Source organism: Lupinus angustifolius, unplaced genomic scaffold, assembly GCF_001865875.1.
Source record: "Lupinus angustifolius cultivar Tanjil unplaced genomic scaffold, LupAngTanjil_v1.0 Scaffold_559, whole genome shotgun sequence".
NCBI lineage: Eukaryota > Viridiplantae > Streptophyta > Magnoliopsida > Fabales > Fabaceae > Lupinus > Lupinus angustifolius.
In genome coordinates, this window is record NW_017727899.1 from 21,440 (window position 1) to 87,510 (window position 66,071).

At 30.8% G+C, this 66,071-nt stretch overlaps 6 protein-coding genes across 9 annotated transcripts; 1 reads left to right on the plus strand and 5 right to left on the minus strand.

Annotated features, from left to right (window-relative positions):
• Nucleotides 1-5,008: 5,008 nt before the first annotated feature.
• On the minus strand, nucleotides 5,009-5,720 carry LOC109341662 (auxin-responsive protein SAUR72-like). The gene has a single exon (XM_019579604.1). It carries the CDS (start codon nucleotides 5,671-5,673, stop codon nucleotides 5,134-5,136), a length of 540 nt encoding a protein of 179 aa, XP_019435149.1. The 5' UTR covers nucleotides 5,674-5,720; the 3' UTR covers nucleotides 5,009-5,133.
• A 17,968-nt stretch (nucleotides 5,721-23,688) lies between these two features.
• On the plus strand, nucleotides 23,689-24,594 carry LOC109341659 (MLP-like protein 31). Its single transcript, XM_019579599.1, has 2 exons — nucleotides 23,689-23,951; nucleotides 24,153-24,594. Exons 1-2 carry the CDS (start codon nucleotides 23,765-23,767, stop codon nucleotides 24,419-24,421), a joined length of 456 nt encoding a protein of 151 aa, XP_019435144.1. The 5' UTR covers nucleotides 23,689-23,764; the 3' UTR covers nucleotides 24,422-24,594.
• Nucleotides 24,595-26,623: 2,029 nt separating this feature from the next.
• On the minus strand, nucleotides 26,624-33,230 carry LOC109341660. Of its 2 annotated transcripts, none has more exons than XM_019579600.1 (4): nucleotides 32,718-33,230; nucleotides 30,908-31,445; nucleotides 29,653-29,908; nucleotides 26,624-26,812 (listed from the first exon to the last, which is right to left on the minus strand). In XM_019579600.1, exons 1-4 carry the CDS (start codon nucleotides 33,209-33,211, stop codon nucleotides 26,673-26,675), a joined length of 1,428 nt encoding a protein of 475 aa, XP_019435145.1. In that variant the 5' UTR covers nucleotides 33,212-33,230; the 3' UTR covers nucleotides 26,624-26,672. The 2 variants fall into 2 exon arrangements, with proteins under 2 accessions (XP_019435145.1, XP_019435146.1); XM_019579601.1 differs by having other exon boundaries at nucleotides 26,624-26,809; nucleotides 32,718-33,229.
• A 7,743-nt stretch (nucleotides 33,231-40,973) lies between these two features.
• Nucleotides 40,974-46,981, minus strand: LOC109341663 (U-box domain-containing protein 35-like). The gene is made up of 10 exons (XM_019579605.1): nucleotides 46,392-46,981; nucleotides 45,771-45,880; nucleotides 45,187-45,308; nucleotides 44,694-44,908; nucleotides 44,173-44,263; nucleotides 43,713-44,004; nucleotides 43,007-43,108; nucleotides 42,411-42,839; nucleotides 41,492-42,244; nucleotides 40,974-41,212 (listed from the first exon to the last, which is right to left on the minus strand). Exons 1-10 carry the CDS (start codon nucleotides 46,591-46,593, stop codon nucleotides 41,171-41,173), a joined length of 2,358 nt encoding a protein of 785 aa, XP_019435150.1. The 5' UTR covers nucleotides 46,594-46,981; the 3' UTR covers nucleotides 40,974-41,170.
• A 2,705-nt stretch (nucleotides 46,982-49,686) lies between these two features.
• Nucleotides 49,687-53,180, minus strand: LOC109341664 (serine/arginine-rich splicing factor RSZ22-like). Of its 3 annotated transcripts, XM_019579608.1 has the most exons (7): nucleotides 53,052-53,180; nucleotides 52,602-52,718; nucleotides 52,132-52,220; nucleotides 50,904-50,963; nucleotides 50,717-50,870; nucleotides 50,280-50,393; nucleotides 49,687-50,031 (listed from the first exon to the last, which is right to left on the minus strand). In XM_019579608.1, exons 2-7 carry the CDS (start codon nucleotides 52,688-52,690, stop codon nucleotides 49,995-49,997), a joined length of 543 nt encoding a protein of 180 aa, XP_019435153.1. In that variant the 5' UTR covers nucleotides 52,691-52,718; nucleotides 53,052-53,180; the 3' UTR covers nucleotides 49,687-49,994. The 3 variants fall into 3 exon arrangements, with proteins under 3 accessions (XP_019435153.1, XP_019435151.1, XP_019435152.1); XM_019579606.1 differs by having other exon boundaries at nucleotides 50,717-50,963; XM_019579607.1 differs by having other exon boundaries at nucleotides 50,717-50,963; nucleotides 52,602-52,703; nucleotides 53,051-53,152.
• Nucleotides 53,181-62,970: 9,790 nt separating this feature from the next.
• LOC109341661 (trifunctional UDP-glucose 4,6-dehydratase/UDP-4-keto-6-deoxy-D-glucose 3,5-epimerase/UDP-4-keto-L-rhamnose-reductase RHM3-like) lies at nucleotides 62,971-65,842 on the minus strand. Its single transcript, XM_019579602.1, has 2 exons — nucleotides 64,207-65,842; nucleotides 62,971-63,457 (listed from the first exon to the last, which is right to left on the minus strand). The coding sequence occupies exons 1-2, from the start codon at nucleotides 65,755-65,757 to the stop codon at nucleotides 63,014-63,016; spliced, it is 1,995 nt and encodes a 664-aa protein (XP_019435147.1). The 5' UTR covers nucleotides 65,758-65,842; the 3' UTR covers nucleotides 62,971-63,013.
• Nucleotides 65,843-66,071: the final 229 nt, after the last annotated feature.

Below are 66,071 nucleotides of genomic sequence, written 5' to 3' on the forward strand. Positions count from 1 at the left end.
ATACACATAAGATCAATTATAAAATCAAGAAATTGTATATAAATTGAATACTATAAAATATAATGAGTCACAATTTGAAATTAATATAATAATAGTCTTATTTTTATTAAAATTATTGAAAAACTATGTCCTTGATTTGATTTTATTGTGATTACATGATTGATTATTTTACCTCTATTTTATTAAAAATAATCATAAGATTTACAAAGTTGTATGTATTAGAACGCATATTTGATTTATATTTTGTTTGACTTATTTTTATTCTTCAATTTTAGGCAACACTCATTATAAATATATTTTGTTTCGGATTTAGTGTTTGCTTCTAATATTACAATGTTACTTTTACAATATTAAGATAGTAATAATGATAAGTATAACATAAATAGAATATTAAAGATATTAGATTAAGAAGATTAAAAATCTTAACAATTTTTGAATATATATTAGTATAACATATGAGAATATAACGAATGAGAATTTTCAAAATATTTAATTACTATCATTGTATTATTTAATTAAAAGATAACTATAACAGATATATTCATGGAAAATATATGTATTTTAATTAGGAATATATAAGAATAACAAATCAATTATTAGACTATTTTTATTATTTTGATTAAAATTATCAGAAAAAATATCCCGTCAATAATGTGTTTTTCAAATAGATTACAAAAAATATCACATCCTAATAGCCCATCAAATCATTTGGTATAAAAAATAAGATAAGACAATAATAGTAAAATTAATACACAAAGACTTGAAACATTATTAGTATATTTGAAACTACATATTTGATATTTGAAACTACATATTTGCTTCTAATATTACAATGTTACTTTTACAATATTAGATAGTAGTAATGATAAGTATAACATACATAGAATATTAATGATATTAGATTAAGAAGATTCAAAATCTTAACAATCTTTGAATATATATTAGTATAACATATGAGAATATAACTAATGAGAATTTTCAAAATATTTAATTACTATCATTATATTATTTAATTAAAAGATAACAATAATAGATATATTTATGGAAAATATATGTATTTTAATTAGGAATAAATAAGAATAACAAATCAATTATTAGACTATTTTTATTATTTTGATAAAATTATCAGAAAAAATATCTCGTCAAATCGCAGCTTAATGTGTTTTTCAAATAGATTACAAAAAATATCACATCCTAATAGCTCATCAAATCATTTGGTATAAAAAAATAAAATAAGACAATAATAGTAAAATTAATACACAAAGATTTGAAACATTATTAGTATATTTGAAACTACAAATTAATGTAAACAATAACCTGTTGTGCATTGAGTTATCCACAACATATGAATTTAATAATACATATGAATTAACTTAATTCCACAATAAAATATTAATTCATATATGTATATTATAAAAATGACAGACTTAATAGAAAAATATGTATAGTAAAATATTACGGTTGTATAGAAAAATATATCTTCCAAATAATAGAAATGAATCTTTAATTTATGAGTTATTTTCATACAATGATTATTAGCTAAAACATAATCAAATAAATAACATTTAATTATACTATATTTGAATGCTAAAAATATATTCAAATATTTATACATAATGAACATAATCTAAAATAAAAATAATCATTCAAGAGATATGCTAAAAAATCCTTATGACTTTATATGGTACTTATAAATGTAATCACAAAAAATATGATGCAAAAAGAAGTCTTTATATTTATAATTTTATATAGAGAATATAGAGGTGAGATATTATCCAATACAATTTGAATTTTATTTTTTGAGTGATTTTAGAATCAAATATTTTCTATAATTATACTTTCCACAGATCAATGCTTATACAAATGGATATATAAATGTTAATATTATACATATACCCTCAATAACCAATGTTAATATTGCAACTATATGAATGCAAAAAATATAATGGTTCGATATATGATTTATTGACGTTATAAAATATATGTACATTATTTGCGCATTATGCATAAACAAAGAAGCGACTCGTGCAAGTGCACGGGTACACTGCTAATTATATTCTATGTGTTATACCACGGATACCGATGGTTTGATTAACTTCTCAATGCTTCATTTATTAACATGGCTATTTATTTAAGCTCCTGAAATTAATGCTAACATGTGATATGCATAATGGAAGCCTAAGAATGTGGCATCTAGAAATTATGGAAGAACATGACATGAAGGAAAGTGACAGCAATTTAATATGAGTTTAAAATCTGTGTACTGATAGTATAAAGTTGCTTTTTACACTGTTAATACATCATTTATCATTGATTTGTATTACTTTTGTTTGAGAGTCAATGATGATTAATAAATCAATAGTGATGATTTACTGACAGTATAAAAAACACTTACATTAATGGTATATACATAAAATCCATTTAATATTGCCTGGGGCACATAAACATGCAAGTGTTTGCAGGATACTTGCATTGCAACTTGTAATATCAACCATTTTTCAAGACAAGACCTTTTGAGAGGATTCAATTAATAATCCAAGGGAAACAGTTCTGATATCATGACTTCTAATATAGGACAATTCCATAGATTATCCGTATGTACTGTCTTACTGTATTGTAGATCTCATATTTGAGTCATACAGATCTCATTTTTCATTCATAGGTCTCATAGTAGGTCTTAGACAAATTAGATTTTATGAATTTCGTTTACGAGTTGAATTTTGCATGGAAATAAAGTGAAAAGAATGACTCGAGTCATTAAAATTATACTGGTAAGATGATCTTAAATCTTTATTTTTTATCTCATTTCTTTTAAAAACTCGACTTGAAAACAGATATTTGTATGTTCCTAATTTTAATGTAACTTGCTCAATTTTGTTTGCATGATGCAATATCAATAAAAGATCCATTATGTGTATACTTTCTTATAATATACTTTTGTTTGGATATCATTTTTGAAAAACGATTTTAATATAATGGGCCTTATTGATAAAATTACAAAAAAAATTATGAAATCTAATATACGTTTATAGAATAGTATTTTTGATGCCTTGGTATGGTGAAATTAGAAAAAAATAATCTAAAGACTGAAATTAATCTGATTTTTAAATCAAAATGCTCACTGTACCCTTGAGGATTATGAAAAACAACATTTCCCCCATTCGTAACAGTTTTTCTTTGGTTGCCAATTTTGTCAAACATCATTGTACTCTTCTCACACAGTTCATTATGCTGTTCTCAACCACTTCAGATCCTATCTGGAGAGTAATAATATGAGGATAAGGAGAGTTAGTTAATCTTTAAAATTATTTGATGAAAAATAATTTAAAATCTAAAATGTTAAAATTTTCTTTATATCATATATGACTATTTCCATCCACGTGATTTGAACTTCTAGTCAACTATTCATTGAAAACAACAATTAAATCATTACCATATAATAAGTGAGTTTAACTCCTCGAGATGACATTACTAAAATATGTGATTGAAATTTTTTTAAACTTTATTTATTTATTTTTTATTCAAAAATAATATGAAATTATGATCGTTAAAAAGAATTTTTTGACAAGTGACATTATCCTATTCATCACTAGACTCTTCACTACTTGGAGATGATCCCTTCCATAATGAGTTAAGTTATATTCATATTCATATTCCAATACATAATGTTTTATTATAAATTTATAAAGTATATAATAGCAATATGAGGATAAGGAGAGTTAGTTAATTTTTATAATTATTTGACTAAAAAATAATTTAAAATCTAAATAATTAAAATTTTATTTATGAAACTTTTCATTGAAAACAACAACTAACAACAATTAAATCTTAACCATATTATGTGACTTGGGTTAAATTGTCCTTTAATGACGTTATAATATTCTTATCATCAACTATAAATTATGTTTATTTACAAAATATTAATTTCTATAAAAGTTCTAATTGTTTAACATATGTTTTAATTATTCTCTTCCTTTATTAATTGAACTAATCTCTAACGGCCATTTTTTTAAGAATAATGTTACAAACAAACACCCTTTCCGCCCTATGCAGTGGAAAAGATTCTTTTGTTATTATTGTATAAATTGTTAATTTATTATTCTCATAAATTACATTTAAAAGCTAAGCTGATTTGGTACACCTTTGCTTTTGAGTTACCTTTTCAATAATTGTACAATAAATTTATTATACAAATAAAATAATATTGTTATTAACTCTTCAAGAACCAATCCCTTTTAAGTTTAAACGGTGCAACTCTTCACTATTTATCTCATTTTATTTATATTTTAGAAATTAGAAACACCCATATATATAAAAAAATAGAAACACTGCTCTTTGATTTTTGACCTTCATCTTTCAGGCTTCCACTGATGTTTTTTTCTGCTAAATACTTTTTCATGATTTAGTACTTGTGTCATTAATAAGTTGATAATTGTGTCATTTGAAAGGAAGAGCTTTTAACTTTTTACTGCATCACTATATTGCTATTAGATAAAAGCTAAAAATAAGACTTTGTTGATGTGATTCCTAACCAAGTGTCAACACTTTCAGCTATGGAATAATATATAAGTACATAATAAAAGAATGTAATATTTATGCTTCAAAGTAAAAATTTAGAGAATAATATGTATATATTGTCACTATATTATTTATTATTGATATTTAATTAATATTAACTTTAAAAAAATAATAATTTAAATGAATAGTGGATGATAAAATATATTTATATAAATCTTTATACTTACTGTATGTAAAATTTATACTAAATTTTTTATATATTATTTAGTATCATATATCAATGGATAGTAAAAGATATAGTAATAATATATAAAAATTTAATACTATCATTTGCATACGTTTTTTTCCATTCTATGACAAATCAATAATGTTGTATGTTAGAGGGAATTGATAAACCTTTCTTTTGTGGAAATAAGAAGAAAGAAATGATGAGATCTCAATTCTCTAGCAAGAAAGTACCTACAAGAGTTTATGAATAACAGATAAAGACATCATAATCTTTGTTTCATTATTCCCAAATGGGTTCTGATACATGTAATTCATTGACCTTACTCTTCCTCAAAAAACAAAGACATAAAATGATAAACATTTTAAACAAAATCCTATACCATTATTCTATCTGCACAATGGACTTTGAGGATGGTGAGAAGAATAAGAAGAAGGTTGATTTTCTAAGGAACAAAATCCCATTATTTCTTCAACACTAAGCCTACATTCTTGATTAGAACAAAACTTGTCTTTCTTTCCTTCCACCATTTTCAAGATACTTTCAAAAACAGATACATTACAAGGAATTCTAAGAACACCAGCTTGTTGAAACCCAAATTCTTCTTCTGCTTCTCTCAGTAGAATCTGAAAAGCTTGATGACTCAAATACTCAGTTGGTATAATGAATCTCTTAAGCTCTTCACCAACACAAACAGCTAGGTAACCTTTTGGAACAACATTGTTGCTTGATCCTCCTCCTTCACGTTCTGATAAAGAAAGTGTTCTTTTCAGAAACTTCATGCTTTTACTGCTACTGATGCTGGTGTTGTTGTTGTTGTTGTTGGTGGTGGTGATGGTTTTTGAAGAGTTGGCTTGCTTTCTCCATTTTTTAAGGATCTGTTGAAGTCTAACAATTTCTCTGATCTTGTTAGATTTCTTTGGATCCATTGAAATGGTGTTTCTCTTTGGCTTTGTTTATCAACTTGCTCTTTGCTTTTCTGAACAACTCTGAAGGAATAGGCTTGCATGCTTCCAATTTATAGAAGATTGAAATAATGAAAACATTATGCTTTGCAAATGAAGAATATTATTGGTAGAATATAATTATTACTTTATATTTAAAATATGTTAGTTAAAGTTTTTGAATGTATTCATGAATTATTTATTTATTTAGTTAAGGAAGTAAGTTTATGAATTATTTATTGATTTTTGTTATATTTATTAATTTATTTCCTTGTCATATTGTATTTCTGATTTTGTTGAAGACAGTGTGTAGTTTAAAACTTTAAATATTTGTCTGATATATTATGAAAGTTGTGTGTTTTTTTTAATAGTGTCAACTAGCTTAAAATAATAGCTAATTTGATAAAAAATTAATATTAAGTTACCCTGAATTAATTTCAATAGGTTATAAGCTTATAAGGTCACATTTAATAAATTATTGAATGTAGATTATGACTTATAAACCAATGCTTATGTCATTTTACATAAGTCAATTTTATCAAATAATTTCAATTCAATTAACTATCATAAAATTTTAAAACTTTCCACTACTTTCAACTACCATATACTTTTTTTTATAGGCAACAAGCTTATACTAATTGTGTCAAAGTTCACGAACCACACACATTACATGTATCTATCAATACAATATTCTCAATTTTTCCTAAACTCTCTATTTTCCTTAGTCACACGCCATAGATGTAATTTCCTCAACAATTATAAAATTAACCCTTGAACTTCTAGTGTCACATGCATGAGAAAACCTAGATTAGAAGTTTTCCACGTTGGGATGCGTAAAAGTTCAAGTTGTCTCTCAGGTTTCACACATGTGAGTGACTAGTAATATACAAAAACATAAAAAGATTTATGTATATAAGAGTTTTATATACTATTATTACATTATTTATCATTCATATTTAATTATTATTGACTCTTTAAAAAAATTAAATAAATGAAGAATGATATATTAAATGTGTATAAATATTTACACTAACGATATGTAGATATTATACTATTAAAAATATGCTTGTATCACAAGATTTTAGCCACACATCACTCATAATCATATGCTAAGTGGCAATAATAAAAAAATAAATGTAAATGTGTATTTAACATTGTATCATTATTGCATTTTTTATTATCAACTCAATAATAACTTGGTCACAGCCAAATTGTACTCTATCCTTAGGAGAGTGACATAAAATTTAAATCAATGAATTATCACTTTAAGAAGGTTTTAATTAACCACTATCTCTGGCCTGGAAGTTAATTTTAAAACTACTATATGGTTATAAGATACTTGGTCAAAGAGAAAAAAATACTATATCTCCCATGCACTTTCTTGTTTTGCAGGTTAAATCCACATGCAATCATTTATTTAAATCACTGGTGATTAGGACTTAGATCTTATAAGTAAATTATAAATTAATGAACACATGTTACTAGATTAAAGCTAGTGATAGATTCAAGAAGGTTTGGTCTCCAATGCAAACCACCCTAACAGTCAAGTTACTCTATAGTACAATACAATTGTACCATTCATACGTTTTGGTTTATTTTATTCTAATTATTTTAACTAATATGGTTTGGAAAAGAATGAAGTTTTTTGATTTCCAAGAAAGCCATGTGACATAGCATTAATAATACAACCAGACGGTGCTTAAGTCAGTTTTATGGACTTTAATTTCCTTGGTTAGAGTCCAACTTTAACTTTGAGATCATATTCTTTTCTGTACAAGTTTAATATTATAAGTTCTATAAGGTTCTCCCGGATTCCAAAAATAGTTCGATTCCGGGAATCAATATTTGTTGGGAGGGACAACCAAGTATCCTAAAAAAAAGTAGTTCGATTAGTTTCTCACTCATAGGATGAAGGGATATTATTTGTAATACCAAAAAATATTTACCAAAAAATATATTTACGCCCATTTTACATAGGTTACAATTTTAGTTTTTTTATTTCTCTTGCTTAAAAAAAGGTTACAGAAGAAAAAAGTTGGTCCTATTTAATTCAAGTGGTTATAGGTTGAGATAATCAGCTTTGATTTCCTATGCACATGACTAGAGAGTGCAACTGTGCAAGTGTAGTCATTCTAGTGAAATGAAATAAAATAGAATGTGATAGATGAAGGATTGAATGAGAATAGCAAGTATTTAGTAAAATTAGTTCATCAATTGATTCACAAGTGTATTAAATGAATTAATTGAGTTTATAAGTATTTTATTTATTCGTAAGACATAAGTCACTTTAATTGATTTATCAAATTAGAATTTATGAGTTAATAGCTAATAAAAAATCGAACTCCTAACTTGATCTGGTCAAATAAGTCTATTGTGTAACTTATAAATGAAAGTGCAAATAGTTAAGACTTGCACATTTGACGCTAATCTAAACTTTGAGTAAGGCGATGGACATACAAGTAAACTTGAAGATCATACAAACAACAAGCTGAAGACTCAAGTGTTGCATCTATAGACTAAGGGTATTGTAAGTTTTACTTTTATTAGAAGTCTAAAGTTATCTGCCTTAGATTGAGTCTAGGTTAGGTAAACCTAGGCGGAGTCTCACAAGAGCTTTAATATAAACAAGATTAAAATTGAGACATCACATCTAGATATCATATGACAAGTAGGCTCATGAATTTACATACATAGTCTTATACATTAAAGGTACTATATTTGAAAAACTATGTATAGCATGTTCATATCATATAGGTAGTTTACCTTACATCAAGAAAATATTTTTCAATCAACATAATTGATTATGTATTTTGTGTAATCGATTATCATAATTATAGTAGTTAACCAATCTGATGTTGTTGGTGTGGTAATCGATTAAGACACTGTATAATCGATTAAGACGTAACAGAAAACTAACTTTTAACAGCCCTATTAATCAATTAAGTTGATGAATAATTTATTAATAGCAGTATCAGTATGTTTGGTATAAATGCTGGAATTATGGTCCATGTGGCAAAATGTTTGAGCATTAGAAAAGCTTAGAGAAAAGGGCATGTCGAATATGGCTTAAAATTTTAAGTTGTAGCATACATCTCTAGGGCTTTTAATGCATAACATTCGTTCTTGTTTTTCTTGATAAGTTCTAAAGTGAAAGTAAGAAAAATCCGTTTTCTGAAAATTGTGAAATCTGTTTTGTGAAAACCTTTGCATAATCTTCTCATATAGAATAGGTTCTTGTGAGTATTCTGCTTAGTGTTTTTAGAGTTGAGTTTACATTGTTATATTCGAGTACTCAGTACTCAAGAAAACTCAAAATCTGTATCGATCGAGGAAAGTGATCTCTTGGTGAGTAACTTCACTTAAAGAAGAGATCTTGTTATTCTTTACGAAGACTAGCAGGTCTTGGTGCGAGTGATACATGACTGAGGCCTAATCGTGAAAAGATAGATGATCTTAGTAGGCGAGATAAATAGGTTAAACCGAGATTGTCAAACTTGTAAAGTCCAAGATAGTAGCGTCTTAATTTTGCCGTTTATTGGAAGTTTATGTGTATTAAAAAAATTTCAATAGCGAAGAAGAAAAATCTCCCGAGATCAGAAGGGGAGGCTTGGATGTAGTTTGCAGTAGACCGCAAACGAACCTAGATAAAAATTTCCTCATGCACAATTTTCTTACCCTATCTCATTTACTTAGAAGGGGAGTGACACTTGCTGGGATAAGCAACCACGTACCTCGGAAAAGATTAATTATTTACCTAAAAGGGCGATAAATACCTTTGTTAATACCAAATTTTTTTTTTGGAGGTTCTAGAAAATTGAATTGATAATCAAAACCAATAACCATAAATTAATATTTTCATGATGTCCCTGTCACAACCAAACTAGACGATTTTGATAACAAAGATGAGATTTTATAAGACCAACCCTTACCCTCCATTTACATGGAAGGAAAATATGTAGATGTGTGTAGAAAGGGTGTAGAATCTAGTCTCCTACTTCCTTTCCTTTTTGTGCACTCGACATATCCAAACGATAACATCCTTTATCATTTCATTTTTATTCCTCTCATTTACGTATATCCTTTATGTTTATTAATACAAACAAACCCCGAAAATTATTTTACCACCCTAAAGATGAAAAAATAATGATTTGAGAACTTTTAGATGGAAAAACAAAAGAGAAAAGTTAGTGGCATACTATCTTGGTAATGAATGATTTATGGTTAAAAAAAGAGAGTCCGGAAGTGGTTTTTGCAATAGAGGTGAATTGTGTCGAGAATTGAACTTTTTCTAATTGTCCTATTGTGGAATGATTAAGCTTATTATACAATTTGTCACAACAAAAATTAGAGTAGAAACACTATTAATGCAGTGCAAAACTTTCCACGTGACTAGTTTGATAGTTGCAATTAAAATATTAAGATAACTTTGAAGAGAAATCAATGGGCTTATGCTACTGTGCATATGATTACAATGGAATATGAATTGAAATGGAGCCTCTAGAAACAAAGAATCATTGGAAGATACTTGAAAGGGTATTTTAGCTAGAGCCTACTCAACCATGAACGATTTTTCCTTGTTAAATGGGTCTCCCTTCTTAATTTATATTTCTTTGATTTAGAAAGTAAAGAAAATTGAAAAATAGGAACAAATTCTTAATAGGAATACCTCCCATAATGATAAAAAAAATGATATTACAAATGTTTTTAAAATAGTTAAAAACGTCCATTGTTGATGCTTTATAATATTCTCTATTTTGTTAATACATTAGAATATGATAGGGGATCTGCTTACTTCAGGAATGTTAGGTATTCCAAGTGTGAATAAGAAGTTGTAGAAGTTGATAATTGAAGAATATATAAGTTGGTGGACTCATATACCTAATGCTTTATGGTTTTAGATCAAATGTAGTGTCAAGCTCACTTAATCGCTTCTTTCACTTAGCCTATGAAAAAATGTTATAACTCATGGATGAAAATCTCCCAATAAGAAGTAAGTTAAGTTAATTAGAGTAGGTTTTTTAACTTACTACTAGAATAAATAAATCCTAAATAATAGATACATTAAGTGAATAACATCTTGCCATCCCCTAATTCAAGGGGTTATTATGAAATCAACTTGTATTAAATGCAGCCAAGGAAAATGAAAAGGGGCTGCATTTGGAGTTACAAAGTATGAAGGTTTGAAGAAAAAACAGCATAATAATTCAAAGGGATAATGTATCTTCTGGTATAAGGAAATAATTTATCTTGTTATATGTCTTATTTAATTATTTTCTACAAAAAATATATTTAAAACTAAACAAAATAATACACATGTCATAATTTTACTGGTTGAAGGAAATAAATTATCTCATAGTACGAGAAAACATTTTATTCTCTAATCAAATATAAGGAATAGAACAAGTTAGTTGTTATTGGAAGTTATAGTTTGTTATACTTTTGGTGTTAATTTTGGTTGTTCAAGTTGCTTTCATATATTTTGTATAAATAGATTGTATTGCATTTAATCACATAAATTAAATTTCGACTTTATGGTATTTTTTATTTGCTTCCATCCAATATGTAAATATGAACTCTGATACAGTTGTTCGTGAAAGTATATTGTCAATGTCTTCATGATCGTTAAAATAGACAGGTTATTCTCCTGGAAGATGGAAGTACAATCTTTCAACAGTCGGTTGTCTTACATGAATTGGAAATTTAAAAATTCGCCAACACGCTTCAGATGGTGAGACATATCTGCAATCAAGATATTGCTTGATCTCATCAATATTCCCTACATTATGTGCTCCATCATCATGTGCTGGTTCAATAACAACCGTTATCCTATCATAACCTTTGTTTATATACTTGAATAAGACTTAACTGAAGTATTTTGGTTACACCACTCCATATTAATATGTGCTTGATATTTCCTTAACAGTTGAGGGTTGTAAGGCACCACATGACAATTATCTAGAGAAATGTCATTTTTTTATAATTGTGTTTTCATTGTCTCTTCTCCTATACACTGGATAACCGTCTTGGTCAACAATTGTGTCTTGTTGGAATTTTTTAGGAAAATAGCTAGAGCATTTACCATCTTTCATACATGGGGAATAACGGTTAGATAGACCACATGAGCCATGAATCATATGTGACTTGACCAATGAGTACAATTCAGGATCATCTTCTAGATTCAGAATTTCAGTTGAGATAATTCTGTTATTATCGTTAGGAGATGGGTACTTGAACCTAATATATAGTCTTAGTTTGCCACCTCCATTCCAATCCCAGGTAATGTGATTGTATGAATTTATTCCTTAACAACATTTATTTTTTTATATGGATTTAGTGTTTTTAACATGCTGAAATTTCTCAATAGTTAGATAACATTTAATTCTTTTTAAAGTCATTTTTTTATACCGAATAATAAAAGGAACATTACAATGTATACATAGTTATATATATAATTCTGTTTACAATAAAAAGCATCCTAAGGAAGGATTGCAATTTTTATTTTAAACAATAATTATATACCCATGTGTTCAATAGGAAGCAATACATTTATATATGTAATTCAAGAAGATTTATATATAACTGTACAAAGCAATACGTTTAAAATAAAACGTTTGTTTATAATGAATAAATACAAAGCACAAAATTTATTATTTTAAATTTATTGATATTAGATAAACAAAAGGAATGTTACAATGTGTATATATATAATTCTGACCATTCTATTGTATGTTATATATAATTCTGGTTATTATTATAAGAATTTTATTTCGTTTGGTGTTATTTTAAAATCAAGTAATATAGTTTATTGTGAAATTTATCTTATTTTAGAATTATATGATAATATATTATAAATTTATATCCGTAATGATTGTGAATTTTATTGTGACGTTAGAATGTAGATTGTGAATTTTAAATAAATAATAAATAAAATTAAAAAAATAATTTCTATTTAAGAATAAATAAAATAAAATTTTAATTTCTTAGAATGTAGATTGTGAATTTGTTGATATGACTTCTATTTTGATACTCTTTCTGGTGACACATGATGTTTAAAGTATAATATTTTTATTGAAATTGTGTGGAATGTTTGATGATTTATCAATTCTCTCGTGGTGCTATATTTAAGGTTTTGTTAATGCTAGTCCATGATTAGGTGCTAGTTATTATAACCTTAATTTTAGTTATTATGACTTTATTTTTTGTGTTAGTTATTATGACCTTAATTTTGGAAATTATTATCTTCACTTTTGAATATTATATCTTAATTTTAACTAATACTCACTAAGATATAATATTACCTCCTTATCATTTAATTTATCATATTAAAAATATATTTTTTCAAATTGAGTGGGATAAGTAATCAAAGGGAACTCTAACCTTTTACCACACCATTTCATTTCTAAAAGTATGGTTATATGAATTATTAGTGATTTTTTAATTTTAGGCAAGACTTACGATGAATATAATATTATTATTTTATGTTCTATTCGGCGATTCTAGGAAGAATGTACTAAATGAGAATTTACTCATTCTTACTTGTTCAATTAGTATAATACTATTGGTCTTTTATATCCGTACAAATTGCTCATTTGTAAATTTATATTTCATTTATGAAACTGATCCAAAATATTGAACTATTTTGTTTTTATGTCATAAAAATAATTACTTAACTGCTTCTTTATCAATATAATTGAAATTATGCATTAGGTTTCCAATTTTAAAGTAATTGCATAATATGCTCAATGAATTACGCACATCATGGAATTTATGTATTACAAATCATACATTATATTATTTAAGGGATCCAATTAAAATAAAATATAAATAAAATTAATTATTAATATTGCATAGTGTTGCCTAAAATTAAGGAATCATAATAATTTAAAAATATATAAAGTAAATCAATTGATTATCACAATGAAATCAAATTGAATAAATTATTCTTTGAAGTGTGAAGATCATTTATTTATAATAGTTTTTGTTGTATCATTCAAATATTCAAGCATTTTAATTATGATCGTAAAAATTTCAAAAAAAACATGAATATTTTTATATAGTTGTAAGTTGATGATAATAGGATTAATATTTCGTTATTGTTGTTGAATATGCTTGTACAATTTAAAATTGATTAGCATGATTGTTTTTTATTTAAATTTAAAATAATATTGATTAAAACTCAGATTAATCACTTTGATATAATAATTGACTCATCCTTTAAGTTTTCTAAATTTTTAGGAGGATTTTTATTCTAATTAGTGAGGAAGATATAACATTTTCCATAGCTTTATATTCCAATCACCCTTTCAATTTATATATATATATATATATATTTGATTGTTACAACTTAATAAAAATTAAAGAGAAATTCAATCCCAAAGCACAAAGTTTAATTTTAACTTTAGGAAGAATATATTGAAATTTATTACTTCATTATTTAAATTTAATTTATTGAAATCATATTTAATTTTATTGAAATAAGATATTTGTGTATTACCTCATTGAGAAAAAGATGTATGCATGGTCAGTGTAAGATTTTTTTCACACTATTAATGCATCACTCACCATTTAATTTCAATCATGATTGATTTTTCAAGAGAAGTATTTCAAATGAATGGTATATGATGAATTGAATGTGCATAAATCTTTACACTGTCAGTGTATAAATATTATACTCTACTTCATTATATAATATTAAAATCTTAAACATAATTCTACATTCTCATTTTCACATGCTTCTCTCTTCTAACCTTAGAATAACGTAAATATAGAATAGTATTAATAATGTAAATACATTTTATAATGTCAATAAATCTTGTATTAATAATTAATACATAAGTTATATATAAAATGATATATAATTAGTTATTAGAGAGAGAATATTTATATTTATAATACAAAACTAAAACTAATAAACTAAACTGCATAAAATAGAAATAATATCTTAAGCTATTCGCTATTTATATTTTATTTTTAGTATTATATTTATTTTATAATCATTTTATTTTTATTTTCTAGTTAGTTACTTTTTTTAAATAAATTTTGTTTAAATAAATAACATTTTGTATCTTCATTTTATATCATTAGTTTTCTAACATCGAATTCCTTACCTGTTACATAATTATGAAATAGATACAATTAAGTTTCAGTTTTAATAGTTGTTTGATTTTCAAATCGATGTTTTGAAATTTGAATAACATTGATGATAAGAATAAATTAGTAGCATTTCTCCAATGTAAATTCAATGTTCATAATTGCATATATGTTACCGTTAATCTATAATCAAACATTAAATATGTAATACATTAAAAACACAATTATCTCAATTCATTTCTTATCATAAAGTTAAAAATATTGTTAATGGAATGTGCTAGGTCTCAACAATCATAAGATTCCAATTCCAATTTCATCAATTGAAATCAAACAAATAATCTAATCAAATGAAAATCAATATATTTAAAGATCTGATTTCTTTCTTTATTAACTTTTAATATCTTTTAATACATTGTTTAAGTAAACAAATGGAACAAAAACAGATTTCAGTTAAAACATATAAAGAACAACGATCATTAATATTAATATTAATAAGTCAACTTTATATTTGGTTTCATTGAAATTGAAGAGTTTAATACTTTAAAACTTCATTGTTTACATATACCTTATAATTCTGCAAATTTATCTTCATACTGAGGATTGCCTAAAATTTGGAAATCATAAATAGTTTAAACAAAATACAAATCAAATAAAAATAAAAACATTATTCATATCCCTATATGAGAATCCGAAAAATCTAGGATACTTCTAAATTGAAAATGAATAACAACAAATGCATTATTCTTCTACACTCATATAGTGAATGCAATCTCCAATCATTGGATTCCTAGAATGTGAATTTACTCTTCTTCAAATGCTTTTAAATAAAATATAATTCAAATAATAAAGACATAATTATTGTCTCTATATTGGAATCCCAAAGATACATAACACTTTTAAGTTGAAAATGAGTAACAAAAAAAAAACAAATACATTATTCTTTTATAGTCATATAGCGAACGCAATCTTTAATCATTGTAGTCCAAGAAGTGAGATTTCTCTTCTGCAAATATTGAAACAAAGAACATGATGAGTCCATATTTTGGAAAAATAATGTTATAGGAAACAAAAATTAACATACACCATAGAATACCTTGTTGAGGTAAGTGAGTTGAAGGTTGAAGAAGTTGAATCTTTTTTACCTATAGGATAAAGAAGAGTAAAATAGTTTACGTGCAAAAATTTATATGATAAACAAATTATATCTATTAACATAGAAAAAAAATTAAAAGATCATAAAACCATACTTGTTTGATTTAAGAGTTGAAGATATATGAGAATCCCAAAAATTCATAACACTTTTAAATTGAAAATAAATAATGACAAACGTATAATAAAAATTAATATATTATTTTTCTATAGTCATATAGTGAATACAATCTCTAATCATTTAATTCTAGGAAGTGATGTTTATCTTCTGCAACTGCTGAAACAAAGACATGATTTGTCCAGGTCGTGGAAAAATAACCACATAGGAAAAGAATTTAACATACATTATATAATATCTTGTTGATGTAAGTGAGTGGAAGGTTGAAAAAGTTGAATATTTTTTACCTATAGGATAAAGAAGAGTAAAATAGTGTACATGTAAAAATTTATATGATAAATAAATTATATTTATCAACAAAGAAAAATTTAAAATAGTATAAAGTCATACGTGTGAGTTGATTTGAGAATTGAAGATTGTAGATTTGTCCAACAAAATTTGAAAACAAAATGGAGAAATTATGTTAGTTTGAGTAGAGAGAATGTGAAGATGTAAGGAAGAAGACATAGATGAAACATATTTGAGTAGAATTAGTAAATCAAGGGAAAAATAAGCTTATATGATATTTTTTGGGTTCTTATTTAATTTGACAATAGTAACCTCTTTTTTGCATACATATCACAAATGAAGATTGTTCATTTTAGTATTTTTAGTCACCCTTCAAATTGACAAAAATAACCATTTCTTTATACATTTGTCACAAATGTAGAGTATCTAATTAAATAATTTTAATAGCCATTTCTTTTCTTATATAGATAGTAGAAGTTTTATCATGAACTGAGAAAGTAAAAACAAGTTAAATCATGGGTGTATGTTAATATTCAACCAACTAGTTGTTTCTTCATTTAATATAGCTTATCAATATGTTGAATCGATGATTCTATCACTTAATACCATTAATTATGTTTGCATTATTATTTCTATTGGTTATTTTTGCATATACCACACATATTTTTTGAGTGAGGCAATCCTATACAAATCCTATAGGACAATATTGTGTGGCAATATTCTCTTTACCAATTGTTTAAACACAATTAAATTTGTGAAATAAATATTATTGTCCATAAGACTTGGCTCAATTTGTAAATCTGTAAGATATTAAATGTGAACTCATTAATTTAAACTTAGTAGTTATGTTTTCCTCCTCCTATGAAAATAAAAAATTACTTGTAAAATAGTAATAATGTTAGTATTATTAATTAAATGGATTTATGTTATCAATATATCATTTATCATTCATATGAGGTTAAGGGCATCATCAGTGGATAGAATCCTAAGATTTTGTCAAACCAAAAATTCAATCACTAAGACTCAACTTTTAAGTCTTTAGTCCACTATGCTAAAACTCTTATATATATATTATCAGCTTAATTCTAACATTTGAATTAGTAACATGTTGATCACTAAATATCAACTTTATTGTTGTGTCATCGCTCACCCTCTTATAAAATTAATATGGCATTCCATAAAATATTTGGATTATATAATCAACGATGTATTACAAGGAAGTTGGAAAAGTAATTATGATAATACTAATTAAAATCTCAACCAATAGTGTTGAAAACAAATAAGTAAAACTTAACACTTAGCCAAGATTCATAACCACATTGCACCTTAGATGCAAGTCTTAATGTATGACTTTATGCAAGACTCTCTTAAGACTAGGGATAAATATGCCCAAAAAATAATATACCTGAATTATTGCACATTCATCAAACGCGTAACTTATTTATTTTATAAGTATAAGTTTCAATTGAGAGTAAAAGCTCATCAACTAATTGATGCAAATAGCAGTTATGGATGAATATAAATATTCAACCAACTCTTTGTGGGCTCATTAAAGATGGTTCAATAACAATATGTTGGTTCAATCACTTCAAAATGATTAGATATGTTCCAGTTATTATTATTCAGCTGATTTTGTGAATATTTGCCTTTAAGAACCCCAAATTTTGTATTGAATATATATATTTAGGTTTTAGATTCAATTTATTTTGTATATAGCTAGCTTTATGTTTAGATCAGTTGGATAAATTCTCTAGATTTATAAAAGAAAATCATAAGGGAGTAATTATACAAAATTAAAAAGTTAAGAGCAATGTCAACATTGATGACTGGGAAATTATAATTAAAATTAGAAAACATAAGCAATCACCATAAGGTAAAGGGGCGTTGTTTCCCCTCCAATAAAAATGTAACAAATAAACACATAAAATCTCAAGATAAGTTGCGAGGCTATCCCACTTTTCGTGTCTCATTATATCGTAATTCAATAAAAAATTGACATATACTTAAAAATAAAAATAAGTAAAATCACAAAATAATATTTTTATATTATTTAGTACAATATGATTGGATTGAAACATAAGAACAAAAAGTTTTGGGAACAGAGGATCCTGATTCCACAATGTATCAGATTTTACCCTATATCTATAATCTATTTAGTCTCTTATACAATTTTATCTTACACAATTTTCACTATATTTCTCTTGTACATTTTAAAGAGTTAATTACCCCAAATTTGTAATGCAACAACCCTAACGCCACTCACAGAACGAATTATTCTCTTAAATTTATTAGCTCTTTGTGATAAAAAATGAAAAGAAAAACTGTAATCTCCATGGCTCAAAGTTTTATTGGGTTTCAATATGGCATTCAACTTCTTGAGTATCCCTGCTTGAAGAAAAAAACAGAGAAATTGGTTATTAAAAAGAGAGAATAGCCCATCAATTATAGTAATCGGTGGATTATTATAATTTAACTAGATGTCTCAAATACAAAACCCTAAAAATATAATAGGAAAACTTTGATGAGAAATTCAACACAATAACAATGAAAACTCTAACAGAGTTTATGCAACGGATAGTAATTTCCCCAACTTGCTAGAATCTATGAGGAGCAATAACAAATAATGCAGTAACTAAGAACACACAAGGGACACCAGAATTTTAATATGGAAAATCTTCCTAATGTGAAAAGTAAAAACCTCGGGCACAATCCAGTCAATCAAGCTCCACTATGATCAAAATAGGAATATAAGAGTGTCTTTAAAATATAGCACAAAATATGCTCAACAATACAACATACAATAGAGCCACAAACTTGAAAATGAGAACACAAAGTTGCAGAAAAAACCATAAAAACAACCATTATTTTGGCTCATTTTCTACCACCTTGGACGTCGTCTCACGATCCAATCGTTCAGAATGAAGTATTATAAGTTGTGAAACTGCTGTCCGAATTTCAGCCTGATCCAACGGTGAACGAAGACGCAGTCGCAAATCTCCCGCAACTGCTTTGAGTTCCTGCGGGTTGAGTTCTTTCAACTTCTCTCTCACTTTTCTATTGCCTCTTTTTGCATAAACTGATTTCTCTGTTTGCCTCATATGACCCCTATCCATTAGATTAAGTGGGACAAGTGGGCTTTGCCCAACTATGTCTTTCACCACATAGGAAGGGAGCCCAAACCCAACAAATCTCCCCGTTTCAACTATGTGGAGAGAATCACCAAACCGGCGATCTCACAACAAGTTTCAAACTTCCACCTTGATAAGGTCTTAGTCATCACATCAACACCATTATCATCTGTATGAACCTTAGCCAATTCCAACAACCTAGCATCTAAAACATCATGTATCTAATGATACCTCACATCAATGTGTTTGGAGCTAGAATGAAAAGTTGAATTCTTCCCAAGATGAATGGTACTTGACTATCACAAAATAACAAGTATTTATCTTGGACAAAATCAAGCTCCTGCAAGAATTTTTTCACCCAAAGCAACTTTTTGCATGCTTCTGTAATGACAATGAACTCTGCCTCAGTAGTGGGCAATGTAACGCACTTTTGCAACCTAGATTGTCATGCCACAACTCTTCCTGCAAACTTAATCAAGTAGCTTGAAGTGGACTTTCTAGAATCAATGTCTCCAGCCATATCAGAATCAGTATAGCCCACAAGAGTAGGTGTATCACCTCCAAAACAAAGCCTCAAACTAGCAGTACCACATAGACTCGCAAATGATCATACCTGACATTCTTGCCAAACCAAATCTTGTCTGGCACCTCAGCATTCAGAGCAACTGAAGGACTGAGATTAATAACATGCACTACCGTGTACAAAGCCTCACCCCTTAAATGTTAAGGTAATTTTGCTTCAGAAAGCATGCACCTAACTTTTTCAACCAAAGTTATGTTCATCCCCTCTGCTAAACCATTGAGTTGAGGAGTCTTAGGAAAAGTTTTTTCATGTCTAGTATCTTGCTACTTGCAGTAAATATCAAACAGTACACAATACTCACCACCGTTGTTAGTACGAATGCATTTCAGCTTCTTGCCAGAATGTCTCTCAACCAAAACATGGAATTGTTTGAACTTTTCAAGCACTTGGTCCTTTGTCTTCAAAGCAAAACCCAAAACTTCCTTGAACAATCATCAATAAAAGTAACAAATTAAAGTGCACCACCAAATGACTTTACCTTCAATGGACCATAAACATCAAAATGTATTAATTCAAGCAACTCTGACTTCCTTGAGGGATGATGCTTCTTAAAGGATACTCTAGTCTGCTTACCATCCATACAATGAGAACATTTTTCCAACTCTGCACTTTTCAATCCTGGAAGTATATCCTTTTTGGCTAAACAATTCAACCAATTTTCACTTATATGACTGAGTCTGTGGTGCCACAAAGAAGCCTCCATATCCATGACATTCACACTTTCTTTTGCAACCAAAGTTTTTGTCTAATATAGTTTAGAAATTTTATCCCCTTTGGCCACAACCAAGTTACATATGGTAAGTTTCCATTTTCCAGAATCAAAGTGATTATCATAACCACCATCATCAAGCATCTACATAGAGATCAAATTGAAAAGAACATCTGGAGCATGTTCAACTAGAGAAATAATTGTAATGTTCAACTGAAAGTATAACACATAAATTGTAATGTTTTCAAAAATCAAGTAGAGAAATAATTCCATATTTCCAATCAATTTTCTCCTCAAAAATTTGTTTATAATAGTAGTTTTATGATTATGTTTACTAATTCAAAAAGATGTTTAAACTTTATTTGTAATATAACATGTTTATAATAATATTCTATTAGGCATACTACTATTGAATCTTGAAAGAGATGCAAATGTAAAATATTAAAGTGTTAACTTATAAATTTTATTTGTTGACAAAGAAAAAAACCTTGAATCAAAGTGCAATTTAATTCATAAGTTGTATCTTTGTGAAAAGGAAAAATACACAGTTATAATGAGTGATCTAACTATTAACTTTTACTTTCAGTCATTTATATTTCTGCAACTAACATTTATTTTCTGTCATTTAATTTATGCAACTAACTATTTATTGTTTTATTTATTCTTTATACCAACCCTTCGAAAGAAGTGGTACTGTTAACTCCTAACTTTATTCTTTTGTCGTTTTATTATTCTTTGATACCAACCTTTTATAATAAATGGTATGGTTAATTTAATAAAATGAGACCGACCTTTATGGTATGGTTAAAAGGAACTCGAAAATCGAGTAAATAAATAAAATCACTAACTAATTAAATATCACTCATTATCATTTGTATTAATTTGCTAAATTGATATTATTATGCCAGTGTTGGAATTTATTCTAACAAAGCCGAGATGGTATGAAGTTGTTAATAATTGAATAAAACCAAGTTTTTTATTAAAGGAACATTCTTGAAACCATTAAACCGGCGTTGGAATTTATTCCAACAAAGCCGAGATGGAGAGCAAAGAATCAACCTGTCATTAAATAAATAAATCAGAAACTTGCTATTGCCTGAATAAGCAAGCAAGAACAACTCTTTCAACACTACTTGTATGAACTATGAGGAATCTGTGGATCATTTGTTCATTTTGTATGATTTTGCGTCGTCAGTTTGGATTGGCGTTTACTCTTGGCTACAAGTTCCTGCTACTAATCCTAATTCAGTTGTTGAGTCTTTGATTATGCATGACGATATTGGCAGGAGTTTCAAGAGATCGAAATTATGGAGGATGGTGTGGTTTGCTGTCATGTGGTCCCTTTGGATGATGAGAATGATGTTATTTTTTCTTCTAAGGAAGCTAGTTATATGCATATTTTGGATTTGATCCAAGTTAGATCCTGGAGTTGGCTGCTGTCAAAAATAGGCTCTTCTCCTCTTACGTTTGTCAATTGGTGTAATGACCATATTTCCTATTTAAAAATGTACTCTACAAAGATCACTTATTAATCTTTTTTGTATTGGGTTAACACCCCTTATGCTCTTCCAATTCATCTTTGCTTATAAAAAAAATACTTAACTTCCATGCAACTCATTAATTTAGTACATAAAGTAAGTTCCTCGAGCTAATTAATAAGTTTATTCTCTAATAGCTTTAAAGCTCTCAACTCATTTCTAGCACTAGATTTAGTAGTGGATAATGGTGCAAATTGAGTTGTAAAATATTGGGATCTTGCTCGGTTCTTTTTTTAATTTCAAGGTGCTTCTGGTGTGAGGTTCTCATGGCTAAGAGGCTTTCGAAAATAGAAAAAATAAACAATAATGATTGAAAAATATAACAGCTGAGTCCCCCACTAAATTAACACAATAATTTAATATTCAAGTGAATTTGAATTTTTGTTTCACATATAACTCTGATTAAGTTTAAATGATATATATTTTTAAAAATCATATAAAAAAGCTCTCAAAAATAGTTGAATAAATAAAAAATAAAAAAGTATAAATAATAAAATAAAAGATAGACCATATAAGAAGTTAGGTGGGCACGGGCTAATATCAATCATCAAATGATCACATTTATTGCACAATAGTTATGATTTATTTTAGAGGAAAACAACCCTCTATTATACTGTAGAAATAAATTATTGCATTTACTTTTGTATTTAAGAGCAAAAGTATCATTATATTATAGTGAGAATTCACTTACTTCAAGAGTAAATTTTTTAAACTTATTCATCATCTTAACCATCAATTCTATAGACATATAATGATTAAGTTTATTCGTTAATTCAAACTATTGTATTTTCCTAAAATTAATGACTAGGATGAGGAGAAGTGAGTGAATCGCTCCCCTGTCAGTATGCATATCAGATACTTCAGTTTACAACTTTAACAAAAATAATTTTCTTATCAATTGTAGAGAAATAAGTCTATTAAATATAGATTAAAAATATATGAACCAAAATATATAGATAGATAAATACTGTTTCAGTCCCCAAATCTTGATAAATATATTAAAAATCAAATATAAGAGTTATTGTAGTGGCACTGTCTATTTATTATTAGTTACAATATATACATTTCAAATTATTACAAACGCGTTTTTCTTTTTCTCTTTCAGAATGTGTCAAATATTTTTTCCAATTAATTTAATTTGTCTTTCTTAATTAGTCAGTCATAAACCAGAAAATATAATTCCCATGAATTTTCATTACTATTTTATTTTTTATTTGGGGCAAAAAATTGTCTTTTTTAATCAAGATTTTTACAAGAGTAAGTAAATAATAAATATATGTTCTTGAAATTCATATTTTAACTTAATAGAGTAAATTTTATAGAGCAAACTATTTCATCATGATTCAATAATGCATTTGACAATAGTGGGTAAGCTATTTTCTATTTAAGATCCATTAAGGGTTGATTTCTTTACTCATCTCATTGTTCTAAGTTTCTTGCATTATCATATTGTGTAATAGTTTCCCTAGAGGCATGGCTTTGAAAGGTATATTGAGTTCTGAAGTTGGGGTTCATGCATCTGCTTCAAAGTGGTTCAATCTCTTTGCTAAGGAACTTCACAATGTTCAAAATACAACTGATAGAGTGCACAAAACTAAGTTGCTTGAAGGTGATGATTGGCATAGCATTGGTTCAGTTAAGCAATGGACCGACATCGTAGGTAATTATCCTTACGATTTCATATATAAGTATTTTTTACATTATCAGCAAATCATCTACCATTGATTTATTAACTATCATTGACTCTCAAACAAAAGTAATACAAATCAATTGCGGGTGATGTACTGAACCATTCGTCATTTTATATCTAATTTTATACATTTTTTCTATGGTTAATTACTTGTGAATTGTGAAATAATAGATGGAAAGGAATCACATTATAAGGAGAGACTTGATGCTATTGATGAAGAGAACAAGACAATTGTATACACACTCTTTGATGGAGATTTCAGTAAGGATTACAATGTCTTCAAGCTTCTTTTTCAAGTAATTGAAAAGAATAATGGTGCATTTATTAAATGGACTATTGAATATGAGAAAGTGAATGAGAAAGTTGAACCACCATATGGCTTTATGGATCACTTCACTAAGAGTACTAAAGAAATTGATGTTTTTCTTCTTAAGGCATAGATAGCACCACAAGCTTTGAAGGATATAATAAATAAATCAAATAGTGGATTTGATTTTATATCATCTAAATAATATTTGTGAACTTTAATATGGAGAGTAAGTATCTTTGCTTAGTTGAGTAATTCTTCCTCTCTACTGTATTTGGAAAGTCTATGTATTTTTACTTTATATTATTATGAATGAGAAAAAGGCAACGTTTCAAAAAGAAATTGTGGACAGTATTTGTCTTAATATATGTGAAAGTTATCCATAACATTAAGAAGTCTCTCTTTTATTTAAGTTTTAAGTAATATTGTGAAACCTGAGTCGGACGTCAAATCGATAGATATCATGTATTAGATTTAACCGATTTAAATGGTTAAACCGTACGATCTGATCAGGTGATTCCATGATCTCTAAAAGAGGAAAATAATGTATGGAACATAATCTATAAAAATGATATTTATTAAGAAAAACAATATCATCATAACTAAGGATCTTTATTCAATGTTGAAAGGTCGGGGGAGACCATGAGATTAAAAAAATAACAACCAAACTATTTGATTAACTCATTATTTAACTTTCAGAATTTCTTAAATGCCACATGTGGTTGTTGTGCACTGGCAATGGTTAATAATCATTTAACACTCAATGCCACAACAATCTATATTCATTGACAATGCTACATGTATCTCAGGGTAGGTAAATGTACACCCTGAAATTTTAATAAATAAATGTATATATCTCTTGTAACTTTATAAGTCTATATTTTTTTTTTTGTAAATAACATGATATACTTTGTGAAAATAAATAATTACTAGTTTGTAATATTTTTACACTGTGTAAAAATTAATACACAGTTAATATATCATTCATTTTTATTACTTTATTTGAGGAGTCAATAATTATAAAACACGAATGATACATTTACAGTATATAAATCTCATACACTATAGCCTATACAATTTTTTCTCTAGTCATTATTGTGCTGAATTATTTTATAAGATTATGGATATGCAATTTAAGAAACTTCATGATTGTTTCCCCGATACAATTACTCAGTTACTTTTTTGTATGTCTTGTTTGAGTCTGGTAGATTTCTTCTCTAGTTTTGGTATGGCAAAAATGATTGAATCTGCAAACTTTTATCCACATGATTTTTGCTCAAATAATTTGGTAATGTTTGATAAAAAACTTGAGATTTAAATTATTGATATGCATAACAATATTGAGTTTTCTTTTTTGGAATGAATCAATAATCTTTATGATAAGTTGGTTGAAAGTGGAAGATACATTATTTACTTATCAATTTATCTCCTTTCAAAGTTAGCAATACAATTGTAGAAAGAGTTTCTTCACTGTGAATATTGTGAAAAATAAATTATTTAATTGAATGAGATATGCATGAAAGAAGAATTGTCTAATTACTTATATTTAGTGAGAAGTGTTCAACAATATTGTCAACGAATTAACCATTCAATAATTTCAAAATAAGAAATCATAGAGAGATTAATTATGAAACATGTCATTTATTTGATGAAACATATTTAAATTTTGTAATTTCATTAATATTTTCATAATTAATGATATTTATTATTTCATTTTTAATATATATTGCACACTCTGCCTATAGGTCCTAGATTCGTCACTGGCTGAGAAATATGGACTCATGAGTGAGTGAAAGGTGAGTGAGAAATTGATAGATACAGTGTATACTTTGGGATACCTATAAAATGTCATTTTTCAATAGAAAACACCTAGAAGTACCTATATTATTTATTTGTCACTTTTTAAAAAAAATATTATGAAACAGACAAAAATGAGTTTTCAACTTAATATATTCTCACCCGACATGGTAGAATCAGACTTTTCTTAGTTTTAAAGAAAAAAATATCATATATTATATTTTAAGTGGTAGAAGTGTCATATCACATTATTTTTTCCTTTATTTGTAGTATACTTCAATCTCAATTAATAGATAGGATCATCACCGGACTTAGTAGGGATGCTAATTAAGGACGGACCTTCACTAGTATCAAATTCAACCAGCAAAGTTCAATTTGTTAATTTACCATAGAACAAAACTAAATTTAAAATTCATATTAGTATTAGAGCATATATATATATATGAAAAGCCTATCTTTCTAACATTATACACACATGAAGTATTTTTTAAATAATAACTATAATCCGAACTACAAAAAAGTCAAATAAGATAGAATGATATCTTCATTACTTCTTGCAATGCTTTTTGTGGACTTGAATAATTGGGTTAGGACAAAACAACCACCTTACTCAGAACCCATAGCACAAGAGAAAACTCAAAGGCAAAGAGAGTATGAAGCAATCCCCTATCAAGTGCAAATCCATACAACGTTATTCCACCATTGTTGTGCTGCAAATATGTCACTGCTTAATTCAAACACAACAAAACTCATGTAAGCATTCAAAATCAAAATCACTTTTTACACTTAGTTAGTTATAATTAATAATTAACTCGTTAACCAGTTAATCCTGATTTTCCTTAGGGTGTAAGCATGAATTATTGTTGGAACATGGTTTGTTGAAAACTATAAGTGAAATTTCTTCTCCCCCTTTCTTAACGTGGAATTTCAAGAACTGACATGGTAATTAGTATTGAGGGAAAAGAATTGGCACAGGTAACCCTATTGTCGGCATTTCGAGAACTGACACTGGTAGTCAGTATTGTGGGAAGAGAATTGGCACGGGTAGCCATATTGTGGCTTGTGGGTATTTCGAGAATTGACATTGTTAGCCGTATTGTGGAAATTTCGAGAATTAGCACTGACAACAATATTGTGGTGGATGTATTCGAGATTAGTTCTTACAATGCAGTAAGAATTTGATAACAGAGATCTTTGCTGTTTTATCATGGGGACGACGTGGTTGATAGTCTACTTGCACATTTTTACAGTGCCACGAAACGTCTTAAATAGAGCAATCTGGTCGTGACTCAACCAATAAGTATTATTTCGTGTCATTTAAAATTGTTGCAAGCTACGATAACAATAATTTTAAGACGTTTATACTGCAATGACATTCGTAGATAATATTACTGGACCGAACAACTATAACCTGAACAAATCATTTCGGTTTGATGGGACAAATTTCAAACGTTAGCAACATAAGATGACATTTTTCCTCACTATGAGAAAAGTTGTGCACGTTTTGAAAATCAATGTCCTAATGTGATGCAGAAAGCTGGAAAAAAAGGATAAACTAGATATTAATATAGCTATATAGGATGAAAATGATTACATATGTGATAATTTCATTCTGAATAAGTTGTGAGATGATTTGTATGATTACTATAACTCATATAAATCTTCCAAATTAATTTGGTATGCACTTGAAAAAGAAAGAAATATGATACTCAGGAAGGTGAAAAAAACAATGATGTTAGTCACACCCCAAGCATCATATGACTAATAATAAATCAGTAGAGTCTCAATCATATGAGATACATAGAATTGCACATGAAATCATTTTTGATGGTATGACCCTAGAGAGTTTAACTCATAGAGTCAATGAATGTATATTCATTGGGTATGGTGTAAACAACAAGACATACATGTTTTATGACCTTAACGCAAAAGTGATCGTTGAGTCTAACGATGTTGACTTTAATGACGAGAAATTCCTTTTAAAATTGAGGAATAGTGGGGGTACATTAACTACTCACATACCTGTGATTAGAGGTAATGATAAAAATGAAAGGTTTGAAATAGAACCTAAAAAAGTAAGAGAACAAGAATTGATAGAAAGTATAGACCTGATTATATTGTCTATATATTGGAGGAGAATTCATCAACTTTCTAAGAAGTTTTGACTTCTTTGAATGCTAATTTGTGGCAAGAAGCCATAAATAATGAGATGAACTATTTACAGTCTAACAAGAAATAGACTATTTTAGCTCAATCAACTATGAAAGTTGAGATGATAGCTAGCAACAGCTAGTGAAGAAGTAAGTTGGCTGAAAAGCTTGCTATAGAGATTCCCCTATGAGAAAACTGATGTCAGCTGTGTTGATCCATTGTGATAATATCGCGACTGTTGCAAAAGTGAGAACCACTTTTATAACGATAAGAAACGACAAATTTGTTGTAAGCATAACATTATTAGAGAGTTACTCTCTACATAAGTTGGTAGAGTGAATTATGTGCGCACTGAAAATAACTTAGTAGATCCTTTGACGAAAGGACTAGCTAGAGAGAAAGTCCACAATACTTCTAAGAGTATGGGATTATTGCCCTTAGAACGAGAATCACTCATATGGTAACCCGACCTAACTGACTGGAGATCCCAAGAAATAGGTTCAATGGGTAATAACAAGTTGTGAAGTGATATGAGAATGAACATGCTATAAAATTATGAGAAGCATGATTCCTGTAGCATATGTAAGGATGAGTTAAACTCTTAATGAGATCTATACTCCAATTGGAGTGCAGTACCTAGGCTCTAGGATTACTCTTGATAGACTCACCTATGTGAATGTGGAAGTGAGGGCCGCTTCCTATGAAATTTAGGGGCATAAAGGGCATAAATTTCTAGAGTGTTCACTATACTGGGATAGACGTGCATGACCTTTAACGCACGGACTTTACAGAATACACCTTTGAAAAGGTTGTGTGTGGTTTGATGCTGGAGATAAAGTTTAAGACTACAAGTCACTCTAATAAAATCTGGATCTTATTCACTATGCAAAGATTCAAGTCCATGACACCTTTGTTTATGCACAATCTTATTGAGACCACAAATATTCTCAGAAATCGTTTTTTAATTTCAAGTGGGGATTGTTGGAACATGAATCTTATTCACTATGCAAAGATTCAAGTCGCATGACACCTTTGTTTATGCATAATCTTATTGAGACCACAAATATTCTCAGAAATCGTTTTTTAATTTCAAGTGGGGGATTGTTGGAACATGGTTTGTTGAAAACCATAAGTGAGAAGTTTTGATTGTGAAATCTAAAAAACTCGTAAGTCCCACATAGAAGAGTTTTAAAATAAACAACTCTCAAATCTCACATCGAAGAGATGAAAAACTTGAAAAAATATATTAAGATACTAAGATAATATTTATCTTACTTTAAAATATACTAAGATAATATTTATCTTACTTTAAAATATACTAAGATAATATTTATCTTACTTTAAAATATACTAAGATAATATTTATCTTACTTTAAAATATACTAAGATAATATTTATGTAGGGGGTATTACTCACCTAAAGATTGTCTGGTTTGGAAAGAAGAAAATTGTTGTGGAATTACTGAAATGCAAATGTCTGAGGAATCAGAATCAGTGTCAGTGGCTAGCTCCTCAGGCACCTCTGTTTTGCATTGTTCTAATTCAGCAAATGCATTAGTCACCAACATGTGCCATCTTGTGGCAATTGACACAATCTTTTGAGCTCTATGAGTGATTCTTGCAGCACCAAAAAGGCACAACAAAAAACCACTTAATTGCACAACTGAACATATCTGCATAACATAATTTCCAGTCACAATTAAGAGGAAATAGATTATTGTATAGTCCCTTAGCATTCCACTAAGAATAAAATAAGTAGAATACATCACTATATACATTTGATATCATTCATTTCAAACCACCTAAACATTTCTCAACTGCTATCTAAAATTTAAATCAAATTTCAAGTTCTCACCAAGTGAATACAAAAACAAATGTGCTTAAAATTAATTATGTAGTTATAGATTATGTACTATTAAATAATTAAAATTATCATGTATTGAAACAATTAAAATTATTAGACCTAGTAGTATAAATGATCGATGAATGATACAAAACATCTTATATCTTTACACTTATCGAGTATCAAAATTAAACTCTTAAATATAGTTTCTTTCAATTGCATGTGAAACCCAAGCCGGACGTTAAATCAGAAGAGGTTTCATATTAGGTTTAAATGGTTAAACCGTCCGATCTGACTGGGTGATTTCGTACATAATTAATAATTTATATATATATAGTTATATATAAATATAAAACTCTATATAATTAATAATTATGCATAATTATATTGAAGTAATATCTATTTTTTTGGACCATAGTAAAACAAAATATTAGAGTAATGTTTCATTTTTTCTTATTTTTAAGTGAACCGTCCGGTTTACTTCCCGGGTTAATCCGGTTTAACCAGGTTTAGCACGGTCGGACTGGATTTTCCCCGATTCAAAACGATCCAACTCTTATTTGATTAAGACTATAAACCATAACCTTTTTCAAGCCCGGTCAGCGGTTAGACCGATCGGACCGTCCCGTCTAGTCTAGTTCTCACAACACTAGTTTCTTTAGCCAAGATATCTCTCCATCCTATTACTACAATAAATGACTAATTTTCTTGGGTTTTATTGATATCCTTCTCAGAAACTATTTTTTCCAAGGATTCTTACATGTAGTTGAAAACAAATTTTATTATATATAATATATAGGATGAAAAAACAACTTAATATGATGCTTACCACAAGGTCACCAGAATTGAAGAAGGTTTTGGCAGATTTAGAACCTAAAACCAGCAACAATGCACCAAACTGGCTAATAGTAATTGTAACCAAACACCCAATTATGAATATCCTATACCTATGACTTGTAACAGATAACTGTTTTCTAATCCTCAAATGTTCTTTGAATATAACACCTGCATCAGAACCATACCCTTCAAGAAGCTTATGAAGCCCTTCAAATCTCAGTATCTGAAGTTCACAAGTTAACCTAAACAGCACACAAACCAATAGGAATAGACCAGTTCTGTAAACCCAAGAAACCAACACAAAGATGAACACGATTGAGTTTAAGGGAAACCCTGGGCTTATATGTGGTGCAGAGATTTTAACAGCATAGAAGAATATGATTTTGTGGCCAAGTTCAACAACAAAGGATGGTAAGATTATGTATGATAAGTATCTGAATGATTTCTCTAGTTCACGTGTGTAACCTCTTCGAACGTATGCAGTGTCATATTGCAAAACATCTAGGAACAAAAGTTGTCTCAGTCCATACCTGTTAACACACATTAACAATAATATCGATTAAAGTTAGTGCATTATCTATCGTTTATTTATATTGCTTTTATTTTAAGAGTTGATAATAACTAAAAATAAATAGTAAATAATGCAATAATAGTGTAAAAAACTCTTTAATGCATACATCTGTCATGGCTTTAATTCAAATCTTTGCAAACTCATTTTCTGAATATTGGCATTTATAATACTTATAAAACCAAAATAAATAAATATAGGCCTTGGTTTGAACTCAGATCCTTTTACATATTCATATAATTACAAAAAAAACTTGGGAACTTATGAATGATGATTAGTTGTCCCAAAATCATGTCTTTAACTCTCTTGTATCCAATGAAATTTTGATATCTATTAATAAAGTTTGAGAAATGGGAAACAAAGTTAAAGTGATATGTGAATTTTTTATTATGTCTCAAATAAATTTGATTGAATGAGACATTATTGGTGACATAATTTTGGGGCATATGATCTCTATTGAAAAATCATGGCCCCGGGAAGTCGTCCTCTAGGTCAACTAGGGATGAGGATCACATATCTTCATTTATGTCTCACATGGTGTCCCAAACTAATTAGAAAGTTTCATTCAATTAAAAAGAAAATTCATAAAAATTGAAATAAATATTTTAATATTATTTTGTGAAGGTTGAATAGTGTCGACTATTTTAGTTAAAAGACTATTTTAGTTGAAAGATTATTTTAAGAAAACTTTATTTTAGTCTTTTCAGGAGAAGGGATGTGTGATTGCTATATAAATACTATCCATGTATAAATCTCAACAAAATATGTATATAAATTTATTTGAAACCCCGCATGTAAACTTTACATATCTTTCACATTTGCATACTATATAATATTCCAGTTTTACATATGTAATTGGTGTATTATTAATTTAAGGTTTTGTTTAGCAAAACTAACTTAAAAATAAATGACTATAACTCATTTAATTTGAAGGTATAAGATTGCTTGAAGTTTATAAGCAAGGAGCAATAAATTGGGAGTTGATAAACTAATTATAACTAATTGTTAGTCAAATTAGCTTATAAATATGTTAACAAGTGTGTAAAATGAAATATGTCTAACTTATAAGTTTCTATGAACTAACTTATCAAATATGAACTTATAAGTCACATCATGGACTTGCCCATTTGCCAAACACAATCAACTATCTAATTTTTTGTAAAAAAATCACTACATATGTAATTTTACATAGACATAATGAGATATATTAAAAAAAATTAATATTAATTATTACCTTCGGAAGAAACGTGAGAAAGTGAAGAAAGCAATAATAGCAAGACCAGATTCTGGTAATTGGACAAGCTTATTGAGTGAGATAGGATCATCTTCGTGTGAAGAAGCAGGAACTCGAACAAAGAGTGATGTAAGAAGAGGAACAATAATAGCAAGAAAGATGAAAACCATGTAGGAAATGAGTTTTCCAACACATGAAGAGTGATCAAGAGCACACCATTTAAGGCTTACACGAAAGTTTCTAAGTTCATCAAAGATCATAGATTTTGATCTTGCATAAGATGGTTGCAAAAGCAAGGGAACATTTGGTTGGTGGTATTGTGTTTCTTCTTCATCATGTGGGTGTTTTTCATCATCAAAAGATACTCTTCTATTAGAGAAATCAATGTCAATAATACTTGTTTCATTGGCTACTTCTATGGATGAATTCATAGTTGGGTTAGTTTTGGAGAAAAATAGTGAGAAAATGAAATTTATGAGAGGAAATAATAGCATCTCAAATGAGTTGAGGTGTAGAGTTGGTGTAAAAAAGTTGTATTATAATATATTCAATGGTTTTAGCAATTATAATTAAAGTAATGCTATATTTTACTATTAAATCATTCTACTAATCCTCTTATTCACAAGAAAGTGACACATGTTACTTGGAAATTAATTACTAATAAATAAAGTATCATCTTATGACATATATCACTTTTTTGTAAGTATGAAGATTAGTAGGAGAATATATCGTTTTCCTTATAATTATTATACAATAGTACAGTAAGAGAGAAGAAAAACAAATATACTAAGTTTTATGGAACAGATGCATGGTCAAACATCTTTAACAACTTTTGCATGAGTAAAATGATCAACAAAATTAATTATATGTCTCAATCCAATGTATTCATGTATTGAATTTGATTCTTATAATATGTTTATATTTTTGTATTTAAATTTTATATTTTATTTGAGTTTTGGATTTAGTTCTCCTCATATCAACACTTACCACATTATAACTAACAAAATATATTAAAATAAAAATAAATGAGTTTACAAATGTTTAACAAAAAATAATTTTTAGAGGCCAAAATCAAAATATTCATACTTTAAATATTTGAGTGTAAACTTTTTAGTAGTTGTACAATTGGAATAAAGAAATATTTAATTGTATAAAATAAAAATGCATGTATGATGACTTGATAATAACATATAACACAACTCAAAATATCTATATGAGATTTTAATTAAATGTCTTGCAAATTTTGTGGTTAGTATTATTTCTAGAAAAATAGAGAAGTGAGTAGAAAAGTAGTGAAGACAAAGAACACAAAAAAAGAAGGTAGAAACCTTACTTTGTCTCGTGAGTTTTCTTTACCCTATTCTATAGGTTTGAGTCTCAAGCCAAGCATTAAAGCTACATTAGATCACTTTTGTGTTCTACACATGAAAAGCTTTATGTTGCCCTTTTCATTTGGGACATGGTAAAGTAAATGAACATGAACCATAAAAATAGGTTCATAATTAGGATCAAGACACATCATCATAAACTTTAGGTAAATTAGATCTTTAGGGTTTTAAGCAATATTATTTTCATTTTAGTCATCTAATATTTTTTCAAGTTAGTCCTCTAACATTTCAAAATTAGTTATGTTAGTTCTATGGTGCTGATTTTTGTGTGACTAGTTTGGTGCATATGAATCATAAATGTTGATGTTCTTAATCCTTCTTAAAAGGTGAGGAATGTATCTACTTTTATGCTTTAGTAAAATTAGCCTCTATCAATAAATAATTTTTTTTTAAAAAGAGGGTCACTTCTTAAAGTGGTGGGTTTCACTCAAAAACCTCATGAAAATGATACTGCATAGAAGATCATGTTCAATGTATGACTTTGATGAGTGTGTTTGTTTAGATTTTTTTTTATAAAATCAATTATTTTAAAAAAAAATTAATTATAAGACATGCACATATGTTTTGATAAAATATTTAATAATAAAAATCTCAAAATAATCAATTTTGTCACTATAATAAGAATCTACATTGAGTAAAGTAGATTCTTATTAAAATATAAATATATATTCAATGTCTTGAGAATGTTCAATACATTCAAGCATTTTTAATTAGAATTATAAGGATTTTTAGACCATTTAGAATTACTCTTGTATTTTCCATTCCTATGTATTGATATTTTCTTCCACATAGATCACAGGGTTACTAAAGGCTAGAATTATGGATCATGTATAATGAAAACAATAATGTATGCTTTCATGTCCACATTAGACATTACAATACCAACACCACATTTCCCTCCTAGCTCATTATTTATATGGATCCAAAAAAACCTCTCCATCAACAAACATTTGAGCATATGCATTTGTTGGTCACAAAAATTTTAGAGAAAAAAAATATATGCACCGATAATATATGAGTTTTATATGTTGTTATTGTATTAATTATCATTTATGTTTAATCATCATTGATTCTTTAAAAAATAATCTAAATGAATGGTCAATGATATAATAACTGTATATAAATCTTTGTACTAATAGTGTATATATATTACTCTCAAAACTTTATACCATCCAAGGTGATGAAATCAAAATAGACATATTTCAAGTTGAGGATGAATCAATAATGTTCTTTCCACTAGGTGGTACATATTTATCCTAACCTCACACTTGAGCTCTAATATCATAAACCCAAACATTATATTTTTATTTGGTGGATTCTAAAGTAACTCTTTTGTTAAAACTTAAAAATGATTAGAAAACAATAGGTTGTATTTAATTATCTTATACTAAAAGCCATGCACTTAAAAGTTAGTACTTTATTGCTTTAAGTATTGAGAATTATACTCATTGGAGTACTATACCACATACACATATTGAATGGACACTTAAGTTTTATAATTTAAGGTTTAGTGCATGAGAGAAAAGACAGCACCACCAAACAAACTCAACATAATCAAGCACGGATCTAATTGAATTTCTGACTTTATAGATAAATAATAATTTCTATTTTTACTAAATGAGCTCACACTACTTAGGCTCATATTAGGTACTACCAAAACTTTAACCTAGTTTCATGTTTATACTCAACCACCAAGTTATAGGTTGGATATGATATATGAATGTTTTAGTATTTTTAGTATCTAAATTTCGTCTTAATCTTGCTATTAATTAATATATTCTATCATTTGTATTTTAATTGAGAGAATAATGCCTCCCAAAAGTTTTAATAAAGGATTACCTATAGGTAGAAGGGATGAATCAAGCTGGATGAGATAAGTAGATTTCACCACATAGGTTCCAGAAGCATCAGCACTCCAAGTCCACCTTTCCAAGGTATCTCTTTTGCAAGATTGGTGCTACAAAAAATCATACAACTGAGCAACCCAAGTCTTTTCTCTATCCAACAACTCTATGTGCCACTGAATCTCCTACACCCATCTATCATTGTTCCAGCAACCACAATCTGCCACACGAGCCAAACCATTCAAAGCTAAAGAAAATAATCTCGGGAAAACATCCTTTAGACTTTGATTTCTCATCCAAATATCCAGCCAAAAGAAGGTTTGAGAACCATCCCCTGTCTCTTTCCAAATGTTGTCGTCAAACCAAGAGCCAATATTCTCATCTCTCGAACCAATTGTGCACAAATCTTTCCACCACCTAGAAGTAGAGGAGGAAATAGAAGTAAGAATAGAAGAACTAGCCCCATATTTTGAGTCAAGGACCTTGACCCAAAATGCGTCCTTTTATGCCAATCTACGCCACCTCCATTTCCCTAGCAAAGCATCATTAAACTGAGATAGATCTCTGACATCCAAACCACCCTGAAACTTTGGTTTACAAACCTCCGACCATGCAACCCATAGTAATACCTCTACCATTTCTCTTGTGACCCCATAAAAATTCCTTTGCAAACAAGCGAGTTTCTTCGAGACCTTCTTTGGAGCTTTATAAAGAGAAAAAAGATACGTAGGAATATTTGACAGGACCAAGTTCACAAGAATTAACCTTCCTCCGAAAGAAATATGCTTGCATTTCTAAAAAGCAAGTCTCTTTGCCACCACATCAATTGTGCTATTCCAAGTTGGCAATCGATTAGGATTAGCCCCAACTGGAATGCCTAAGTAAAGAAAGGGAATGGAACCAATGTTACAAGCTAAGAAAGTTGTTGCCTCCGAAAAGAAAGTTGTTACCCCAATTGCAAACAAGGAAGTATATTATCACTTTTGTTTTATTTTTCTCTAGCATTTCTATTTTCTTTTGTATTATTTCATTTCTTTTATTTTTCAAAAGTCAATAGCATGTAAATTAAAATTAGAAATTAAAAATAATGGTCATATGATAGAACTTTCAATTTTAAATTGAATTACTATACTTCAGAACGGGTTCGGGTTATGATCTTTACTCTACCAAACCCGAATCCAAACCCAAAAATTAAACTCATGCAAAACCCAAACCCGAGCTCAATCACATATGTTTTTTCTATTAAATTTGGATTGGGCTTGGGCATGTACCGTTTTCATTGTCATCCCTACTTTTGGTAAATAAATTCACAAAATATTCATTATTTTTTAATTTTCTTTGGATCCTTTGCATAAGATTAAAGAAGCAAATGAAACTTTTATCTTTTGTGGCAATAATATTGTAGTGACATCAAAAAACCATTCTAGGTTTCTAACATTCGGCTGAGCCGTCATTCTTTCGGCGGAACTAACCATGATGGTTCTAGCTGTATAGCACCATCTCTCACTACCCCCGAATTCACCTTATCACATACCGGATTCGCATGTCGTGTAAAATTAATGTAAAAAGTGATGAACAATTGGTACATGATTCTCTACGGTGTATCCAATTTGTCACTTTTTACATTAATTTTACGAGACCTACCGAACCTGATGGTACGTGATACGGTGAATTCTGTAGTCGCGGTTCGTAGAATTGTGTAATTATGCAAAGGAATATTGGACTGTGGAGGCTCAATTGAAAAAAGAAGAAGAGCCAGGATCAAATGAGGACCTTATTTTTTCTGTGCAGCTTGTTCAGAAACTATGAGTGAGTCAAATTTTCTGATGGTAAAGCAGTGGATCTGATAACCCTTTTAAATTACGGTTACGGTCATGTTATCGCGATTGTAGCCATTTCGGTTATTGTAAAGTGGATTGTGGCTATTGTAGTATGAATTTTGTAGTAAATAAAAATATATATTTGAAAATATAATGCGGGCCATTCGCCTTGATGCAGCCTAAATGTTGTCCGATGTGGTTGTATCTTTGTGATTTGGTGTCACACTACAATTACTTGTGTGATGCGGTTGTAGCAGTTACTGCAATGGAAATGTTGTGGCCGCATCGGATGATGCAGTCCGCAATCTGAAACAATTCCTACATCAGAACAGAATGGAACAAAATGTTCTGTTGCCTTCCTTTTGGTTCCGCTCCTTTTATAGGAAACTAAAATGTCATACAATTTAACTTTTTGCTCTGCTCCATTTATAAATTGCATCAAGAATGGAATAAAATTCATATGTTGTGTTATGTCTTCTGTCCTGTTCTAACATGTTTGACAATGAAATGCACCAAACTTGAAATAGAATTCATGTCATGGTGATGAATATGGTAAAATGCTGTGAACTTCTCTAGACGCAATGTATATCAGTATATTATTTATCATGCCATTTAAATATGTTGTACTTTGGAGACACTCTTGTATTTTTATTTTGATCGTAGTGGAGCTTGTGCCTGTGGTTTTTACTTCTCACATCGGAAAGGTTTTCCATGTTAAAAGTCTCTTGTGTGTTCTTACTTACTGTCATTATTTGTTATTGTTCCTCATAGATTCTAGCAAGCTAGGGAAATTATTATCCGCTGCATATACTCTGTTAGAGTTTTCCTTGTTATTGTGTTGAATTTCCCATCAAGATATATTAATCATTTCTAAGGTGGATTGATTTGTGAAATATATTAAAATTGCGAACTTAACTTTGCATATTATATTGTTGTCAAGAGTAGGCTTAGATCTTCCTAGAATAGCCTACATTTGGAAAGCTTTATATTTTATAAGGATTCGGAATCTATAGCTGAGTAAGTGAATTTTTCTTTTAGTAACAATGTCATGGATCTTGCTTGTTTCAGTTTGATCAGTAATCTCCCCTCATACTACCTGAATGAGATCACAAATCTTGATTTCCTTGAGTGGATCTGCACAGATGGATGGCATGTTTAGAGATTCTTCCAATATTTGTTATGTAATTGATCATTTCACATTCTAACACTTAACTCTGAATTTTCTTTCTTTGCTTTTTGATGAAAATTTTACTAATATATGCTCCTTGATCATTGAAAGGGATATCAATTTTTTGCAGGACGAATGTAGAATACCATTTTCCTCAAGACCACACCAGCAATGAATTTACTAAGCCTTTTGTGATTTATCTGATAAGTATCTTTTCAGGGAACCAATCTTCAACTTGTTACTGCAACCACCGAGATAGAGGGCTCTCTTAAGCATTCGAGCTCGGACACTAGCATTAGAGAATGTGTCTGACTGCCTGCCTGCCTGCATCCATAAGGCAAAGTGAAATCATAGCTGGTATTTTTTTTTTTTTGGTTTTCCACATGTATTTTCGCATTGGAAGCAATCCTGTCCGAGCCGAATCCGAGACCTTGCTTAAGGGGAATCAACGGGTATTTTTTCCATCCACAAGACTCGAATCTGAGACCTTGCTTAAGGGGAATCAAGCATATACCACTTGAATCATGGTTGGTATGATCTCATTCCAACGCATCCAGTGATACCCTCAGATTTTGAGGAAATGGATAGTCTGCATTTGTCCTGCTTAAAGTTCCATGACCAATATTCCTACCAAGCTTCTCAAGATTAATAGCATTAAAATTTGGGCATTGAAGATTGGTATCACTTTTCTCTATATGCTTATGCCTTATGCATACTTGTAGTTTTCTCTATGTAGTTCTGCAAGGTTCTTCTTAAGAGAAGATAAGCATCTTAGTGTGCAAGATATATTAATTATTTCTAAGATAGGATGAATTGTGAAACATATTAAAATTGTAAACTTAACTTCACATAAATATGTATATATATTGTTGTCAAGAGTAGGCTAGATCTTCCTTTTTAAAAGGATTTGGGATCAATAACCATGTGAGTTAATTTTTCTTTCTAGTGAGAACAATGTCATGGATCTTGCCAGTTTAAGTGTGACCACTAATCTCTCCTCATACTTCCTGAATTAGATCATAATTTTGATTTTACTTGTTGGTCTGCACATTTGGATAACATATTTAGATTTTCTTTCTCCGAAAATTGTTTTTATGTCATCATATCAGTTTCTAACACGTCACTCTGAATTTTCTTTCTTAGATTTCTGATGAAGCTGTTACTAGCATAAACTCCTTGATCTGTAAGGAATGAAAATGTGGAAGTTGGTGAAAATTATTTGTGTTTTTCATAATGCGTTTTTCTTTTGATAGTGAAGTGTGAAATCTTTTATTGTGTAGCGTTTGCATAAGAAAAGATGAAGAGAGTGTTGACAAAGTAGATAAATAGAAAATGAGAAGACAATCTAGTTTAAGCAATGTTATGAAACCCGAGCAGGACGTCAAACCGGCAGAGGTCCCGTATTAGGTTTAATCGGTTTAACCGGTTAAATCGTCCGGTCTGACCGGATGATTTCGTACATAATTACTAATTTTTATTTATAAATATATAGTTATATATAAATGTAAAACTTTATATAATTAATAATTATATATAATTATATTGAAATAATACTTCTTTATCTTTTTTTGGACCCTAGTAAAACAAAATATTAGAACATTGTCCCATTTTTATTTTATTTTTAAGTGAGCCGTCCAGTTTACTTCCTGGGTTAATCCGGTTTAACCGGGTTTAACATGGTCGGACCGGATTTTTTCCGGTTCAAAGCGGTCCAACTCTCATTCGGTTAAGACGGCAAACCAGAGCCGTTTTCAAGTTAGCGGTCAGACCGGTCGGACCGTCCGGTCCGGTTCTAACAACACTCAGTTTAAGCATGTATATGAGATGAATATCAAATTCCTTTTCATGTTAAAAAAATGACTTGGAAAACAAGTAGAAAATTTGAGGAAAAAATCTTTAGAACTTGTTTAATAAACAAACTACAATTATTACAGGATGATATTCTCCCTAAACCACATTAATTGGGTCAAATACATCTTTTGTGTATCAACACTACTATCTTAGTATCATTTGAGTTAATGTTCTTATACTAGGACTAGTATGAATTTTCAATATATTGAAATTAGATAACAAAAATCACATGCACAAATTGAGAAATCAAGCAAGCTAATACATCAATTTACCTAAGTAACCTAATTTACAAACATACTCAAGATGATTTCATTGAACAAACTTGCTATTTAGCTCAAAGTTATCTTATTATGACTTTTCAAAAAGGGCTTGATGTGTTTCTTCAGCTCTCCCCAGAAGAAGGATGTGAAGAACTGCCTCCGTCCTGCAACATGTTTTAAGTTCATCATACCAAGTAAGTTCACCTATAGGATGAAAAATATGTTATGTATTATTTCCTTTGATTTTACCTCTTTTAGTGGAATGGAAACATCGTACATTTTAATCTTATGCCTTAAAAAAGGGCGGCCCAATGGATGAGGCTCCCACTTAGTGAGTTCTAGGGAGGATACTTATACGTAGCCTTACTCCCGCAAGCGGAGAGGCTGTTTCTAGGATTTGAACCTGTGACCTCATGTATAGAAAGCTAGCTAAATTAACTTACCTGAAAAGAAACTTGGCTTTGGTTGGATGGGCTTATAAAGCCAGTCAACACTGAATTTTGATCATTACTTTCAGCCAGTTCTCTTAACCTGTTTAGTTCTGGTAGGACTTCTTTTCCGAGATCAGGTCTGTCTTTCCTCCTTAATTCAGCACATCTGATTGCAATCTTTGCAAGGGTTAAGGCCTCCTCTACTGGCCAATCAGGCACTTTCGGATCAAGCATATCAACAAATATTCCCTTCTCAATAGCTCTTTCAACATGATGTGTCAATCCCATTGGTGGCCTTGCTGTCAAAATTTGGAGGAAAATTATCCCAAGAGAATATATATCAGATTTCACACCTAACATTCCTGTCTGCTGATACTCCGGATCTATATAACAGAAAGTTCCGGCAGCCGATGTCATTCGATATTGAGTCACATTGTCAGCGACAGATGGTGGAACTAGCCTAGCTAAACCTACATCGCTGATCTTCGCGACATAGTTTCGGTCGAGCAATATGTTTGCTGGTTTTAAGTCCCTGTGGACAAGAGGCTCGGGTTTTGTCTGGTGGAGAAACAACAAACCAGTGCCGATTTCAGCCGCAATCTTGAACCTAAGCTGCCAAGGAAGTGCAGGACTTTTTCCTCTACAGAAAAGGAGATCGTCTAAGCTTCCACGTGACATGTGCTCATAAACAAGGCAACCATACTCTGGGCAAGCTCCTAGGAGGAGGACCATGTTAGGATGTCGTATGCAGCTCAGTACCTCAACCTGTAATGATGTAAATACAATACAGGCAAGTAAATAAGTGCTTAGAATTCACGACAAAGGATTGTGACAACAGATGTTGTTAGCTCTTTTCGACCATGTTTGGACAAACATTTTAAATGAGCGCTTAATCAATAAACAATTTTGGAATAAGTTAAAAAGAGTTTACCTCTCGTTGAAACTGTGACCTTCCTTGTGCTGCATCTGGTCGCAGAACTTTCACTGCAACAGGTGTATGATCCAAAAGGCACTTATAAACTGGACCATAACCCCCTTCTCCGATCTTCAAGGACTCTGCAAAAAAAATTGTGGCTTCTTCAATCTCCTCAATCGAATACCTTCTATACCTTACATCTTTGTTTGCTAAGGCATCAAGTGCTCTTCTTTTCTCCTCTGATTCTTTAAGTGCTTTCATTTCTGCATTAAGTCTCTTCTGTGATTCCAGTTCTGCTATCCTCTTTTGTGCTTCAGCAGTCTCAATGGCTGCTTTTGATTTTGCCCTTTCCTTTTCTGCCATTGCCAATGCAGCCTCTTCAGCTATCCTTGCCTCTTCCAATCTCCTCTCTTCCTCTAATTTCCATCTTTGGAGTTCTACTGCCTGTGATTCATAACATGTCATATGTTAGTTCAGTTGCAATTCTTGTGCTATTTTCCAATAAAAAGTATAGCAACTATTACACATATTGTGCTCTCATTCATAAATTGTTATACATGTTATGTTTTTTTTATAAGAAAATGTATCTAAGTTTTGTTATTATTTCATACCTTCTGTTGTGCTGAGAGTGCTTCTTTACAGGCTGTGCTATACATTTCCATAGTTTGCTTCAGCTCCAACTTCAGTCTCCTCATTTCAGCCTCCACATCATCCTATACTTCCGAAACAAGGATTAGCAATCAGGAATAACAATCTTTGACCTTTATGCGTAATTTTCTTAGTAACTGAAATATTTTTTCTGACATCATTTATAGAGGGCTGCACATTTCTTGTATAACCTTAAAACTAATTGAGTCCATGATCATAGGGAAGAATGGGTGCTAGAGTCTATTTCCAACTCACCAAACCTTTCTTCAACAACAATAATACATTTACATTGCTATTCTAATATCATCTATCCTTACTATTCTCGTCGTGTCATTCCCTTGTTAAAATCAGTTTCATATCTATGCATTGTTTGTGTAAAACTGATATGAAGCCGTAGTTCATGTATTTATGTAAAATAAAAACATCCTGAAAATCTTCCATCCTAGGAGAAAATGGATCTAAATTACACAACACCCTCTTATCAGTGCAGGAACAACTAATAGCTTAGTGAAGCCAAACACCTCAGTTAACTTGGCTATTTTTTATGATATTTATTATTTTTCCTTTAATATTTATACATAAATATTATATTTGTCTGCGCCACCAAAACCATTCTATTTGTCTATTGTCTTTGCTCGATTACCTAAAATTTCTGGATCCGTCACTTACCGCAGCCTGCGATGTAGTCGATGAGAACCCATCACTTGAGAAAGAGTGATCAGGGGAGCTGATATCAATAGACCTCCTTCCAAAATTTATTGATTCAAAGCTATAATTTGCATCTGTATCTGAACTATATGATAATCTAGGATTTGATATCCCTGAGTCGGAACTGTTAGTTAATGCAGGGAACAATTTGTCTATACTTGATCTTCCTGAGCTTACAAATGTTATGTCACTATCAGCTGGTGTGGAAATTTCACCATACCTCTCTGCCATTCCTTTCCTAGTGAATGGTGACCTGATTCCAACAACAAATGTTATGTAACCATAGCTATGTTGTATTGATGTATATTTGAAGAATTATAATGTATGTCATGATTATGATAAAAGGTATAAATTTAATAATCCATTGCTATGTTGATATATGAAGGATAAAACATGGGAAGAAGTATGCAACATCACTGACCTGAAAGAATCTGTTGTTCCATCGTGTGATCTGCGTGGAGGAGCTTCGATGGATCTTCGTGGAGGAGCAGCTTCCTGTGATCTCCTTTCTCCTATTTAAAACAGCATCTCTTATTTCATCAATTTCAAACTAAGGTACCACAATATTAACCAAAAGCATGTATCATTTATAAATGTAGTAAAATGTTACCATTTATCTTATTATTATAATGTCATTTTCATTTATAATAGTGTAAAAAGTGTTTTTGGTATATTCTACTATGAAGGCAATATTGTCATAGTAAGGAATACTGATTAGACTTTAATATTTATGCACAGTCAATTCATCATACATTTGTATTACTTATATTTAAGAGTGAATAATGATTAAATATAAATGGTAGATGATGCGGTGATAGTATAATAAACTTTTATACGGACAGTAGATATGTTCTTTTCTCTACTTATTATATAGTAGGGTTAGCTCCCCCGACAAAAGTTTTCTTCATATGCAAGACTCGAAAAGAGACGACGAAATCGAACCTTTAACACTACCTCTAAAGAGAGGCACGCGCGGTGGGTCGGGTAGTTCTGACTTGACAGAAGTTTGACTAGGATGGTTTTGTAGAGGGGAATAGAAAGGAGCAGGACGAGAAGCAGATCTCATAGATTGAATCTTTCCTTTAGAAACAACATATACTGTACAGAAATCTGGTGCTCCTTTAGATACTGTTCCTGGAATATCTGCTGCTCTAAATCTTCACATTCCAATAACTTTTTCTTAGTAAATTATAAATGCATATATTCCTAATATAGAAAATTAAGGTGACTATGTATGCTTATATGCTTAGTGATACTGATACATACTCACACAACAATGCACAACAATGCACATAGCCAAACATTGAGATTTTTTATAACACATATTTAGAATAAAATGTCAATTTGGTACTCCAAAGATACAAGACTATCAAAATAGTTCTCTAAAGAAAAGACATAACCATCATCTAACTTTGACAGATAGAGTCATATATACCTAAGAAAGCCAGTTTTATTTGAAGAACCTATAACCAAATGCTCAATTGCTGCGTGAGAAGTGTATTCAACTAAAGCTCTTGATACATCTCCATCTTCTAGTACAATGTCCTTGCACTGTATCTATGAACCAAATAAGTAAAACAAAGAAAAGAATGAGTTGTTAAGATGCTAAACTAATTTCAAGAATTCTAAAATGAAAACCATTGCCAAATTGTGCTAAATTCTTTTAGTTTCCTTAGTTTTGGTTGTTTTTGAGTTTGACACTGAAAAGCTAACAAATATGTTATTTTTTTAAATTGTAGTTACAATAATATTAACTTTATCACAATTGCGGATAATCATTCAGAAATGTGATAAACGTGGATATAATTGTGATCGTGAAGCAATTGCATAGACAGACTATCAAAACTATAATATTACAATTGCATTCATGCCCGTGGATTCAGCAACAGTTCGGAAAGTTGACCTATTCGGGAATCTCCGGATCATAATCTAAAACCTTGTTTGGAATGAGAGCTTATAGCTCTTTCAAGTGCTTTTTTCCTTCTTGTTTTCCTTCAAAGAAAAGAAGACAAAACTTACATCTTTTCGTGCACAGAAGACACGATATGGACGGAAAATTTCTTTTGTTTGCTCATCAGGGTCTTTGGAAACCAGTGAACTCTGCTCACCAATACCAATACCTTTTGCCCCTGCAACCAACAAATTCATAAGGAGTTAAATGTTTTCCTTTAAATACGGTTTGATGCGATTACATTATAACCCGACACAACCGCATTTTTATGATTCACTGTCACGCCGTAATTGTCATGTGATACGATTGTGATAATCACCACAATCACAATATTGCAAATGATATAAGGAACAAATGCTAAATATTAATAACTCAACAAAATAGTGACATGTACAAATGATATGAGGAACCATCATGCTATTATTAAGGTTTTAAATCATGGACATGATGCATCAATAACATCTAAGTAGTTAATGCAACATCATAAGCTACAACTACTAGCATTGAGGTAAATGTGATTTTGAAGCTCTACCCATGTGAAACCAAACATGCACATTAACCCACATGTCCACAACCTCACTCTAGAATCAAAATTGCAAATTAAAATCCTAAACTAACTTTTAGCACCAATTTTTTGCACCAATTTCATATATCAACAAGAGTATATATGTGGTATATATAATACTCACTTGGGGTTGAAAGAGAATTTGATGAAGAAAGAGAAGCTTGCTTAACATTGACATGGATGAGAATTACAGTGCCATTTCTTGTAAGAAGATGATCAATGGCCCATTTCAATGCATTTTGGCTTCCCTTATCTTTGTCTATTGCCACTGCCACTATTCCATTCACACCATCCTTCTTATCCCAACTATTCTTTTGCAACCACATTCCTTTCCTTTCAAACACTTCTTCTAATCTTCAAGTTTTTTGTGTAGTTTCAATGAAAGAAAGAGACCTAACCAAGATATCAATAGTTTTGTCCTATCAAATATTAATAATGAGACCTCTAAAGTTCTTTGATTAAACAAATAATGTGCACTCTTTGTAACAAGGGAAACTCTTCATCAATAAAAAATGTAGGACAAGTTTCTTACTTTGGAATATTTTATGTACTTGTTAAGAGACAAAAGGAGTTTGAGGTGTGTGTTTGATATGTGTACTATGTTGATGTTTGTTCATTTTCTGTGTTAGATGTTAGAACAACAAAAAGAATGGGAAATAACCAATGTTTTACTTTCTAGATTTAGCAACCATTTTTGGGTTCCTTTTAACAAGTTTGAGCTTTTCACGGACATAATAACCACACAGATTTTGCTCTAACTCTCTTTCCCCATGAGAGAATAACCAAACATAGCTGAGTTATCTTTGACTTTGTCCCTCTTAGATGAGAAAAAGAATGAGCACTCAACATGAATTACAATTATATATTGGCAAAATGGGCAATACCCATGCTGCATAGTCAACATTTTTTTTTGGTAAACAGAGCATATGAATTTTGTCTATTTGTCCAACTTTTTTTTGCAGGCATGGCATATTTTTGGCTGCCTGCGAGCATAATTTAAGGAAAAAATTAAGAAAAATTTAAATAAATTATTATGTAATGTGATTTTTAATCGCTAGAAAAATTATAATCTAATGTAATTTGTCATATACAAATTATTGTTAATTTTTTATCTTCAACTACTTTATTTTTATTTATTATATGATTTTTTTATTTTTTAATTATTCACAATGCATGCGGGCCGCCCACATGCCAGTAAGCCGTTTTAAAACAGGCAAGACATTTAATTTTATCCACTAAGACAATGTAGGCATGTCCGTGCCCACTTAAATTCTTATGAGCATTTGCGGGTACGAGCAAAACGGATTGAGCGGCCTATTTTACCTATCTAATTACAATAAATTCGGATGAGTGTTAGGAGTACACAACCCGATTTCACTTATTCATATTTGAATCCAGACCCATATAAAAATAATAAAAATTACAAAACATAATTCAAATAAAAATGAACAACTTTAAATTATCAAATAAATATAAATTTTTTACTCAAACAAAAGATTGAAAAAAACAAAGACATTAACTCTGTAATCAATGTAGGTTATGAGTTAATAATATAATATCAGTCTTTTACAACATAGTATGGTATTGAAGTTATGTTTTAACAATATTTAGTTATAATTAATAAGATATTACAATTATATTATTCAATACATTTAAAGATATAGGAATTGTGGATCCTAATACCAATGAGTCTAGATACCCCATTATTTAATATATTTAAGGATATAGGAGTGATATATCAACAACTCACACATTTTATTATAACAAATGGTTTAAATAAAATTATATATCAAATTTTTATTATTTTTTAATAATATTATTAGTATAATATATATGTGTATCTAATTTCAATGGTAAGCAGTTTAATTACTAAACCACCATATTAATATCTTGACCAATTTGATAATAATACAATATTTTTTGGTACTATTAAGAGTATCCCTCACATTTTAGTATAGAATTAATCCCTTTCGGGGAACGTGGTTGTCCTCCTAATAAGTGTTAATGTACTCTTTACTATTTGATTGTTCGCTTATTCCCAACAATTGGTATCATATGACTCTTAACCCAGGTGCCAAATTCGAGGTGTGGAAGTTCGATGGAATTGGTAATTTCGGATTGTGGCAAATGAGGGTTAAGGATGTGTTGGCTCAACAAGGTCTATAAAACACACTGCGTGAGAATAAACTAGAGGGTATGGATCAACTGGATTGGGAAAAATTGAAGGAGAAGAATAGTCAAACACTAATCCTAATTCTCTAATAATATATAGTGGTAGCCGCTTAACGCTCCCGGGGACGTAGGCACAATTAGTCAAACCTCGTTACCAAATCTCTTGTGTTATTCTCTTGTCTCTGTACTCTTTACTATTTGATTATTTGCTTGTTCCCAACACCTAAGTATCAAACCATTGATTTTTTAGTCATCCTGAGAATTTAGACGAATGTCTTGTTCAACCATATTAGTTAGTTAGAGACTAAATAATAAAACAGAATACATATATCTTCATTTTCTTCACTTTTATTCAAGAGAATGTGCAAATCATTTTCTTCACTTTTGTTGTTTTTGTGGAACCTATAAAGTACAAAGCAATTCATCATCACCTTCCCACTACATACACTTTTCCACTACATACACTTTTCCCTTCCCATTTTTATTTTGCGTAAACCTTCCAGTATATGTCATTTAATATTTTACTATCTTAAACTAAGTATAAACCTACTACTCATGTTGAGTTTTGACTTCCGATAATACGAAGAATCAATACTTAACCCACTACACCCTAATAAATTCATCCTAAAACGGTCTAAGCTTCAAATTATTAATAAGCAATGTTGTAAGGATTAACGTGTCTACATAATTACTAATCATACAAAATTTTGCTTCTATATATAATTTTATTAGACGGTCCACCTGAAATGACACCCATTTTGACTAGTTTATTTACACCATAGTGTAGTGAGGTGGGATTTGCATCCATTGCAAAACTGAAAATCCCAGAGAACGACAGCAACCACTTAATGCAGAAACCAATGATACGATTATAGGATCAAACAATCCAACTAGTCCTTAGCTGACCAGACTTGCAAATAACTATGATTCATACCTTAATCGAATAAGGGGTTGGACCAATTTAGACCATATAAATTCTAATTAGACTCAGTTAAACCAAATTAACCATGAAAATTCTAGAAAGTTCACCTAAATTTAAAAAGAAAAAAGCAAAGAAACAGAGAATTAATTATTATGTCATCTTCTAGTCTGACCTCAGGTCTAGTTAATTAAACCTTATGTAGGACCTCTTTTAATCTTTTTGTTCGGCTCAAGTTTTATAACATTGCTCAGAATATAATTAAAATTAACCTAGTTAAACTTCATATAAGACCTCCTCAGATTTGATGTCGGACTCAGATTTCATAAGTAGTAATAGAAGGCGCCTCAACATAGAAGGAAGGCATATACTTCAGAAAGATCTATAACTCTGTTTAGAAGTAACAAGAAACCAACAACCTTAAAATGACTACAACCAGCAATAAAACTACAAGTACTCTTCAAAGATAGCATACACAAAGCTCTTAAATCTAGAGAGCAACTAAGTCAATTCAAGCATAAAAGCTCAGCAGGATATAATGCCCAACAAAACAGACTCATACTTCACAGTCCAAGCACCACTAGATAAACAAAATCACAATTTCCTCTTAACAATCTCAGTTACAACTCTTAAAACTTAACTTCTGCTCCGGCGTCGCTCCCTGAGACCATTTCTGCATATCATTTAGAAGCAACATATGTCAGCACAAGAACAGCAATTAACATTGATTACAGAATTAAGAACATGGGAGCTAGAGCAAAAAATCTGATTTGAGTAATAAATAATTGAGCAAACATTTCAGGACATATTCAAACAATAAAAAAACATGTGCATCGGAAATCTGAATCTGAGTGAGAAAAAAATTTAACTAGATAATATAACTTCAGGGGTGAACAAATTTCAAGACAGAAGAAACCTAACCCATTAGAATATGGTAGCTCCTCACGTCCACGTGTAGGAGGTGACCTGCTGTAGCTGCGTCCACGGGGAGACAAACTGCGACGCCTAGGAGACCGCCCACGAGGACTAAAACTCCTGATTCAGTACAAATGAAAGATGTGTGATACAGCATGCAAAGAAGCACATATTCTTTTAATAAGTAAAAAAGAACCGCCAAATTGTAAGAGATAAACTTGTAGCAAGACAATTTCCCAATTTTTTATTGCTAATACGGAAAACGTAAACTTAAACCATGAAAACCAAAGCCATAACATTGTTACAAAAGCAGATAGAACCACAAACAACCTCCCGGACAAAAAACATTAAAGATAAATACCACATCATATAATAGTCATCAAAATACAAGTCCAACACAGTTGGACATGATATTAAAAGAAGTTATAGGAAAGCAATCCCACCTTCGTCCATAACTTGGGCTCCTACGAAATCGAGGTGGGCTACGGCTATGGTGTCTCCCTGAACCACCACGAGAGCGGCATTCACGAGCAAAATGACCAGGTTCGCCACACTCATAACATTTCAAATCAGAACCACCAGAGCGACCACGACCACCTCCTCCTCCACCACCACCTCCACGACCACCACCACCACCACCTCCTCCAGTTCTAGAGTTGTGAGAAAGCTCTACCCTCCAACCATTCTTGCCTGTTCAAGGAAATGGAAAAGGTCCAATAAATAAATATCAACATAAAAACATAATAGAAATACAAGTGTGCCTAGATTACTTAGAGAGAATGTAAACAATAACCATAACCACATTGATGTTTAAACCTTGAAATAGAAATAACTTCTACCAAATATATATATCACATTGGCGTTAGTTTACACAAGAACAGGCATTAAACAAGAAAATATTGGGGGCTTGGAGCCATAACCCTATAAACACCTCAGTGACATAAAGAGCAGTAGCATAAACCAGTTAACAGAAAACCTAAGTCATTTATAAATAGACACATGCCTCACTCAATGAAAAAAAACCAACACAAATAATATGCTCTTAAACTAAGAGCAAAGAAAATAATACTAAACAATAACCAAGCCTTGTTTCACTATGTGGGTCATGAACATGGATCAAACATCACTGGCTGTGGAAAAACTAAATGTTGAATAAATCCATTAAGAGTATGATTTTTTAATAGCTATAAATTCAAGTGGAAATAAAACATTTTACATAAGAAAATTAAAATGTTGCATAATCTGTGAGAATTCACTAGTACTGCACAGGCATAACTACGAAGGAATTTTTCATTCTGAGTAAAGACAATAATTGTGTTACCATAATATTTTCAGAAGTTCATTTGACAACTGGTCGATAAGACGATAACTTAACGGAGCACAAATTGCTCATAGGGACATACACAGAAGACAGGCAGCAGTCACATGGCCCATAGGTTAATTGCAGTAGCACATATCTCATTAAACAAAGCCATTATGCAACAGATGTGAAGCTTGCAATAACACTCCAAAGCAGTGCAAATCCTCTGTTCACATTCGTAATTCTCTTTATATGCAATCAAGCTGTACAAAGCAACAGACTTTGACGAAGAATAACGAAAAAACCATTACTGCAGGCCTGCTTGCATAAGAGATTTGCAAAGCAGAAGTAGAAGAAAGAGAGCATGTGCTTGCCCATAGGCCTATGATTTCCTCAAATGAAAAAGAAGACTTAAATAGGGAGAGTTGAGGAAAACCCTTCAACATAACAACCGGAAAAGTTGGAAAACAATAACATTAGCAGATAAGAAGAATGTAGCACAGATTATTATACAGCATTTAAATATATGTGAATAACCAAGAATTCTTCTAAACATACCATCTAACTCACGAATAGCATCCTGTGCATCTCTGCGATCATCAAAGTCGATAAAAGCATAACCAGGTGGTCGCCGTGCAACCCAAACACTGCAGATATAACACCAAGAAACATGTAATAATTTTCTAATTGGGCTCAGAAAAGATTAAATGAAAAATTAAACAAATCAATAGTAAACTTAATGAATCAACATTAATCAAAATATAATACACTTTTTAGTAAACAATCATAGTTAATTGTAATGACATATTCTTCATTCAATCCAAGAATGTAACTCAATATAAGCTTAGCAACTAATCTTCATGCTAAATTGCATTAGTAAAGCAAACCCACCATCAATCATTCATAAATTAAACAAAGCTGATGCAATACTATTAGCTCCTATTGAAGTCTATAAAAAGTTCAAATCTTCATATCAAATAAGTAACTGAGATAGGAACATTATCAATGAATGCCTTCTTCATGGGTACCTCCGAATAACTCCGAAAACACGGAATTCATCTTCAAGCTCTCTCTCAGTCACTCTTGAATCCAAGTTACCAACATACACACGAGACATTGTTTCAGACTTTAACAACAACAATCACCTGTCAAACAAAAAAATCTATAAATGTTTCATCAAAAAATCACATAACCTAATCCCATATCTTCAAAACCTGCTTATACAGTTCAATAATCCAATAAATTCCTAATTATTTAAATAAAAAACTATTCCTATATTCAATCCTAGATCTTAATTAAAGAGACTGAAACATCTTAACAAAAATTACAATAATCTGAATAAGAAATTCAACGGTAAAAAAATGATTTTGAGAATATAAAGAACGGAACTTTTAGGTTTGGAGAAAAGAAACAAAGGTGAAATGAATATAGATCGAAAACAATAACCGAAAATAGAAGATTAGAAGAGAGATCTGAACCTGAAAGAAGCGATTCGATGAAGAATGCAAAAACCCTAGCAGCTTCGTACGTTTACTGTTTTGCCCCTTTTCTTCTGCTTCCAACCCACAAAGACACAAAACCCAATCCTTTTCCTTTATAAGGACTTCCCAAACTCTTGCAAAAGCAAAAGCCTTTTTTTTTTATTTACAAATTTGGAGTTGAAGAAAATTTTGTTACCAAAGTCGCCTTTAAAATTAATTACCAAATTTGTGACGTCAAACTGACCATATCGGCTGGTTCAACTGAAAAAACAAGTGAATTGGTCATATAATTGTAATAGTTAAAATCGATCATATCAATTTGTTTTTAATTGAATTGTATTAGTGATATAGGCAATTTTTTCACTTAAGATTAATTTTTATGTTGACATGGAAATTAAACACATAATTGTTATATTTTTAAAACATGGTCTATTATAAAGTGTACATTTTGTTTTAACAAATAATATAAATAAAAGTAGTTATTATCTTCTTTATTAATTTTTTAATATTAATATTAATATAATAATATATATGTATATCTAATTTCACTATTATGTCGTTTAATTGGTGAATCACTTTCAAACCATTTGACATAGGTGTCAAAATAGGTTAGGTCGGATTGGCCATTCAGCTAAAGTTATTATGAATCATTAGGTTCTTGAGCTTGATCTAACTTATTTTTGGATTTATAATAAAATGTTAAGTACAAAAAAGTTTGTGCTATAGTTTTCCTTGATCCAATCAATACATTAAATCACGCTAAATGGAAAACCTTATAGGCTTAGCCCATTATGACATTTATTTTTTACTCATAATCAACATAAATTATTATTGATCATACACTAAATGGTGCATTTTAATGAGTTAAAATTACATATAACTCTTCCAAAGAAAAAGAAGACAAAAACTACGTAATGCTAATACGTGTTGATTCCTCTAAATATATAAAAAGTAAAAAATTGTGTGTTTTTGTTTGTAGTGGAAGAGTCTCGTGTTATGTAAGGATTAAGTTCCGTATTTAATCTTTGAATTTAGATATATGGATATTTCGAAGAAAGAAAAAGAAGATTAATTAACATTATATAAGCATGTCCATCAGTTTATGTTTGGTTTGTAGTAAATTCATACACCAACAGCACAGGCTTGGATGCCACCTTAGGGATTTGACAAGCCGTTGTCGTAGCTTGCAACAATTCTAAATGACACAAAATAATACTTATTGGTTGAATCACGATAAGGTAGCTCTCTTTAAGACGTTTTATGACATTGTCCAAAATGTGCAAACGACTATCAACCACACCATCCCTAGGATAAAACAACTCAGATCTCTATTATCAAATTCTTATTGCAATGTAAGAACCAATCTCGAATACACCCACCATAATATAACTACATATGTCAATTCTTTTCTCATAATACTGACTATAGGTGTCAGTTCTCGAAGTGCCAATTCTTAGTGTCACGGAAAGAAATGGAGAGAAGTTTGCCGGAAATGCATCGGCGAAAAATATGAGGGAGAAAGAAAAAGTTGAATGAAAGCGTATTCAACTTGGGGCAAGTTATAATGAGGGGAGGAGACCTCCATTTATAACATGGAGTTTTTTCCAAGTTCCTCCACAACCAATGTGAGACTTGAGATTTGTTTTTTCAAAATTCTTCTATGTGAGACTTGAGAGGTTTTTAGATTTCATACCCAAAAGTTCTCAGTAATAGCTTCCAACAAACCAAGTTATAACAATTCCCCACTTGAAATTAAAAACGATTTCCGAGAATTTTTGTGGTCTCAATAAGATTGTGGATAAACAAATGTGTCATGCGACTTGAACATTTGCATAGTGAGTAAGATCCAGCTTTTACTAGAGTGACTCGTAGTCTTGTGGGAGATCTTTGTAGGGCAGAAGACCTTTTCACTATTCAAGAGGCCTTGGCGAGGGATGGCTACCTTTCAGTCAAGGTTATTCTGACGGAGGGAAGGAGGATCTTACTGCGTAGTGAATCTTGGGATGAATTGATGGATCTCCAACACCTAGGAGAAGAAAGGTGGGGATCGCTGGGTCTTGACAACATTAGGTCTTGGACATCGCAATGTCCTTCCTTTGAAAGACTTTGTTGGGTTCAGTGTTTTGGAGTGCCAACTCAAGCCTAGTCTGAAGAATTTTTTAAACTCCTAGTTGGACCTTTTGGCTCATTAGTTAAGCTGGATGAGGATACTCGTTTGATGAATCGGGTAGATGTCAGGAGCTTCCTCCTGCTCACTTTTTTGGTTGACAAGATTGATTGTCTTCAAAAAATTAAAGTTGATGGCAGTTTGATGTCACTGAAGATGGTCGAGGTCATGAAGGATCCTCTTCTTCAGTTCTTTGTCTCTCGGAATTTGAAGCATGAGGATTCTCATAAGGACGATGGTGAAAGTGAGGCGGAGCCGTGGCAAGATAGAGCTTCTTACTGGGGTGAATATCTTCTGGAGGTTGATGATGTGGACGCTAATTCCAAGTTTGAATTGGGAGCCAAAGTCAACTTACTTATTTCTGATAAGTCTGAAAAAGTTTTGCATGTGCATAATTCTCTAGGTTCTAAGTTGGTGGAAGATGGGGGAAGGGTCCAATCCTTACTTTCCCTTCGAGATTGGCAGACAAAGATGGTTCCCAGGTGCCTTTTTTAGGTTCATAGTCAAATTTTCCCTTTTTGGAGTCTTGTAAGGGTTTTGGAGATTATGTTGGGCTAGCTTTATCTGGATCCTTTGATGAAACAATAAAGGCGGACCCAATTTCATTGTTGGATAAGGGTGGGCCTGGTTGTGGCTTTAAGCCCAATAGTGAAATTTGTTTTAAGTCAAGTATCCAGGAAAGGACAAAATCTTTCAAGCTCGAGAAGATGAATGGATCAGGTTGAGGTGGAACCGGAAAGCCCAGTTCCAGCAAATCTAAATCTTCCACGAAGTTTTCTTCCCCAAAAAACATAAGCTTTGGTCTCTAATTCCATTCTCTTCCTCAAAATCTTCAAATTTTCCTTTTCCTTCTGGCGCTTCGTGTTTTGAAGTTGGGTCAACTTCTAAATCTGTTCTAAAGGCCCGAAGGAGGAGACTAGATGGAGTAGAAAAGATTGTGGAAGATGTGCTACCGATTGCAATGGATTGGGGAAGTCTTGACCCCCATGTATCATCTTCTTCTATTTCTCTTAAGAGTGGCAATTTGCTTTCAAAATTGACAGGGAAGAAACAATTTTATCCGCCAATGGTGCTTAATAGAAAGCAGAGAATAAAAAAAAGACACACCAGTCGAAAGACTTAGTTGTTGGTTCGTCGAAGCCTCCAATTCCCAAGGTTCATCTACATCCAACTATTAGCAGTTCAATTAGTGACTCTAATGTGAGAAGTGCAAACAAACTGCATTTCAAAGAAAGCTATGTGGCTGGTAAGATATGGGGAATCAGAAAGGAAATTGGGGCTCATTTTGAAGGGGAAGATGCAGAAATGATCTCAAAAATTGAAGAAATGGAAGTCAGGGATAGGGTTGGAGCTTTTATGTCTAACTAGGGGGTAATCGATGTGATTAATGATTTGTGCAACCCTAAATGTCAAGGGTCTGGGGGTGGCATTAAGCATAGGGGGATGAGGGACTTGGTTAAAAATAATGGTATAGAGTTCCTTGCTTTGCAGGAGACTAAGGCGGAGGTGATTACTGATAAAGTTTGCCTGTCAATTTGGGGTAATAATAATAACTGATGGGAGTTTAATCCTTCAGTTGGTCATTCTGGTGGTATCCTCAATATCTGGGATTCTTCTAAGTTTTCCTATTCTGCTTCTTACCGTGGCTTGGGTTTTTGGCAGTTATTGGTAAATGGGTTGTGTCTGATATTGATTGTTGTGTTATTAACATATATTCTCCGTGTTCTTTGTCTCTGAAAAAAGTGTCTATGGGAGGAAGTTAGTAATCTCAAGAATTATGTTGGGGCTGTGGTGTGGTGCATTTTGGGGGACTTTAATGCTGTTAGGGATGTTTCAAAGTGTAGAGGTGAGTCGTCTCATTAGAATTCCAGGGAGATGCGCCTGTTCAACGAGTGGTCAATAAGGATGGAGTTCGTGGATCTGCCTCTCATTGGAAAGAGATTTACTTGGATTCAACCGGGGTGGGGGGAGTGGGATAAAAGAAGTAGGCTAGACAAAATCCTTCTTTCAAATGGGTGGGTTAATCTTTGGCTAGCCGTCTCTTAGTGGGCTCTTACTCACTCCTCAGACCATTGCCCGGTAATTCTGAAACATAATCTAACTAGAAGTAGCCCTTCCCCTTTCAAATTCAACAATTGTTGGTTAATGCATAAGGACTTCAAGGGTTTTGTCCAAAGTATTTGGAAATACTTGATGTTTAAAGGTAGATCAACTTTTGTGATGAAGGAGAAAATCCAAAGTTTAAAAGGTCAGATCAAGAAGTGGAATTATGAGGTCTTCGGATACCTGAATGTTTAAATTGCAAACGTTTCCAGGGATATTAACTCTTTGGATATTCTTGATGAATCGGTGCCTTTGGATTCCAACCAAATCCATGATAGGTCGGTTCTGTCAGCTTTGTGGTGGAAATTGTGCTCCTTTAGGGAGAACCTACTCGTTCAAAAATCTAGAATTAAGTGGTTAAAAGAAGGGGATATAAATTCAAAATTCTTCCACATGTGTATGAAAGAAAGGAAAAGTACGAATCAAATTCTCGGTTTATCCTTCGATGGTATTTGGGTTGATGATCCGGTCCAAATCAGTACCGAGATTATTGACTATTTTAAAGTTGTTTTTTAATGGGAGGCAAGTTAGAAGGCCTACACTGGATGTGATTACTTTTAAGTTGTTATCGCAGGATCAGGTATTTCTGATTTCGATGGTTTTCAGAGACTTGGAGATAAGGGAAGCAATTTGGAGTTGCGCTTCAGATAAAAGTCCAGGTCTGGATGACTTTAATTTCAAATTCTTTCAGGAATTATGGGATTTAGTCAGTGATGATGTTTGTTGCTTTATGCGGGAGTTTCATTCTAATGGTAAGCTCCCAAAGGGTCTTAATCGTTCATTTATTGCTTTGATCCCAAAAATCCTTAGTCCAAACAAAATTCAATATTTTAGACCGATTTTTTTAATAAATTCCCTCTACAAGATCCTCTATAAGGTGATGGCTGGTAGACTTAAATTAGTGATGAGGTCTCTTATTTCGGATTCCTAGACTGCCTTTATTCAAAATAGAAGTATTTTTGATGTTGTCGTTGTGGTTAATGAAATAATTCATTCTAATAAAAGGAGTTCTGATGGTTGTGTTATTCTCTTGGGTGATTTTGAAAAAGCATATGATTCAGTGGATTGGGGTTTCTTAGATTATATGATGGAGAGATGTGATTTTCCGGTGTTATGGAGGAATTGGGTGAGATCTTGTTTATCCTCTACATTGATGTCCATCCTTATTAATGGTTGTCCCACCGAGTAATTCTCGGTTTTCAGAGGTGTCAGACAAGGCGACCCTATGTCTCCTTTTCTTTTCCTTTTAATTGCTAAGGGTTTTTCTGGTCTCATTAGGTTTGCAAAGGAAAAGGGGATGTTACAGGGTTTCAATGTGGGTTCTGACCAAGTTGAAGTTACTAATTTTCAATATGGGGATGACACTATCCTGATGTGCAATCCAACCTCGTCTAATATTTGGTGTTTGAAGAGTATTATCCGCTGTTTTGAACTCGCGTCGGGGTTAAAGGTCAATTTTAACATAATCTCTCTCTCCCATGTTAAAGTGAATCAGAATTTTTTAATTGCAGCCTCCAACTTTCTTTCTTACAGCATTGGTAAGTTTCCTTTTCTTTATTTAGGTACCCCGGTGGGTGCAAGCCCATATATATTCTCTACTTGGGTCTCGGTGATTGAGACAATGGAGAATAGACTATCATCCTGGAAGAGGAAGTTCATTTCATTTGGAGGGAGGGTTGTGCTTATTAATGCAGTTCTTGCAAATATTCCCATTTATATGATGTCTCTCTTTAAAGTTCCAAAAAAGTTCTCTTGAGGTTGATGCAGATTCAAAGGAGGTTCTTGTGGGGGAATAAATAGGGTGATAGAGCTATAGCTTGGGTCCCTTGGGTAGAGGTGTGTCGGCCAAAGTGTGAAAGGGGGGGTCTAGCTCTTTAATCATAGCTTGCTTGGTAAGTGGAAATGGAGATTTCTTGTGGAACGTGACTCTCTTTGGGCTAGAGTGGCGAGGGCCAAGTATGGTAATAATTTTGTCCCTATCGTTTCAGTTATTTCTCCTTGGTGGAAGGAGATTTGTTTGGTTGGTAAAAGTTTTGTCCCTAATCTTGACTGGTTTAATAATTATGCATGGAAATCTATCGGTGATGGTCGTGATATGTCTGGATTGGGGACTCGTGTCTGGCGGTTTGTTTTCCGAGGCTCTTTCTGGTGGCTGAGTATAAGGATGCTTCGGTGGCTGAGTGTAGGAGTTGGCAGAGTGATTCCTGGTGTTGGAATGTGATGTGGAGAAGGTGACTTTTGTCTAGGAGGAAGAGTTGGAACAAGACCTGCTATCTCTTATTTCTCCGTTTACTTGCAGATTGGAAGTTAATGATAGTTGGAATTGGGGGTTGTCTAAATGTGGTTTGTATGAAGTCAAATATGTTTATGAGGCATCCCTAAACATTGTTCTTTCTATTTCTGATAGGTTGTTAAGCAAGGTTTGGATTAATTGTGCGTCGTCAAAGGTTTGTTGCTTTGTTTGGAAGCTTCTCAAAGGGAAAGTACCTTCAAAGTTGGAGCTGTTTAAACATAATATTATTTGTAATCATCACTTGCTCGATTGTATTTTTTGCAACAATAATCAGGTGGAATATGTGCAACATCTCTTTATTTCCTACAGTTTTTCAAAACAGGTTTGGAGTGCTTTTTATGCTTGGATTGGTACTCCTTTAGTTGGTGTTTTCTCCTCGACCGTTGAAGCTTTGTGTTGGCATCTAGATTCTTGCAGAAGTTTGAAGGTTGTTCAACCTTGGAGGATGTTATGGTATGTTGTTGTTTGGTCTTTATGGTTTCTTCGTATTGAAGTGATCTTCACAGGAAAGGTTTCTAGTGCTATAGATGTTATAAATTCTAGAAAGATTCGTTCTTGGTTATGGTTTTCTTCTTCTTTGAACTGTAATCTTTATTCTTTCGCCAATTGGTGCGTAGACCCCTAGGCTTGTTTAGTTGGCTACTTGTAGGGGCTGCAGTTTTGCCTTTGTTTTGATGTATCTTTGGGTGAGCACCCCTTATGCTTTTAATACAATATTTTGCTCATCAAAATAAAAAAATTAACAAGTCAGCTTGTCAAACACTCAAACTCTATCTATGATTTTTTATCACCAAGATTATTTTCCAAACATGGTAATTATGGGAGGATATTTTCTGTTCCAAAATGGTGTATCACTCCATTGCTTATGATTGGTCAGAAAAATAATTAATTATTAAATTTTTAATTTAAATATTTTTTTCTACCAATCATAAATATGGTACATAGAATGACATATTATATAAGATAATAGATCTGCTTCCCACTCTATGGTAAAGTAGGATTGCGAATAATTTCAAAAAATAATGTAGAAATTGTTGTGTCAATATAGTTGCCGACAAATTTTCGGAACTATAATTTAAATGTTCAAATTTAGAATCCTAGCATTTAAATACAAATATTTTCTTACAATTCATTTACATTTGTCTCTTCCGTATTATACTCTTAAACGTTTATTATATATCATCGTGATGAGAAGATCTAATATATTTGGTTATGGAAGATTTAGACTAGTTTTTAAGTAAAACAAAGTAATGAAACCATAAGTAATATTTCAGCTACATTAAACTTATCACAAAATCCATGTAATAATAAATTATGTTTGAAACAACAAGATCAAAGTTTAACTTATGTTACGATACTAAAATCTAGCAATAACGAAACAATGAATAACAAAAAGTCTAATTCATAAGAAAATGTCGAATTTGTCATAACAAAGGTGATTAACTAGCCACGATAGTTGGGAAGAAGATATTTGGTCATGACTTTGGCACGATCTTGATAAAGACACCAACATCACAAAAAAGAAGAAAATAAAGAATACTTATGAAGAGAATGAAGCTTCAAGATATTTAAGACTTTTAGTCTAAATCTAAATAGGTACTTCTATCTTATACTCTTCATTATACAATAGTAATAATGCTCAAAATATTTTTAAAGAAAATTAAAATACTTCAAGTTTAAATAAAACAATTTTCAAAATACTGTGTAACAAGTTACTAAAATCTGAGTAACATGTTACATGAGTGAGAAAAAAATTATCCAACTTAAAACTCATTAGAGTAATCTCCGTTTGTCTTTGAGTAACAAATTACTAGTGATAATGAAGTTGAGTAACAAATTACACAACTTGCTGCAATCGATTACTCTAAGTGACTTATAAATTCACTATTGGACAGAACATTTGGTAACCGATTACTCAATGTTGTAACCGTTTACTGAGAGCTGTTGCATCAGATTTTCAAAGTTAAAGTGAATGAGTTTCAACCCAAAAGACATGGTTTCATTCCAATCAATTCATACCCTTTCAAAGAGACATTTTGACTTATTGGAAAGTCTATATAAAGACATTAAAACTCACAATCACAACACACAATATATACACAATTCTCATACAAATTTCAAAAGCTCTTACACATATTCAGAAATTATTTTCTGCACTTTTGGTAATAAGTTCTTAAACTTTCAAAGTTAATTTTTCTGAAGTTTCTTAAAGTGAAAGTATTTCAAGTTTACAAACGTATAAAGAACATTATTATTAAATATACAAAAAAGTTGATTGGATTGCAAGTTACATCACTTTCATACTTATAAAGGCAATTCCGCTATTGTTGAACATTCTCCATTATTATTGTAGAATACTTTCTTTCACGGGGTGTGATAAGAAAGGCGATTAGAATCACTTGGAAATGTGTTTTTCAAATGTGAATAAGGATTAAGGAGTGTGTAAGGTATATAGAGATCTTGGGGTGAAATATTGTAATTGCAACTCATAATCTTTAGTGGAAAAATCTCTTGTGCTGCAAAAGTACTGGACGTAGCCTTCATGGACAAGAATGTGAACCAGTATAAAAATCCTTGTGTATTCTCTTCTCCTTTATCTCTTTGATTTTACTTGTTATTTTTTTGCATATATTTTCCGCTGCACTTTAATTCTTGATTTTGCAGAAAAAGTGGTCATTATTTTAAGTCAACTAATTCATCATCTCTTAGTTGCAATCTCAGTCTTACAATAGTTTCTATAAAAATTGTTATTATAAAAAATAACATACTATAAAAATATGGGCCATGCTATATATTAATATTTAATTATTTAATATTATTCACTTATAAATTAGTAAAATATTTCTTTTTCCTTAAAGAACTCGGAAACACTTTCAAACCGATCCATGAATTCCAGTCCATAAACCCAAAATCAAGGGCAAAAATTTAAACAAGAAATAACCCTAGGCCTAAACCAGAAAACCGTAAAAGTTTCAATTTTTATTATTTTCTTCTAGGAGTGAAAACAAATTAGAGATCTAAAACAAATTTTTAATGGAAACGGATTAAGAACATAATTTCAGGAATATCTAGTACACCAATTTTTTCCCAAGATAAAAACTATAACAAGATATATTTATACAATGACTAGCTATAATAGGTAACATAAAAAATACCTTCATCATTCAAATATATGTGCATCGAGCTCTAATTTCTACTAAGCTCAACATAGGTATTATTTATATACACGTACATTAAAGAAGTATGACATAAATACAAAATCTTTTTAAACCATAAATTTACAAAACAACGATTATATAAATCACATAGAGAACAATATATGCCTACGTTCGAAAATACTTCAAATAAATATATAAATACAAAGGTCACATAAAAAGTACAAAATCCATAAGATCTTCAAATTTTCTTATTAGGCTCAAAGACAAACTTAATAATGGAATCTTTAATGGGTAACAAATCTTGGAACTCTTTCTTGAGCTTGAAGCCATCCATTTCATTGTTACTCCTTGGTGCAACTATTACCTTTGCTTGTTCTTCCAAATTAAAATTTTCCCATTTAAATTTAGGGTCTATGTATTCTTTATACAACTCTAATATCTCATTGTGGCTTATAACTCCTGGGTTGGTGAAGTTCCATATCCCTTTTAAGTTCCTCTTAGCCATTTCAATGGCTATAGGTAGAAGCTCATCTAACACGGTCATGCTATTGGGTATGTTTACTACCTTGTTGTAATGACTAATCTTTGTGATAAAGTTTCTTGGGTTGTTAAGATCTGATGATATTGGCATTCTAACTCTCAATGTGCATACATTATCATATTCTTTAAGGAGATCCTCCACCTGCATTTATGTGGCAATGTTTTAACATTTGCAACAAAATATATGTACAATGTTGTTTCATATTTCAATACTTCACCATTTCATAGTACATAATAATTGTCAATTGAGTATAAGACTTGTGATGATAAAGATTATTTTGTTTCTTATTTGAGACGAAACCCTAACATGTCTAAGGTAGTAAGATGTTTTTTATAAGTAAATTTTGTATTAAAGGAGCACAATGCAAGGAGTGCCCACCTAATACAAGAGAGAAATCAATTACAATTCTTGCATCAAATGTGTTCCCTTTATTCCACTAGTTAGTTGGAAAACTATAAAATGTTGCATATTTTAATCATGTATATTGTTCTAATACATTTATGAAATACACAAATATAAACTAGAACTATATATTTGGTATCTTTCTAAGACCAAATGCTATCAAGTATTGATTTTAGAATTTGTGGATAATGAATTGTCAAGTCAAAAAGAAGATAGGAGATCAATTTACTCCAGGAATAAGTTAAAAAAAACATATTTCACGTCTTTGTTATCAATTATATGAAAATTTAATAGTTCATGTGATTTGAATTAATTAATAAATCTGAACCATTATATTTTTATAAAATGAGTGACTAAGATATTGATTCGTAAAGTAAGTGGATTCCACTAAAAAAAGAAAGTATGAAGCTAATTAGAAATCTTAGCAAATTCAGATTAACAATACTACTATAACTAAGATAACATAGAAATTTGAGAGATAAAATTACCATGGCCTTGGTCTTAGAATAGAAAGAGCCAATAAAATTTGGCTTATCCTCCTCCTTGAACCCAATGCCAGATCCTAGAGGATGCTCTTTATCATACTCAAATATACAACCTGTTGCAAAATTCATCATATACAACCCATTTTCCTTGCAAATATCAGCAAGATTTAAAGTTCCAACAACATTGGTTCTTATTGTCTCAACTTTATGTGATTCACACCAATCAACATTTGGCCTACCAGTAACTCCAGCTGCATTTAACACATGACTTGGCATTACCCTAAATATATCCTCTAACAATGATTTTCTATCTTCTAATCTTCCTTTCCCATATTCCCAATCAATTCCATCTTCATCACAAAGCTTCCCTAGTAACCCTCCAATCCAACCTGTCCTACCATATATAAGGAACTTGAATTCTCCTTCAGATTTATTAGTTCTACCAATCTCAGTAAATGACCTAACAAGCCTTGAAAATCCATATTGAAATGACCATTGAGGTTCATCAGAGAGATTTATAGCTGAGAAATGTGGATGTGGGTTTAAAGCAGTAGATACATCACCCCACCAATTAGGGTTGTTTTTGTACCATTCAATTGTCATTTTAAGTCCTTCTTCCCAACAAGTTCTATCTTCCCAACCAAGTTGCTTTAGCTTTTGATCATCTAAGAAATATCTCTTATCATTAAAAGGCCTATCTTTAACAAACTCAATAGCTTCTTTAGGGTCCAATTTAAAGAGCTTGCATATGTCACTTGCTACATCTAACACACTTCTTTCTTTCTTTGTTCCAATGTTGTAGACTTGACCAATCTCTCCCTTATGAAGTATGACATCAAATGCTTCAGAAACATCACCACAATAAAGGTAACTCCTTACATTGGATCCATCACCATGGATAGGAAATTTATCACCTTTCATTGCCCTAAGAATTAACTTAGGAACAAGCTTTTCTGGGTATTGGTTAGGACCATAAACATTATTTCCTCTAGAGGTTATAATTGGAAGACCATAGGACCTATGGTATGCCATGGCCAACATTTCTGCACCTGCTTTTGTTGCTGAGTAAGGGTTTGTTGGAAGAAGCTGAGAAGCCTCATGGTTACCAACATTAGTATCTAACTTAGTTTCACCATATACTTCATCAGTGCTAACATGGATGAATCTTTTAACATGGTCAGTGACCCTACAACCTTCAAGAAGAACATGTGTACCATATATATTGTTGTAGGTGAATTCCATGGAGTTACCAAAGGAATTATCTACATGGGTTTGTGCAGCAAAGTGCATAATGGTGTCTATTTTCTCTTCCACCAAGAGATGATTCACAATATCAGCACTTGCTATATCAGCCTTGACAAATTTGAAGTTTTTTGATGAAGTGCATTGTTGAAGATTCTTAAAAGTGGAACAATAATCTAGCTTATCAAGAGCTACAATCTTGTAGCTAGGGTACTTTTTGATTAGCCTAGTAGTAACATGGGAGGCTATGAAACCAGCTGCACCAGTTATGAGGATATTTTTTGGTTCGTAAGGACTTGGTGTAGTTGTCATCTTAATTTCTTCTTAGTGTAGATGATTAATTTGCTATGTTTTCAATTCTGTGAACAAATCAAAAAATTAAGGGTTAATCACAATAAAAAAAATAACGAAAAAAATAAATAAAGGAGAACTCCTACACTGAAAAAATATGGAAGGAAACAATATTCACATGTGCCAACACTTATGCTTAACATGTTATTAAAGACAAAGACAAAGAGAAAAGCTATATGATATTGGGTGTTAGATTATTAACATAATTGTATTTTGCTACTATTCTTATTTATTCTTATCTGTTTATTATTATTCTAATTATATATATATATATA

What these genes read in the sequence shown, in the direction of transcription:
- LOC109341662 (XM_019579604.1), bottom strand. Translation starts at nt 5,673, where the DNA reads ATGGATCCAAAGAAATCTAACAAGATCAGAGAAATTGTTAGACTTCAA.
- LOC109341659 (XM_019579599.1), top strand. Translation starts at nt 23,765, where the DNA reads ATGGCTTTGAAAGGTATATTGAGTTCTGAAGTTGGGGTTCATGCATCT. An exon ending in GCAATGGACCGACATCGTAG is followed by an intron (nt 23,952 to 24,152) that starts GTAATTATCCTT and finishes GTGAAATAATAG; the next exon opens with ATGGAAAGGAATCACATTAT.
- LOC109341660 (XM_019579600.1), bottom strand. Translation starts at nt 33,211, where the DNA reads ATGCTATTATTTCCTCTCATAAATTTCATTTTCTCACTATTTTTCTCC. An exon ending in TCAATTCTGGTGACCTTGTG is followed by an intron (nt 29,909 to 30,907) that starts GTAAGCATCATA and finishes TATGTTATGCAG; the next exon opens with ATATGTTCAGTTGTGCAATT. An exon ending in CCAAACCAGACAATCTTTAG is followed by an intron (nt 26,813 to 29,652) that starts GTGAGTAATACC and finishes GTTTGAATTAAG; the next exon opens with CAGTGACATATTTGCAGCAC.
- LOC109341663 (XM_019579605.1), bottom strand. Translation starts at nt 46,593, where the DNA reads ATGTGGTTGCAAAAGAATAGTTGGGATAAGAAGGATGGTGTGAATGGA. An exon ending in AATAAAACTGGCTTTCTTAG is followed by an intron (nt 44,909 to 45,186) that starts GTATATATGACT and finishes TGGAATGTGAAG; the next exon opens with ATTTAGAGCAGCAGATATTC. An exon ending in AAAGCCAAGTTTCTTTTCAG is followed by an intron (nt 41,213 to 41,491) that starts GTAAGTTAATTT and finishes AACATGTTGCAG; the next exon opens with GACGGAGGCAGTTCTTCACA.
- LOC109341664 (XM_019579606.1), bottom strand. Translation starts at nt 52,690, where the DNA reads ATGTCTCGTGTGTATGTTGGTAACTTGGATTCAAGAGTGACTGAGAGA. An exon ending in GTTTTCGGAGTTATTCGGAG is followed by an intron (nt 52,221 to 52,601) that starts GTACCCATGAAG and finishes TTATATCTGCAG; the next exon opens with TGTTTGGGTTGCACGGCGAC. An exon ending in AGCCCAAGTTATGGACGAAG is followed by an intron (nt 50,394 to 50,716) that starts GTGGGATTGCTT and finishes GTACTGAATCAG; the next exon opens with GAGTTTTAGTCCTCGTGGGC.
- LOC109341661 (XM_019579602.1), bottom strand. Translation starts at nt 65,757, where the DNA reads ATGACAACTACACCAAGTCCTTACGAACCAAAAAATATCCTCATAACT. An exon ending in ATTCTAAGACCAAGGCCATG is followed by an intron (nt 63,458 to 64,206) that starts GTAATTTTATCT and finishes ACATAAATGCAG; the next exon opens with GTGGAGGATCTCCTTAAAGA.